Source organism: Vigna unguiculata, chromosome 9, assembly GCF_037176805.1.
Source record: "Vigna unguiculata cultivar grain cowpea cultivar isolate G323 ecotype 2 chromosome 9, ASM3717680v1, whole genome shotgun sequence".
Taxonomy (NCBI): Eukaryota; Viridiplantae; Streptophyta; class Magnoliopsida; order Fabales; family Fabaceae; genus Vigna; species Vigna unguiculata.
In genome coordinates, this window is record NC_140800.1 from 13243011 (window position 1) to 13315099 (window position 72089).

General features: G+C 36.4%; 2 protein-coding genes across 2 annotated transcripts; one reads left to right on the forward strand and one right to left on the reverse strand.

Annotated features, from left to right (window-relative positions):
• Positions 1 to 14936: 14936 nt before the first annotated feature.
• On the reverse strand, positions 14937 to 18197 carry LOC114163470 (cation/H(+) antiporter 15-like). The gene is made up of 3 exons (XM_085666099.1): positions 17836 to 18197; positions 16597 to 17598; positions 14937 to 16482 (listed from the first exon to the last, which is right to left on the reverse strand). The coding sequence occupies exons 1-3, from the start codon at positions 18031 to 18033 to the stop codon at positions 15226 to 15228; spliced, it is 2457 nt and encodes an 818-aa protein (XP_085522225.1). The 5' UTR covers positions 18034 to 18197; the 3' UTR covers positions 14937 to 15225.
• A 17256-nt stretch (positions 18198 to 35453) lies between these two features.
• Positions 35454 to 36107, forward strand: LOC114163471 (uncharacterized). Its single transcript, XM_028047780.1, has one exon. It carries the CDS (start codon positions 35454 to 35456, stop codon positions 36105 to 36107), a length of 654 nt encoding a protein of 217 aa, XP_027903581.1.
• The last annotated feature ends 35982 nt before the right edge of the window (positions 36108 to 72089 follow it).

The following is a 72089-nucleotide window of genomic DNA, read 5'->3' on the forward strand; positions in this document are numbered from 1 at the left end:
ATGTGGATGCTTAACGTTGGATAGAGAGCTAGTGGGGAATTGATTTAAAGACTTGTATTTTCTTTTGTTTCAGTTTCAGTACGATTTTTAGATTTGAAATTGTAATATTTTAACTGGTTTATGGTTTTTGATTTAAAAGCTCGAAATAAAGTTTGAAAATTTTCTCGCGTTTTGGAAAAAAAAGGTTTATTAAACGTTGATTAATTATTAATTTTCTATCTTGATCTATTTAAATTAGTAATATTCAGCTAGGATGTTACATTGATGGATTGTGACTGTTCTTGGATCAAAACGACGTCTGTTGAGGCGTTTTGTCTTTTCAAATTCTTCTTATACGTTGGTTCCTCTATGATCGCTTTCGTCTCCATTTCTCTTGCTCATGTTTGCGTTTGTTCTTCTCTGTCCAAGTTTCCATTTCTCTTCTTCGACTTTATTCTGCTTCCATAGGTATGTCTTCTTCTTCTTCCTCTTCTGGCCTTGTTTTTACTGGTCGTCGTTGACAACATCCAATGTTGGAGCAGGAGATCACCCCCAGGAGTGAGGTTTATTCTCTCGATACTCCTTTTGCCTCGAGCGAAGGTGTTTCTTTTGCGGAACCTCTTTCCTTTACTCCTTTTTTCGTGGCTTCTTCCAGGGCTGTTGTTGTAGCCCTCAAAAGGAAGAAGTTGGTCAAGGATAAGGTTGTTACGCCTTCTGTGACTTAGGCTGAGTCGTCTGCCCTTTCGACTCTTAAGTGTGATTGCTTTCCCCTATTATGGATCCTATGTATACATGGATTCTAGACAAGGTGGCCTTTTATGCCTCCGAGTTCGTTACAGAGGTGAACTTAACAGAGTTGATGACTACCTTCAATTTCTACTCTAACGAACTTCTTGCTCTCTTGTGTTCTCTTAGTGATAGGGTTTTCTTCCGGTAAGGGGTAAGACGTTTGTGTGTACGCTTACGAGTATTTTCGAGGCTTTGATGTCTTCTTTCCCTTATCTGACTTTGAGAGTGGCCTTCTACCAGCTCTGTTTGTGGCTTTGATTCAACTTTATCCCAATAGTTGGGGTTTTGTGAAATCATTTGATATTGTCTGTGACCAGCTCGGTCTCACTCATATGCCTCGCATGTTCATGTTTTTGTTACCATAAGTGACCTTGATGCATGGATTTGATGAAGCAAGTGCATGAGATCATGTGTGGTTTATGAAGAATTGATGAAGATTTGTTGGTGAGCAAGCTTCTGATCTGTTGGATCTAGAGTTATGATGAAAATTTTATAGCTTGAAAATTGTATTGTATTTGTAGACTATATGACATGATAAATGTATTTTGTCTTGTGTTTATCCTTTCCAATATGTTAAAAAGGTTTTTAATTAGTTAAAAGACTTGTTGTATATAGTTCTAGTATTAATGTATTCAATTAGTTGAATTGTTATTCAATTGACTGATTTCAATTAAGTCAAGTGAAATCAACAAAGTGTACAAACAAATCAACATGTTGAATGCACTTATGACCAAGCTATATAAGCTTATTTTTTAGATAGTGGAGTAACACTTGAGATTTTTTAGCATGAAAAATAGTGATACAAATTTAGAAAACTCCCTCTCTCTGGATTACACAGTGTGCAACTGGTGTTTCAAGATCTTTTGAATCTTAAAGGAATTTTGCTTGTGTTGAGGCTAGAATAACACGTGTTTTGGTTGGCTAGGGAGAGCGACAACTCAGGTTTGGTTGTTCTTGTGTTTTGTGCATGGTTCCTAGTGTAATTCATAGTCTGTAAGTGGGATCTTACAGTGTAGAGGATAAGATTCTTGTGAGATTCAAGAATCTTGATATTTTGCTTTATTCAAAATTGTAATCTTTGAGTGATTTTGTAAAACTTTTGATATAGTGCATGATTAGGCTCATGTTGTCCTGATAAACTAGATGTACCTCAATTTTGAGTGAACCAGTATAAAAATCTATGTGCTTGTGTATGTATCTTTCCTTCTCTCCTTAGCTCTTAATTTAAAGTTTCAAGAAATTTTTGTTTAGTCTTTTAATGGTTCTTGAGTGATTTGAAGTTATCTAACTCATGTATCTCTATTAATTGTGTTGATTGAAATCAATCTTGATAAGTTTTAAGCATTGTTTCTGAGTTTATCTTTAAATTCGTAATTTTGCAGAATTTCCAGTATTTCAATTAATTGTTTTTGTATTTTGATCTATTGAAATATACCGATGTGTTATTTGTTTAATAAGTCAATATGTTATCCATGTTTTTAATTGATTGAAAGTGTATCGTTCATTAGCAGTTGAATTATGATTTCGTGGTTGGTCTGATTCAATTTAATGGGTTTTAAGAAATTAAAAGTAATTAAAGTTTTCAAAAAAGTCAATTCACCCCCTCTTTCTTGGCTAAATTAGTCATTTCATTACATACAATTGGTATCTACACTACAGAAAAAAAAGATATTTTAGCGGGGGTATTTTAAAGGAGGTTGTAATAACCTCTGATAGACCAACCCGTAATGGGGGGTTTTCTAAACCCGTGATATGTGACAATGGTTTTATAATGAACCGTGTTATCTACCTAAAATTTTTTAATCTTCGTCGTTTAATCAGGAAGAACAATCTCACTCTCTGGTGCTCGCAACTCTTCGTCATCAATCTTGCTCTTGCATCTTTGAATCGAAACATTCAATTAGTAAACGTAAACGATTTCACTACTCTTTTGATTTCTAAATTTCTCATGTCTTAAATCTCAACAGATTTTTTTCTAGTGCATCTTACTTCAATATTTGTGGTGTATTTGGGGTGATATGGTGTCTGTGTCACTTGTTCACGACAACTGCTCTGGTGAAGTTTTCATGGTTTGAAGCTACTTCGAATGCTCACAACGTGTTGCAGGTTCACACCCTTTAAGTGTTCCTAGCCACTTCGCAAGTTCATTGTTGCTTTGAAGGTACGCGACTGCGTCGATGATGATTTACTATTGCTTCAATTTCACGAGTGTGGCTTTCCCTTCTAGAGTCAGGTTGGTCTCTTTTTTGTTTTTCTCTGTATAACTGGATCAAAATGCCTTGTTGTTTCGCCATAAGCCACCTTTCTGGTTCATTGTCAACCATGCCAATCATTAGTCTTTTTATCTGTTCAGTTTGTTCCTGAGTGCTTTGATAAATTGCCAAGTCTTTTAGAATATCATGCAAGATGACAAAACGATTATTGTGGACATGCGTAAAAAATATTAAGTTCTTTAGAGGATTTCATTCACTTTATTGCCAAAATTTGTATACTTTTCTATTTGCCTCTGTAGACATATATCATTTGCTATCACTTTCACATTGGCAATTGTTCTTCAGTTTTCAATGTTTACGATTTCAGAATGCTCTTAATGGGGATGCCAAAGGATTCGCTAGAAAATTTTATTCTCTATGTTCATCCTTTGCTCTTGGAAATATGAATCCTCGCTCTAAATTCATATGACATTAGAACAAGGTTCTTGTCAGTTTTTGCTTAGTTGCAATTTTTTTGGATCCATTATTTTTCTTCTTACTCTACGTTCCGCAGTTATGAGTTATATATTTGTTTTCCTTTTATTCAGTCACATAAATTTTATAAGTTCTAATGACATATCTTTCCCTGCAACAGTGAATATTAAATTTGCATTTCTCTGGTGCAGGATCATAATTGTATAGTTATCAACTGGAAATTGAAAAAAGCACTTGTTATAGTTAGAAGCATGAATGACTTTGTATATTCCCTTCACATTCCTCTCTAAGTAACTTTCCAGTAACCATCTTTTTAGAAGTTCCCCTTCTCTAACTTTTTTCATATCCAGATATTCATAGAATAACAGTTCTTAGTTTCAAAAACATTTTTATTAGTAAAATGTTATTGGCTTTGCATGAATGAATATTCTGATAAATGAGCTAGAAGACTTTTTTAGCGCTATTTTAACAAGCTTTAGGCCAATAATAGAACTATTATATTAGGACTTTCTCATTTTTTACCAAGTATCACAATACTTATTAAGTTAGTTTTCTTCCTTTCTAAAAATTTCAGGCTAAATAACTCTACCAAGTTGCCTTGTCACAATGTGGTAATGTATTTTATTCCTCCTTAGAGTAACACACACACGCACGCACACACGCACACGCACACACACACATATGGTTTATATGTTTATGTATAAATGCTAACTTTTTTCTGCTTGAAGAAGCAGATTTAGGGGAGCCTAGTATCGCTACAATAGTGATGAATTTTGAGAACAAGTTTGATCCTTTTAGAGCAATTAGCCCCCCCCCCACTTTACCAAACTGCTACTTTTATATAGGTGAAGCTTTGATTTTGTATACTATCTTGTCACAAAAGATCCTATAGCTTGTTTTTTTAATTTATTTATGTAACTTTTGTAATGTCCTAGCCGGAAATTACTTATTTACAGATTAAAATAAGAAAATAATAATAAAATCGCATTTATTAATAAATACTTTCCCAAAAACGCGAGAAATTTAAAACTTTATTTCAACGCGCCAATTTTCAAATCCATACAGCATTCAATTATTACAAATATAAATGGTTCATAAAACCCATTATAAAATATCCCCTAAACATTATTAAGTAAAAATCCCCGATTGGCCCCACTCTACGTCTAAGCCTCCACTTGCTCACCTGCATCAACATCTGCTCCCATCTAACGAGTTACATGATCATCACCAAACACACACATATAGGGTGAGCTCAATTACAATAAAAATTAATACATGCAATAGTAAAACATTTAAAACCATGACTCATGTTAGCACCCCCACTACTCAATCCTCGCTTCCAAACCTTCTTTTGGACGCCTCTTGATTCTACGTCCTTTGATAAGTACACTGATTGATCTTTGTTGCACGAGTGTCTGCTCGCCCCTCTGATTACAGACCACCACCTAATAGTCCACATGCGGGAATAAAATTGCCATGACCACGATCCGCGACACCAAGTAAAATTCCCCAATACGAACCGCATCTGTATTTGTCCCAAGACTACCAACTCAATCAGTTACACTAAAGAGGGCAATCTTCCAGAATCCATCCATACGAGCCATGATCTCGCACACTCCACTGGACTTCCAAAACCATCAGGCTACAACTTCGAGTGGCCACATGTTACCCCAATACAAGTCACACTCGTAACTAGGTCCCACGCAAAGCATCGCATCATGACCTCCATGCAAAGCTATGTAGGAATCCTCCTCGCGATCCAACTTTGCACCCAAAATTGCTTGGCGCACCTCTTGCATCGCTAGGCGGAACTTGGTTCCAGACCACCTGGAGGTCTTCTCCCGTCGCCAGGTGACAAGCCTTCCCCCCCAGTGCCTTTATTAGCCAACTCCGCCTGGCAGAACCTCCCCAGCCGCCAGGCGCTACGCGAATCTAGTGGCCACTGCCACTATTTTGGTTTCTATCGTCTGGTGGCTCGTCCCACGTCACCAGGCGCTATACCAGTAGTGCAATGCTACTGGTTTATGGCATCTTTAGATATGTTCTCTCGAACCTCAAACACGCAACACCAATAACCATGGCACAATTACAAATCATACATAATCACATGTTTGGATTGGAATTTAACATACACATCATGAATACACAAGTTGAACTCAACCCATCTTTTATACCTTCTAAAAATATAGTCCCCATACTTTTACCAAATAAAACATACCACAATGAATTTCATCCCACATTCACTTCAGTACGTTATAACAAAGTTCCATAACAAACCTTATGCACATTTCACTTCATGCAAGCTTACCTTCACACTCTTTGATTACATTCATCCCACAATTATGCATAGACACAATCCTATTATTTGTAAGTACGTTATTCCTATACCTTATTCTTAATTATCTATATTAGACACCAACTACTAGATAAACTCCCCTAGAACGCGAACCACAGATAAAAATTCAAAACATCATGTTGTCTAATGTGTCGCCTAGCGGCAGTTCATGTGCCGCCAAGCGATGCATACATTTCCAGGTTTTGCCTAGATTTTTCTTGCACCGATATGAACGCCAAATCCCCCAATCCTCAATTATGTCATGTAATTTGGCACCCCTTTTGTGTTCAATTAAACTTATAAAATTTGTGCTTACTGAAATTAATATCATTTTCATGGAACCACACTCACATCATAAACATAAAATCATATCTCCTCATTTTCCATGCCAACATGAACCCTAATCCCAAATTCATGCAAAAATACATATCATATCAATGAGAATCTTACTTGCAAGCAATTATCCATAATCAAATTCACACACGCGCACATGATGTATCAACTCAAGCATCTCAATTATAGTAGAAATCATCGCAAACCAAAAACTGCATAAAATAATATGTGTTGCTTGGTGGGTCACATGCAGTCACTAGGCGGTTCATAGGAAATCCCAGAAAACTGGGTTAGACACATGCGTCGCTTGGTGGCAGTTCATCTGCCGCCAGGCGGTTTCTGGAAAAATTCAGAAACGCAAAAAGAACTCGAGAATGGCAAGGACATACACTTCAAGCATTCCATACAATACATATTCATACGATTAAAATCAAAACACGAAGTGGAACTCCCCTAACCTGGATTCCTTGCTCAATTTGCAAAAACCTTGAGTTCTCCCTTGATCCACACTAGTCCCCTTTGTTCTTCCACAATTCTACCCTTCTTCTCACTCCCTCCTCTGTTTTCTATGTAGAATACCTTTTTCTCATAATGCACACTGATGGCAGCCCAAAAATTATGCTCTCTCCCTCACAATAGACCCATTTACCATCCCTTAATGGTGATTAATTGTAGGAAACGAAAATGACAATAAAGTTGAGTATAATTGCCATTCAATGGCTATTTCATGATGGTTTCTAGCCCCCATTTGGCTGTCCTTTATGCCTATTAGATTTTATCAAATCATTCACCTTCCGGCAAAAAAGAATTTGGCATAAAAAGAAAGTTTACTTTGGGTCTACCAAGCTTCAACGCACAACCATGCTATTACCAAATCTAATGCACCACCATTCAACCAATTCCTATTTAGTGATAATCCCTATACATATAGGATTATATTACCACTCGTCGCATTCTAACATTTTCCTAAAATTATATAATAAAAAAATAGCACAATTTGACATACTTAGGACTCAAACCCAAGAGCTTTCAACGCAATCAAGCACTCTCAACCATTTGAGCTAGTACTTTTCTACATCATACCAATTGGAATTAAATGTCATAAAAGCTCCCACTACCCGCCTTTAATAAATAATTATTTATTTAATTATTTAAATTCCCCGGGTCTTACAACTTTGATACTTGTTTGAGTATTTAGTATGTTAAGTTGCCCTATTAAATATCTTTCATTTAACATCTCTATGATATGATAATTGCTAGTTTTAGGAATTTTTTTTACTAGAAGAACTAAAATCAGAAACACGGAACCCAAAAGAAGAAAAGTTCCGTGAAGTATATTGAATACTTATTAACAATTACAACACTGGATTATAATTATGAAAAACTAACTGTCCAGTGAAAATCCATTTGCCATTTATACATGTAAGTGCTTCTTAGAGAATACTTTGATATTCATACTCTAATTTAATGAGAAATCAATATTAATTATGGAATTTCAAAGGAGAAAGGGAATAGATTGAGATTCCTGTGCAAACATAACACGTCATAGTTTAGTATGTTGTTATACCCTCCATTATTTATACTATAGATATTTGTATTTTTTTTTATGAAACACTACTATTGTCTAACACTTGGTAACAGGAGGAAAAATCACTTTTATTGCATAACGTCCTTTTCTCTTGATCTTATTGCTTGGCTAAGACATTTAATCTTGCTTATTAAATATAAATATATCGAGTAATCATTTTAATGTTTCATATATACTTACAAATAATTTTGATGATGTACATATATGACAAAGAAATAAGACTTAAATATTAGAGGTAAAAAGTAAACATGTAGAATGTGAAATACTATATGTATACATCTATAATTATATTATTTAAAGGTATAACTTTTTACTGATTTTGCATATGAAAAGCAAGGAAGTGACAACTCGTTATTATAATGTTGTGTCTAAGTTTTTGCTAGTGGTGATTTAGGTGTAGAAGCCCCCAAATACTTTACTAGCTAACATCCAAAAGATTAAGAAATTAACTCATTTGTCTAGTTCTCTTGAGGTGGGGATAATTTGGAGAACTAACATTTACTTATGAAGACGATGGAATTGATCAATGGTAGAATTGGAATACCTATTGCTATGAAATATTGTTATTTAATACCTCAGGCAGTAGTGAAGGTTTTGGAAAACCCTAGGCAATAGTAGAGGTATCAGAAAAACCTCAGGCAATAGCGGGGGTTTAAGAAAAAACTCAGGTAGTAGCGCGGGTTCAAATACCTCAGGTAATTTATGCTTTACCAAGGGTTGCTAAAAATCCCAAATAATTTGTTAGCCACGCTAGCCCTTCTAAGGGAATTACAAACCCTTGGTAAAGCCATTAGTGGGGGGTTAAAACCCCCAGAAACGCCAAATATAACCCCCATTAAAAACAATTATTTTTTTAGTGCTAGAGCAAGGTTCTTGAAAATTATTCAAGTTGATCCTAAAATTGTTTTGAAATGGCTGAAAACAAGTTTCCTTTTGTAGAAGGTGCCTCTATACATAGACCACCTAAGTTTAGTGGTGTTAATTACCAATTTTGGAAAATTCACATGAAAATTTTAATGAATCAATTGACAAAGGCATTTGGGATGCAAATATGGATGGACCATACACTCCTAAACATGTTGTTAATAACAAGTAGGTTGACACCTCTTCATTGAATATGTGTAAGTTCTTCAGAGTGTCTCAATGCAATACAAAAGACATGTGTGATGTGCTTGAAGTCACTCATGAGGGAACAAATTATGTGAAAAAAGCAAGGAAGCATGCTTTGATAATAGAATATGAGTGGTTCAAGATGCAACAAGGAGAATTAATTAATGAAGTGCAAAAATGATTCACACATATTGGCAACCACCTTACAAGCTTAGGAAAATAGTTTGATAAAGAAGAACTAAAGTGTCTTGATAGAAGTTGGCAATCCAAGGTAACTACCATCTCAAAATCAAAGGGCTCTATCCATTATGACCATAACTGCTTTGTTTGATAAGCTAAGGGAGGACAAAATTGGGATGCATAGGTTAAATGAGCAAGAATAAGTGAGAAAAAGGTGAAAAACATAGCCTTGAAGAGTAGCACCAAAAATAGGGATTCACTATTCCAAAAGACATTTTCACTCTTATTACAACTCAGAAGAAGGAGTTGAAGGAAAACAAGAAGAAGGATTTGAGGGCTTTATTTACTCTTCAACAAGAAGTTGATGGCACAATCTTTCCAAGAATAATAGGTGCCACAAGTGCAAAGTAAGCCTAGAATACAATCTAGGAGAAGTTTCAAGGAAGAGATGAGGTATAAAATGTTAAACTTCATTCTCTAAGAAAAGAGTTTGAATTAATAAGAATGAAAGTATATGGAACATTAAAGACCTATTCTAGAATACAAGAAGTAGTTAGTCAAATGAGAGCCTATGAGTAAAATATTCTTGACAAAAAAATTGTTGAGAAAATTTTAATATCTATTCCCCAAAAAAAGGATGCAATCGCAACTACGATTGAAAAAATAAAAGATTTGGCTATATTGTTAGTAACACAACTAATGGACTCTCTTGAAGCTTATGAACAAAGATTGAAAATATGTGAAGAAGACTCGGTTGAAAATGTCTTTCAATCAAAACTAAAATTACGGTCTCAGAATAAAGAATATGAAGAAAATAAAAGGTGCGATCGAAAAAAAAATAAAAGATTTGGCTATATTGTCAGTAACACAACTAATAGACTTGCTTGTAGCTTATGAACAAAGATTGAAAAGGTGTGAAGAAGACTCGGTCAAAAATGTCTTTCAATCAAAACTAAAATTATGGCCTTAGAATAAACAATATGAAGAAAGTAAAAGTGATGGAGAAATTTCTACAAATAAAGAAAATTCTAAAAGCATTTCTATGACCCATTAAGTAAAATATCCTTCATGTGCCATGTGGAAAAAGACAAGACACTTGGAAAAAGACAATGTCAATACTACAAGAAATTTGGACAATGTTAGTATAATAATAGAAGGTTAGAAATATTTCATGTAAAAATAGAGAAGGGAAATATAATATAAGCTTTAAACCTATAACTAATATTGCCATGAAGGTAGAAGTTGATGAGTCATGGCTTTGGCATAATAGATTTGGCAATTTCAACACACATGCCTTAAAGCTTTTAGATAAAAAAAACATGATAAGAGATATTCTATGCTTAAAGGAGAATAATGAATCATGTGAAGGATGTCTCCTCGACAAACAACACTGATTACCATTCTCAACAGGAAAGCATGGAGAGCAAAAGACTTACTTGAGTTGATCCATACTAATGTTTGTGGACCAATGAGGAGGCCTTCACATCACAACAACAGATATTTCATCCTCTTCATTGATGACTTCTCTAGAATGACATTAGTCTATTTCTTAAAGACAAAGTTAGAAGTCTTTAGAATATTCAAGAAATTCAAGGACCTTATCAAGAAGCAAAGTGGAAAACGGATAAAAGTACTTGTGATCGTGGTAAAGAGTACACATCTCACAAGTTTGACAAATTCTGCAAAGATGAAGGCATAGAGCAACAACTTACAGTCATATATACTTCATAACAAAATGGTGTGTCAGAGAGAAAGAATTGCATAATAATTGAGATGGAAAAATCAATGCTAAAAGAGAAAAGTATGCCTAACACTACAGTTTATATTGTAAATAGATGTCCAACTAAGACAGTCCAAGACAACACTCCTATTGAAGCTTGGAGTGGAAGAAATCCATCAGCTAAACACCTACGAGTATTTGGATCTATCTGCTACATACATATTCTTGATCAAAGGAGGCACAAGCTTGAAGATAAGACAATACAATGAATATTACTGGGATATAGCACACAGTCAAAAAGGCTATCGAGTCTACAACCTACAAAAAAAAGACTCATCGTTAGTCGAGATGTTGAGGTTGATGAAAATGCTTATTGGAATTGGGAAAAAGAAAATGTTGTTAAAGGCAAGATTTTAGTTCCAGTGCAACAATCTCAAGAAAAAACTCAAGAGGCGGAAGATTCAAGTACGCTTTCTCCACCTCCACAACAACAACCAGAAGAAGAAGATTCTTCACCTGAATCCACTATACAAAAATACAAGGCAAGGTTGGTAGCTAAGGGTTATTCACAACGATCAAGAGTAGACTACAATGAGACATTTAGTCTAGTCGCACGACTAAACACAATAAGAGCTCTAATAGCACTTGCAACACAAAAAGGATGGAACATATACCAATTAGACATCAAGTTTACATTCCTCAATGGTGTCATTAAAGAAAAGATCCATATAAAGCAACCACTAGGATTTGTGATTAGGGGCCAAGTTGGCAAACTGTTGAAATTGAAGAAGGATTTATATGGCCTGAAATAAGCTCATTGTGCTTTGTACAAGAGAATCAACCAATATTTCATCGGTCAAGGATTTAGGAGGAGCAATAGTGAGCCTATACTAGACATCAAGACCTATGGTTAACATACTCTCTTACTCTCTCTATATGTAGATGCCCTTATTTACACTAGAACCAACACAAAGATGTTGATGGAGTTTAAAGAAGATATGATGAAGAACTTTGAAATGTCTGATCTCAGCTTGATGAGTTATTTCCTAGGTATATAGGTAAGTCAAAGAAATAATGGCACATTCATCTCACAAAAGAAATATATAGAAGATTCACGGAAGAAATTTAAGATATACGGATGCAAACCTGTAAGCACACCACTAGTGACAAATGAGAAACTACAAAAGGTAGATGGAGCACTAGAAGCTAATGCATCTCGATACATGAGTCTAGTTGGAAGTCTACTTTATTTGACAACTACATAACCAGACATCATGTTCGGTATAAGTCTTTTATCAAGATTCATGCACAACCCAAGTAAAATACTATTAGCATAAGTGACCTTGGTGCAAGGATCATAAGAGGTTGATGAAGAATTCATGAAGATGCATTGATGATCAAGTTTCTTGTTTCCTAAATCTGGAAATGAAGTGAAGATTATGAAGTTTATATATTGTCGTAGACTATATGCCATAGGTTAGATGTCCTTTTAGTCTTGGTGTGCCTTTTTCAATATGTTAAAATGATTTTTAATAAGTTAAAAGGCTTGCTGCATATAGTTTTTATATGAATGTATTCAATCAGTTCAATTGTTTTTCAAACGACTGATTTCACTTAAGTCAAGTGAAATCAACATATGGTACAAACAAATCAACTTGTTGAATTCACTAACGACCAAGCTATATAAGTTGTTTTTTCAGAGAGATGAGTCACAATTTTGAGTTTTTGAGCGCGAAAAACAATCATACACTTATGGAAAACTCCCCATCTCTCCCTCCCTCCCTCTCTCTCTCTCTCTCTCTCTCTCTCTCTCTCTCTCTCTATATATATATATATATATATATATATATATATATATATATATATATATATATATATATATATATATATATATATATATATATATATATATATATATATATATATAAATCACACAGTTGAAACTGGAGATTAACGATCTTGGTTGATCTTGGAGGCTTTTTGGCTTGGTTGAAGCTTGAAGAACACGTGTTTGGTTGGCTGGGGAGAGCCTCCATTAAGTTTTGTTGTACTTGTACCTCTATAGTGTTCTTGGCGTTATTCCAAGTATGTAAGTGGGATTCTTACAGTGTTGGGGATAAGATTTTTCTGGGATTCAAAAATATTTGTGTGTGTGTGTGTGTGTGTGCTTTATTAAAAAGTGTAATCTTGTGTGATTTTCGTAAAACTTTTGATAATAGTGGAGAACCAGGTTCAAGTTGTCTTGGTAAACTAGATGTGATATTCTTTCTCTCATCTTGCTCATCACTTAAATCTCAAGAAAACCAAGCAAATCAATCTTTGTTAAATTTGCATGTGTCTTTACGTTTCCTAGTAGTGTAATCAAGTTAGATATATTGATTAGAACGAATCTTGATAAAAAAAAGTGCATGTTATTTGAGTGAGTTTCATGCATTTCGCATTTCTGCATAATTTTCCATAATTTTAGCTGATTGTTTTCATATTTTAATATGTTGATTCATAGTTATGAACAGATTAACCTATTGTTTTTATTTTAATCATTTGAAAGTGTACTGTCCTGCAACTTTTGTTTTCTGATATCGTGGTCGATCTGATTCAAAGAAAAGGGTTCTTAAGTTTTGAAAAAGTTTTATAAAGCCAATTTAACCCCCCCCCCCCCTTCTTGGCTAAACCAACAATTTCATTACTTACAAATACATCTTGGCATAGGCAAAAGAATTTTAAGATATCGACAAGGGACAAAAGAGTACGACATATGATATAAACGAATAGGCAATTCAAGGTTGCTTGATTATATGGATAGTGATTGGGCAATCACGGTAGATGACATGAAGATCACCTCAAGCTATGCTTTCTCACTTGGATCGTGAATGTTCTCTTGGGCGTCAAAGAAGCAAGTCATAGTTGCACAATCAACAGTCGAAGCATAATACATGGTTGTTTTTGAAGCAATGAGTCAAGGTATATGGCTTCGAAAGATACTCAAAGATATGGGAGGAAAAGAAAGTGAACCTACTACAATCAACTATGACAATAAATCAACTATTGTAATGATGAAGAACCTAATGCATCACAGTACAACAAAACACATGACAATTATAAATCTCACGTTTAGGATGCAGATGCCAACAAACATGTTCTTAAGTTTTTAGCCTCGAAGGTCAATATTGTGGAAACTTTGATATGAAAACCCTCGTTATTCTGTTGAGAAGTTTGTTCTAATTGGGTTTGCGGTTGTTAATTTTTTGTTGGGTGTAGACCTTTATCCTTTCTTTTGTGTTTGTTTTACGAGTGTTGTTTTGACTCTCTTGTTGTATATACTAGTATCTTCTTCTTTTTCTTTTTTTTTTTCCTTTTCTTTTTTTTTATAAGGGTTGGGCAATCCTATTGTCCCCTTTTCAATTCATAATTTTTATTGTTGATAAAAATAAATACATATTATGAATTATGTGTTACTTCCATTTGGTCGATTACCTTTGCTGTGGAAGGTATTTGTCACACTTAGCATTTCATCTTTCATCGTGTCCCAAAAATCTTTTATAAACCTAAAGTTAAATCTAGACCTAGACTTTTGTTGCTATCAAAATTCTACACTACTTCCTTAACCTCTTCTTCTGAAAACTATCGTATTAGATTCATATTGTTCTCGTGTGTTATTGTTAGAAACTCTATATTGTCTAGTGTAAGTTCAAGGTCATTCTCCTCCTTCAGTATTCTCATAAAAAACTTTGACCTCCTCCTTTACTTGTAGGTCCTCATTTCATACTTCTGGTATATTGACACCAACAATCTTGTTTCGAACTTCTCCTCCTGTTTATGATTGGGTGAAAATACTTTATCTTTAGATCACTTCTTGTTTAAGTATAGAGATTTTTCTTTGAAACTTATCCTCTTAAATTCACCAAAATTTTTTTTTTCTCTACTGCTTGTTTCATTTAGCTCATTTTCCTCTTAAATTCCAAACCTTTAGGTCCCTCATAAGAGATTTCATTTTCTCCTTCAAACTCACCATACCTCTTTCCTTATGTTCTAAAAGTTTTTTTTTTTTTTATGTCCCTTAAACATACAAGCTACTTATCTATCACTTTACTAAGCACTCTCTTTAAGTTCTTATAAAAATAAAACTTAAATGTTAGTTATAAAATAATAGTAAAAATATTAAAGAACAAATCACTAAATGTTACCCAAAAGTATAACTAATTTACATCTGTTTTAAAAGATTTTGCCATTCTTATGGCATGAAATGAGTTAAAAGTGATGTGCCATAGTTCTAGAAATTTCTATGTTTACAACTAGAAGTACAAACTATCCACACATTTCTCCACAAGATAATTGTTTAGTGAATTGACATGAATATGGGGCATCCAGCCACCTGCATATATATTTGAAGTTTCAGCTTAATTTCTTGCTTAGCTCATGCTGCATGACCCTCTCTTTGCAGTTTCCTTAATCACTTACTGTCCATTCTGTTTGATTTCAAAACCCATATCCATGAAATCTTACTTCACCAAATATATTTGATGCTCTTGACCTTAAAAATTGCTTCAATGTCGTCCTCATTGCTTTCACATGTGGTCTGGTTAATAGCCCTCAAGTGCATCCCTCCAAACCCATATTGTTGCACCACAAGCACCGAAGAGCATGAACCAAAACTATTCGATGCCAGCATGTCCCCCATAACCCCAAGTTCAGGACAATCCGTCCATTCCAACAATTTTGACAGCACCGTAGAGTTCCTTCTTTTTCCATGCCCTAGAACATACAAATCATAGCCCTCTCTTTCCAATTCATCCAGAACCAAAGGAATATCATCAGCAGTGTGCACTTCCTTCTCCGAATAAGTTACGGAATGTTCATTGTTCACTGCCATGAGTCTGAACAAACTCATATACTCCTCATCCAACTCCTTTTCCCTTGCACAGTCCAACATAGGGGACAATATCCCATTGCCTTCATCATTCATTGTTGCACTTGTATCAACTTCAGCAACCTTTCCAAACAGAAGAATATGCACCATCGAGAGATGAATCCCTTTATGCCTCGCCATTCTCCAAGCAATAGCCAAGGCTTCACGGTCATCAGGCCCTCCAATGAACACAATGCATATGGCAACAGGCAAGTTCATCTCCGACAGTAACCTCTTTCCACGATCAACCAAGATTCCCACAGAACATGGTGCATAGCGCATCACATTTCTGTTTATCTCTCTGAACACAGGGTTTGTCTCCTCTAGGGCACCCTCCGCGCTTGAGTGTTTGTGGAACGGAAGGAGAATCAAGGACGTTTGTCTCTCGTCAGCTATGTGGTGGATGTCCTTGTGAATGGTCTCGTAGGAGGACACTGCAGCGAGAGTCTCCACGCTAGCGTTGATGAGCCCTCGTTCTGGTTTGAACTCTGAGAAGATATCTCTGATGCTCTCAGTGTCTGCTTGTGATTGCGGGGAACCACCGCCCTGGTCTATCAGAAAGGCAGTGCCACGCCCTTTCATCTCAATGAGTTGAAGAGCAAACACACGTAGATGGGTCGCATTGCTGCAACTGCATGCTTCAAGAATGCTCATCATTCCTGTCGCATGGCGAGGGTTGTGGACGCACACCATAATTCTGATCTCTGCATCAGCCTTCAAGTTCTGCACAGTCCTCAGTTTGTTTTTCTTAAACTGCTTTCTTGGTTTGTATATGAAGTTGATGGTAGGAGTCACTAGTATAGTCATCACAACACTAGCCACAACCATGACTGTGTAGAAATCCCTACTCAAAATCTGAAAATAATATGCACTTCAAAATAATGTGTGTGTGTATATATATATATAGAGAGAGAGAGAGAAAGAACATAGACAAATGCTTGTTAAGCTATGTGAATCAAATAATAATACCTGTCTGTCGATTGCAATGTTTAGCATTACCAATGGCAAGATGCCTTTGGTGTTCAAAAGTGCACCAAGTGCCACACCGTCTCGAAAAGGCATGCTATAGAACCATGCAGTTATTACAGTGCTCACAATCTTAGTGCAGCATGACATGACAATGATTATGATCACGTTAACAACTTTGTGCAGTTTAAAACTAGAAAAGTCGAATCTTATGCCACAGCCAACAAAGAACAACGGTTCCAGGTACATGGAGACAAGATCATCGGACCTTTCCATCAACATGTCAGCAAATTTTCCACGAGGAAGCATCAATCCATACACCAACGCCCCAACAATGGAATGTGTGCCAAGCATTTCAGTGACATGTGCACAAGCCAAAACACCAACCAGAACATACGATAACTTGTAATTGTCCCACTCATTATTTTCTGTTTTCTTATTCAACAACTTGGTAAGGAATGGGCGCAACACCAAGTAGCAGAAGAGCACAAAGAAAATGGTTAGTATCACTGAGAGAAAGGGTCTTTCGGTACGACATGCAAATGGGATGAGCAACACAAACATTGCCCAATTGTAGAAGTCGCTTATTGTGGCTGCAGTTACAGCCACTCTACCTAGCTCTGTGTAGAGGATCTTAAGATCAGCAAGAATGTTAGCGAGGACAGGGAAGTTTGTGACACTGAGAACCAAAGCCCAGAATAAATATGCACTGGTTGTGTTGTAAAGTGACATGTCAAGGTTAGGACCCTTATAGAGAGATTGAGCCATAGAATATAATGCAGCTCCTAACAACATTGGAATGATGGTGCTAGCCATGGCAATGGTTGTGGCCTTTCTACTTGCTAGCAGGATAGCGTCTAGGTTCATCTCCAAGCCAGTTAGGAAGACATTGTAGATGAGACCGAGATGTGCCATGGTTTCTATACCAAGAAGTGCTTTTGGAGGTGCCACAAATGTAAATGCTATTGTTCCTGCCACCAGTTGTGGACACACCAGTAAACCTGCCTAAATTACCAACAAGTATAAAGATGATAAATTTTGTAGTACCCACAATTGAAAGTATTGGAAAGAAAGAAACAAAATAATCTTAATTTTGTTTCTGAATTTTCATGTGTAGAATCAATTGTAAAATAAAAGAACATGAATGAAAGGAATCGTGGTTGGTAGTTTAAGGTTTTTCATGAAAACATTAACATTATTTAAAAATTTGTAAAATTAAAAGAGAGAAATGAGTGCACTTACAAGAAATTCAGCAACGAAATGTGGTTGATTGAAAGGTCTTAGGATGTAGTGTATAATGCGGGTAAGAGCGATCATGCAAAAAAATAGAAGGGTAAATTGTGGAAGATAAAATCGTAACAAGTTTTCACTTTTCCACACAGGATTGGGATTATCGACAATAAGTTGATACTCTAGGAAGCGTTTTCCAACTTCTGCCATACCTATTATATCTTAAACACCTTTAATGTCAATTACATCTTCTTCCATTTCTTGTTTTCTCCTTCTTCTCTCTGTTCGTTTCGCAAATTATTGACGTATCTATTTGTCACCAACATTATTTATTGATGGATCCATTAATAATAGGAAGGAAGAATAACAAAAGAAATTAGTGGGGGAACCAAAAAATTAAAAACACAACCATGTCTGAGTTATGTTATGTTTTCTTGTCTTCAATCGCGAGCATTTGCTTAACTGATTTCCTATTTTTGTTTGAGGCAAGTACTTCTCAAATTTTTAATTCATTTCTACCATTTTTTTTTATATAATGGAAACATCATAATTAGTTATCATTTTTATAATTGTGCTAAGAGTTTACAATTTAGAAGGATTAATTACTTATATATTACTTTTACAAATTAAAAGGGGAATTATGTAAAAAACATATATTTTAGAATTAGAACATTGAAAAACTGATTATTTTTATGATATTAATCATGTAAACAACATTGTATATTTTTGTTTTCAAAAAAGAAGAAGAACACATTATCTTATAATTTGTTTTACTTTAAACAGCTTTCTCAAGTAAAGCATCGCACTCCATATGTTGTTATTAGAAAGTAAAATGTTGAGTAATGAATGGAAGTGTGCGTAATTTTTCAAATTAAACAAATAGAAATATAAAACATGCTTAATTTATTAATAATTAAAATAATAAAATATGTTTTTTACTCCAGCACACAATATTGTATGCTAACATAACATTTAACATTTTTTTTTTCTAATATAACACTGCTCCAATTTTATATTCCACATAACACATTGTGCACATTATATTTATAGAGATAACACACTTTTATTTTAGGTCAGGTTCGGTTAGAACTGAATCTGGGAGCCGAATTCCGACCTTCAATTGGTCACATTCTTCACTAGATAACCAATCAGAATTAAGTTCCTGGGAAATAATATATCACAAAAACACACAAAATAATTTACACATAAGGTAAAAACTAATAATCGTGGGAAATATTTTTGAAGTTATAAGATATGTATCATTTTTTTTTTGGGAAAATAAACTTATAATTTTAATAAATTATTGAATTTATATACTGTGTGATATACATTTTTTTAAAGAAGTGTAAATGTACAATTTAAGAACAAAGTTATCATGGTGGACATAATTAAAAATAAGAATAATTTTACTTTCCTTAATAATTTGAATAATTTTGATCTATAATCTATAATAATATATACAATTAGGGGTTGAATAATGTACCGTATAAGCTAGATGAAGCTGAATACTCCCTATACCATATAAGCCAGATGAACAAAAAGAATAACAATAAGATAGGTGAGGACCAAGAAACTTAGCTCTTATAGAATCAAATCTCTTAGATACCAAATGATATCCTCCTTCTCAAGTTAGGTTGGGCCAAAGCTTGAAATGGTGACTATGGTGGATGGTGGATGCTCGTCGTGTTGAGAGAAAATAGCTCTCGATTTTGGTGATTTAATGGTGGGATGAAGGTTGTTTGGGTGATCTAAGAAAGGTTAGGCCAACTCTAGAGAAAGGGATGCTAGAGGGACCTCTTGGGATGATTTAGCAAGTGAGTAAGAGAAGAACTATGGCCCAAAAATAATTTTGGCAACATAACATTATCATTCTCAAAGTGAGAAATACATGGGGAGATACCTCTCTTTATAGATTAAGGTGTCTCCAAAATGGTCCAAACCCTAAAATGCTAACATGGACCAAAATCCTAAAAATGCTATCTTGGTGAAAGAGAGTTTGACATATGGCAATCCTCACTCTCACAAAACGACCCACTATGAGTTGTCATGTATAAAGCTACTTTATGAAAATCCTCTCCAATAGGACAATGACACAATTCCACTACCTATGTAAGAGAACTCTCCATTAAAGGTTTTGCCATGTGGCATGTATGGGACATCCCCCACCTTAAGCTAGGGTTAACTTAATTAAACATCAAAGGATTGCTTAAGCTAGGCGCATATGATGCTCTCTACTTAAGCAAGATTATTTTTAAAACCCTACACTACTTGGCCCTTAATACAAGGCCTTCAAAGGAAAGCCTACACTACATGACCCTTACTACAAGGTCTAAAAATGCTCCGTGATGGCCCAGGTGAAAAAGACTTTAGCTCCACCTTGACTAAATATTGTTAACTCTTCTTGAATTTTCTTAGTGATTCTTCTTGTGATTGGCCCCTTGGCTAAAGGTGTGCCATCACTTTTGTATGCACTTGTTCCCTGATGAATCTAACTGAGGTTACGGGTAGGGTAGATCAAGTTGGAGGGGATGTCTAATACCATAAATGTAACATCCTAATTTAATAGAATAATTCTAATAAATAGAATGTTACATGTTTATAGTATAAAATAGAGCACCGACATAAAGTATATTAGAATTAACCTTTTACAGTTATCCCAAATTATACTGGAATGGAAACCCAAAGACATAACACAATGCCATGAATAGAATCTAAACACATTAGATTAAACTGGAAATTTTCTCATAGAGTAAGAAACTACAAAATAACAGTACACAAGAAGAAAGGCTCAACAATGAGCAATAAAGGATTTAGGAAGTCTAACTACATGCAGCCTCCTCGCCAACATCATGATCACCAAGAGTCTCCACATCTACTCACACCAAGGATTTGGTGATTATTGCAAAAAGGAAAAAGTCAAAGAAGAAAACAGACACAAAGAGAAAGGATAAGCTAGAGTAAAAATAATTTTTAATTGGTTAAAATACCTTTTTAGTCCCAACTTTCGTCAAGTTGTTTCAAATAAGTCATAATTTTGGTTGTGTTCAAATAGGTCCCAATTTTCGTCAATTTTGTTCAATTGGGTCATTTTTTGCTAACACCGTTTAAATCATTAACGGCCATGAACAGTGACTGCCACGTGTCACTTCGTGGTTTTTTTAAATTTTTTTTTATTTTTATTTTAATTTTTTTAAAATGTACACGTGTCAACCCAGGAGTGTGCCACGTGTCACTTCGTGGTTTTTTTGAATTTGTTTTGAATTTTTTATTGAATTTTTTTTAAATGTCCACTTGTCAACCCAGTAGTGTGTCATGTGTCAAAGTCAATATTCTATATTCAATTTGGTCCCTATATTTGTTATTTTTGTTCAATTAGGTCCCAATTTTTGTTAACATCAACCAATTTGGTCCCAATCGAATATGTGACCAAATTTAATTTTTATATCAAAGTTATAATGATGTGAATTTAAATATATTATATAAAAATATTTAATAAAAAATGTGAATTTTAATATAAAAATTAAATTTGGTTTTAATTTGGAGAGGGACCAAATTGGTTAATGTTAACAAAAATTGGGACCTAATTGAACAAAAATAACAAATATAGGGACCAAATTGAATTTAAAACATTGACTTTGACAAGTGGCACACTATTAGGTTGACACGTGGACATTTTAAAAAAATTAAAAAAAAAATTAAAAAAATTTCAAAAATTTGAAAAAAATTCAAAAGAACCACGAAGTGACACGTGACACACTCCTGGGTTGACACATGTACATTTAAAAACAAATTTAAAAATTTTTTGAAAAAATTCAAAAAAAAATTCAAAAAATTCAAAAAAACCACGAAGTGACACGTGGCCGTCACTGTTCATGGCCGTTAATGATTTAAACGGTGTTAGCAAAAAAGGACCCAATTGAATAAAATTGACGAAAATTGGGACCTATTTGAACACAAAACCAAAATTATGACTAATTTGAAAAAATTTGACGAAAATTGGGACCAAAAAGGTATTTTAACCTTTTTAATTCTTGAAAATGTGCGAGAATAACACGTCGGTCGAGCGACCCTAGTTAATCAATATTTTGTAAACTTGCAAATTTGCAATGTAGTAGTGATGACTAAGGGATCGTCTTGATCAAGGTCATTAATGCAAAAATCCTCATTAGTGAAGGGGATTGATGATAGGTTCATTAGAGGATATTGTCCTACTAAGTTGATGCTTCTTCTGTATCGTTTATGGGCTCCCTAGAGTTTCCTCCTCCAACAAACCCTCTTGCTATAGTGTTGACACTCCTCCGGACGTAGGTCGAGTTTTGATGTTGAGGAGTGGGTTCTGGTTGTTGGGTGATTTGTTGCTGTAGTGGGATACATAGGCGCACCAACGAAGGGACAGGGGGAGCCGTGGCCCCCCCAACTTTTTTGAAATTTTTTTATTTATTTATATGAAAATTGTTTTATTTTTAATTTTTTAAATTATGTATAAGAAAATTTATTTTTTGGAATTTTTTAAATAATAAAAGTATATATTGGAAATTGATAAGAATTAAAATAGGTATCTTTTTATTAATTTTATAAAATATAACATTTAATGCTAATAAATAATAAAACATAAAATTAAATTTAATAAAAAACAAATAAATTTATTAAGATATTTTTTATTTTCTCTCTCACTCTTTTTTGAGTTTCTCACATATTGTATCCACTTTAAACTTTTACTTGTTTTGTTTTGTTTTGTTTATGAAGAAAAAAAAGAAAGTTGAACACAAATTCATTATTTTGTGCTCTCATTTTTTTATGCTTTCTTCTATTATTGAAGAAAAAAGTAATTCTTTTTTTCTTAATTGATAGTGAAATATTAGTTTAATAATTAATATTATTTTTTATCTCACGAGCATTTGGTATATTTATTTTTATAAATATTGAAGAAAAAGCAATTCACTAAGTGTTTTTTAATAACTGGTTTTTAATTGTGAATTGATTATCATATATTTTTCTTTTATTAATTACGTATCGCAATTTTTATTTAGATTATGATAAATTATCTTTCAGTATTTTTTTCTACAATCAAAATTATTAAAATAAGATTGCAAAATAAAACGGAAGATGAATTTTTTTGCTGACAATATGATTATTTACATTAAAAACAAAATATAACTAAAAATTTTAGTATTGATTCAATTATTATTGAGTTCAATAATCTTACGGATCCATAATTAAATATAAATTTTAAGTGCATTTTGACACTCCACAAATACGAGGCTGGTGGGATAGGTTATTGATGTGGAGTTGGTGGATCGGCCTTTGGCATTTGTATCACCAAGTTTGGCTATTTGACCTATCCGCGTCCATTTCCCACGTGTTGTCCTCTATCACGACCTCAATCGCCCTCGTCCCCTTCCTCGACCACCACCATGTCGTTGCACAAACCGACTTAAAGCTCTGGAACGTATGAGTTCCTCTATGTGGTCCTTCAAATACTGGCACCCCTCGGTTGTGTGGTTGATAGTTTAGTGGTAGGAAAATTTCTTTGTTTGAAGGGTGTAGCGGTTGAGGTGTTGGAAGTTGGATGAGTTTTGGATTACAGACCTTCCCAAGGACAACATCTATGTTGGTATTGAGAGGAGAGTGTTGTTCATACCAAGTTACGACCCTTTCGTTGTTTCGACTTTTCTTATTGTTACTTGAACTTATAAGCGATGTATTTTGCGGCTTGCTCTTTTAGAGCATCCATATTCTCGGGCTGTTTTTTAAAGAGCGGGTAAGAGAATGGTTCAAGCTGAAGACCATAAATCAGTGAATGCATGATTAATGTAGGAGTTAGGTTTAGGATGCTGGTTGTGGCGACAGTGAACCTTTTTGTAAACTTTTGTAGGGTTTCATTCTCTCCTTGTTGAACGAACTTCAGGGAGGCATACGTGGTTGGTACCACTTTACGATCAACGAACTGGGCTTTGAACATAGCACCTAGCATATTAAAGGAATCCACCGAGTTTGGAGGAAATACATAATACCAATCCAAGGCATGACAATCTAAGGTAGTAGGGAATAGCCAGCAGTATACCCTTTTATCAGGTGTGAATGTATACTTGAATCAAATAGGGTTTCATGTGTGTGGTTGGGTCAGTGGTACCGTTGTACTTGCAGATATTGATGTTGATGCCTCTTGGGATATTAGCATGAGTTATGTCTGGTATGAAGGGGTGGAATCCTCGTCGTTAGACGAACCTGGGTGTATAAGCATGTTCTGGTAATTCATGTTTATCTCATCTACATGTGAGTTCCTTGGTTCGACTTATCGGTAGGGTGAGTGCCTTCTATGGTTATGTGCTCGGGAAGAACCTTGGGACTTGTCTTGCTTTGAATATCACCAAGTCGGGCTGAGGCTCCTAGAAAGATGTCAAGATTATCTTCTGCTCTCACCTCGTCATTGTAAAACTTTATTAGATTTTAGAAGATATTTATCCAAATTCTAATCATAAATAATAAAATATTTATATAAATATAATTTATAATGTGATATCTAAAGAAAATTACGAATGACCATGCTATTTTGAAAAAGAAAAAATCTCACTATTCATATACACATAGGCAACTATATATATGTAATTTTTTTAGAGTAAAAAAACATAATACATTTTTTTTTCAGATAAATGTTTCTTTACGAATCATATTATTTATTGTTTTCTCAACTTTTTGATAAAAACTATTTGTTTCAAATTATTTTAAGTGATTCTATTTAATATAGTAAAACCAAATTCATGAAAGTAAATTTATGCTTAAAAAAATATAATTTATAGAATTAAAATAATGATATAAGGTATGTTTAGCACATTCAATTATAATTTCAGTTTTTTTTTATCGAGAAAAAGTTAGAAAAGTAATAAGTAAAGCTATTCAAATGTAAAATTATTAAAGGTTCCATTTCTACTGTTCTCCTTTTTAAAAACATATAAAATTGCGTATTTTACTAAATTATTTTCCTTAATATTTAAATTTTTTATTTTGTAACAAATTTTATTAATCAAATATATATATTTGACTTAAATTTTTGTATAATTAAAATTATGTATTTTGTTTTATAAACTTATATATGAAATGAAACATATGAATCTATACAATATATAAATGCAACCATCACAAAGATAAAAAACTTCTTATCAAGCATAAAAAGCAACACTCCAAAAATTAACTAAAATTGAAAAGTTTAAACACTCTATTTATATGACAAGTGGTAGAGTATAGTGCTTACACTTGGTCCCCTCATTCTCCTTGCATGTGATTCTCCTGCATATACAAGAAAACACATTTTTTCTTCTCCAGATTCCAAAAAGTTTTCATTCTCTTCTCCTCTATGGTTCTCTAGCGTTTTTCTTTTTTATATTTGAATTGTTACCCTTAAAACCATAACATCTCACTTCTTTGCTTTCCAGAGACTTTTCCTTTTCCTTATGACCTTGAAAGAACATTTCCATTCCAACCAGAGTTGAAAAACGTTCCTTGTCCATCTCCAGTGTGGTTCTCCAACGTTTTTCTATCTCAATTGTTACCCTTTAAACTGTAACCGCACGCTTCTCTACTTTCCAAAGACTCTTCCTTTTGCTTTCACACCAACAGATTTTTCTTCTGACCATAGTCCCAAAACTTTCCTTTTTCTTCTCACCTTGAAAGCAAGCGTTGTTCTACAGCGTTCTTCCTCTCACATCTAATTCCAAATTTATCTTCTCACTCTTTTTGTTATTTTTATTTTAACCTTTTTTCATTTGTTTTTATTTTCTCACTTCAAACTAGTGGATCGAAGCATTCATTAATTTTAACGTTTGTTAAGTTTTGTTTTATTTCTGCTTTCTGTCAATTTTTCCCTTTTTCGCAACATGGCTGTATGTGCAAAAGGCTTTTTCAATTTTGTGTTCCCATTTTGATTTTTATAAGTTTGATTTTTTACCAATTTTAATTAATAAGTCTGCATATGTGTCAAAATTGTGTGTTTTGTGGTTGAACCTCTTCACGGTTACTTTTTAGATTTTTTTTTTTTTTTAAATGTCGACCAAAGTAGACCATGCATATGGTTTTAGATTTTTGGTTTAATTATGTCTTTGGTCTCCATTTTCGATTCCAAATCTCAAATTGGTACCTGTATTTTTCGAAATCTCAAAATGGTCCCCTTTTAATTTAAAAGTCTCACTTTTGCCCTTTCCGTTAAGTCTGGGTTGACGGCATTTGGTGAACAGTGACATGGCAAGGTTGACCAGTTATTGAACAGTGACTTGGCAGAAAAACAGTGACGTGGAATGGGCAGGTGTAATTAAATTAGGTTTAGTGTAATTTAAAATGTTAAATTAGGGTTTAGGGTTTTTATAATTTAAGGTGGGATAATTATTTTTCAAAAAAATCAGAATTGTGAAATTAGGTTTAGGGTTTTTAAAAAAGAAAGCTCGGGAGAATTTGGGGAAACTGTGGTGGAAGCTGTGTAGTGCGATCTGTCTCGTTTTCCATCGTCATCACGTGTGCAATCTGAGGTTATTGACTTGATATCAGCGTGAATTTGAATGATTAAATGAAAAGATTGGGATTGCAAGCATACAATACACATGCTAATCAAATTCAAACGTGTGTTGTTTTAAATCCTCGTTTTTGTTTTGGTTCAGGTTTTCATTAATATACCATGGTGGTACCTGGCAGTGAATAGGATGATAAGCCTTTTTCTTACTATAAGGACTAAGAGTAAGTTTGTCTTTGCCGGGCCTTCTAAATCAACGGAAACCCTTTTGAGGTGAGGACATAAAGTTTCAAATTTTGCTTTATCTTTGTTATATTTTGGTTTGGTTTATGGTTTTGATGTGTCTGTCTCTTTGCACTTTCAAATACATAGCTCCGGAGCAGCTTCCGGTGAAGTACGGTGGATTAAGCAAAGATGGGGAGTTCGCAAATACAGATGTTGTCACAGAAATCACAGTGAGGCAGGCATCAAAGCATACCGTGGAGTTTCTAGTTACTGAGGTTGGTTTCCCGTTGCTTTTTCTCGGACAGGTTTTTGAGAATTAATACATATTCCCATTGCTTCAATCTTCACATTGCCACCAACCTTTTCTTCATTCTTCACATACCCACAACATTTTTCTTCAATCACAACCGTGCATTGCAAAAATTGACGTTGCTCTTCTACTTTCCTCCAAGATCTGAACTTAAATAGGACCCACAAGACACACAACTGGCTGGATTCATCACAGAAGAAGGGAGAAGATGACAACAAAATTAGGGATTCTACATTTTCTAATGCTGGTGGCTTAAATAAATAAAGATTTCCACACCATTCCACCTGTAATTGACACGTTTCAGTAACAGAAATCCACCTTAGCAACCACAAACGTTGTTTGCCCAGACTTAACGGAAAGGGCAAAAGTGAGACTTTTAAACTAAAAAGGGGACCATTTTGAGATTTCGAAAAATACAGGTACCAATTTGAGATTTGGAGTCGAAAATGGGGACTAAAGGCATAATTAAACCTAGATTTTTTGTATGGTTTGTTGTACTGAATTCAAATTTAAATTCAAATTAAATGAAATTATTATTGTAGGATGATTTTGTTTACAAATACATCCATATGTATGGTTTTAGGTTTGTTGTACCAAAACCAATTTCAAAATATCACTTTTATTTCCATCCCAAACCATCTTCTCTCTTTAAACCCACCTCCCTCTTTATTTTATAACCATCCTAGAACAACCACTGACACCCTAGTCGTTCAACCTTATTTTTATTTTTACATTTCATGTTTTTGGTTCTTCTGTTTTGCATTCATAGAAATGTTTATTTGTTGTTGCTTTTCTTTTCAGACGATGATTTGTCTTCACAAATGATTTCATTAGTTTCCATTTGGTAAGGTCTGAGGGTATTTTTTCCCCTCTTTCTCACATTTCGTAATATCTAAGATTTTTCTTTTTGGTTCTATGATTTTCTTTATAGCTTAATATCTCCATAGATTTACTTTGGATTGGTTTTGAATTTATGTTTTCAGATCAAGATTTCTTTTGGTAAATGAATTTTTCAGTCATCATCGTTAGGTATGAAGCTTTTTTTTTTAATTTCTTCCTCATTTCCATAGATCTTATATTTTCTTTTTTGTAGTTTTCAAGATAAGAGATTGTGTGAAGCATAAATAGTTGAAAAAAACTTCATATTATTTTCTATTATTAACTTAGTTTTTGTTTGGAAACGTAGGATATATTTGAGAATGAGAAGGGAAAGACCGAAGAATTCTTGAAAGACGAAGGCAAAACTCTCAACCAAAAGGACGAAGTTGGTTTTTAAAATGTTTGATTTTTATTATTTTACTATTTTCTTCATCAAACACAATCCTTCCCTCTTCGTGAAATGATATATGGGTTATGGTTTTGGAATTTTATTTAGTTCATTTTTTTTACTCTATTCTTTATTTATGTGCATGTGTTAGTTTTGTTATTTGGCAATTTTTACTTTTTTTTGCAATTTTTGGGTAACCAATTCCAAATAAATAATTCAAATCCAACAGAGCATGACAAACTTGAAAAGAATGTGTTCAACGAGGCCACTAAAGAGACTAAAGAGGAAGGTGTAAAATGGTGTTTGGAGAGCTAAAAGACCAAAAGGTTGGGACCACTATTACTATGTTGACTGATGAATCTTCAAATTTGTGGACTCTTTTTTGTTGGATATAGATGACAAACAATTTGTGGCTTCTGGTTTAGGAGGCTTTTCAAACCTCCTCTTATTCAAAAATATTTTTTAATACAAGGAATAATATGATTAGGTTACGTTTGCACATTTATTTTTCTTATTCTTTCATCTTTTAGTGGTGCTAATTTGTTACTCACAAAATTTTCACAATGTATATGTACTAACTGAAAATTTGAATGATTGCTTTTAGGTGTTGGTGCTATTGAGATGAGTGGAATTGTAGTTGGCCTTGATTTTTACATTTGTTATTTACTATTCTCTTTATGCTCTCAAACTTAGCTCAACAACAAAATCCTCTTTCACCCATTTTCTTTAAATTATTTCGGTTGGCATGTTAAAAACCAAATTAAGTGTTAACAAAACACATACTTCTAATCCTTTCACTTTGTTTTTCTTTGTTTCAATTTGGTCCTTGTTTTTTTTAAAGGATTGAATTTAGTCTTTGCCGTCAATTTTGACCAAACGGTATTAAAATCAACACCACATATCAATTTGTAATTTTTTGGATTTTTTAATTTTTTTAGGGTTAAATATGTTTTTTGTCCCTTAAGTGTCAGTGAATTTTGAAATTAGTCCATTTCGGAACTTTGAACCAATTTAGTCATTCATCTTTTGAAATACGTGGATTTAGTCCTTTTAATCAAAATTTGTTAGGTTTATTTGATGTTTCGTACGCATTTCAGGATTGTATTTGAGTTATTTATAATGTTTGCCACATTTTTGCTTTAATGTTAAGTAAAATACTATTATGAAACGCACTTGAAATGTCAAATAAACTTAACAAAATTTGATTAAAAGGACTAAATCCACGTATTTCGAAAGATGAAGGACTAAATTGATCCAAAGTTTCGAAATGGACTAATTCTAAAATTTACTGAAAGTTAAGGGACCAAAAACATATTTAACCCATTTTTTTAATATTTTTTTGTTTTTTACACATGTCACTTCACAATTATGTCATGTGTCAAAATGATTCAATTTGGTCCCTATATTTGATCCTCCTTAAATTGAAACTCAATTTTTTTGTATAAATCTTATGGTGATATTCTTATTAAAATTAACATTTTTATTAAATATTTATAGAAATATTTTTAAACAAACTTTTTGGTTTTAGTTTTATTATTAAACAAAGTTAAACACCAAACTTAATTTCAATAATTAAACCATTTTGTCATCATGTATAAAGGCATCAAGTGTACCATATTATACAAACTTAGTGAAGATTAAAAATCAAATAACTTGTTACACATAAGTTTAGGAACTAAATTTGAAGGTCAAAACAAAATCAAAGTTTAAAGTTTCGTAGAGAATTTAAAGTTAAGTTAAAAATATTTATAGAAATATTTAATAAAAATGTTAAATTTAGTAAGAATATCACCATAAGATTTATACAAAATGTAAACTGAGTCTTAATTTAAGAAGGGACAATATTGTTCAATTTTTTACAAAAATTGGGACTAAATTGAAACTAAAAACAAATATATGGACCAAATTAAATTACTTTGACATGAGATACAACAATGAAGTGACATGTGTAAAAAATAAAAAAATTCAAAAAAAAATCACAAATTGACATGTGGCGTTGACTTTAATACTGTTGGTTAAATTAATGACAATGACCAGATTAAATCATTTAAATAAGAAGAACCAAAATGAGACAAAAAAACTGAAAGACTAATTTGACACTACTTGATAAATACAAAGACAAAAAAAAATAATTTAACCTTTATTTTAATATTTTTTTGCTGATATATTGGTAAAAACACTAAAATATTTATTTATAATTTGTCTTAATAGTTTTTCATAAAATTTATTCTACAGATTTGGAAAACTTGATGCAAATACACTGAAATTAATAAAATAGATTAGACTATAATTGATATATGGGTTTTGATTGCTTTAACTTATCATGGTAGTCTCCTGCGACAAAATACTTTAACTTCCAAAATAATATAAATTTTGCAGTATATTACCTACGAATCCACTTCTACTAATTAGTTTATGAAAAAGCTTAATGGTCCATTTGATGATTTAGAGAGCATTGTCATTTTTCTAGATTGTTGATTGTGGTTACATTTATTTAATCTCATAATTTTATTCATTAATTTATACTAAATTTATTTTATTTTATTTATAATGAAACATTAAACTACAATCTTTCTTATATATTTATAATTTACAATCAATCTCAAAAATAATATCGTATATTGCACGGGCTAAAACAACTAGTAAATAATATATGTGTTGGAACACATAAATATCAAAAATTATTTTTATAAAACAAAATAAGATCATTTAAATTTATTATTTTATGAATATTTTGCAAAAATATTTTTAAAATGTTTATATGATTTTTATACAACTAATTTAACTTAATATATTTTCATTTTATAGCTTGTTTTTGTATTTTTAAAGCCCAATCCCTTTTTAAAGTTCACACTCCATTCATTTTCTTTTCACACCATCCCATTTCCATGCCCTCCTTTTCTCGGACTAGTGGCCCAATGCCTTTAAATGTCAACACACTCATTCTTTACTTTTTGAACCCTCTTAAAATCCTCCCCAATCCCCCAAGAATCCAAACCCACACACAAATCACTTTCAACACCTACTCACAACACAAATTAGAAGTAGAGGAAGAAGGAGAAGCAATCTAGATTTCATAACCCCAACAAATTCTAAGCGTGCACCTTGAGTGTTCTTTTTGATCTTTACTTGCTTCACCCCATATTCACCCCACACACCTCCACTAATTACTCATTACACCACAAGTTTTACTATTTTTTACCTGTGTTGGTTTTATTTTATGTTTGGACGGTTTTAAATCTTGGATCTCTAATTTATTCTTATACACTTGTTCTTTGACTTTCACCTCACTTGCTTTTTAACACCTCACTTTCTCACATACATAATTAAAATACATTTTTAAATATCTGAATGCTCGTGTGACCATTCGCGTCATCCCAGTACTTAATCCTTTTCTTTTCTTCAAAAATACCAAAGCAATTTTCTTTTCAAAATTTGAGTTCTTTTTGATCGTTTGCGTCGCGTGATACTAATTTTTTAAATAATTCAAAAATATCAAAAAATATAAAATTTGAAAAATTAAAAATATCATCATTCTGAAACAATATTCTTAAGAACTATTAGGTCCCTAAATCTTCATTGTTAATGAAGATGCACAGGAACAAGTCAGTCGTTTTTGAATTCATTTCTAAAAAATTAAATCATTTTTTAATTTTTTTTTTACAAAATTACGTAACCTTAATTTTTTATTTTAATTGAAAATACGCAGGAGTAATGTTAATCCTTGTTGGGCCAAAAAAACTAAAAAAATATATTTGTTTCTTTTGTACGTTTTTTTATTTATTTTAAGGGAATTAATAACATTTTTGAAAATCACATCAATTTTGCCCATTTAATTGACAATACTCTTCGGAAGAACGTTGTAGGGTACTGACAACTTCCCTACACGTAAACGATTCCTGAATCTAAAATATGATTTTCGCAAACCATTGTGTTATTTTATGATTTTTTTTATAGTTTTTGTAGAATAAAATATGATGGTGACTCTAATTTTTTTTTTCAAACTCATTTCTTTTTGGTGCACCCTCATGTGATGCTTTAAGTTACGAAAAGTAAATATATTATATAATAAAAATAAAATTGAATAATATAAAAAATAACTATGATATTTTTATTTCTTTTATAAATTTAATTTTATACCTAAAACCAATTATATCTTCTAATTATATATACTACAAATATTATTGATGAGTTGAATATTATTTTATAACATTCACTTAAATGATTAATTTTTTAATTTTTATTGTCAAATAATTTTATTAATATTATTAAGCAATTTAAATACTATTAATTTTAAATTACAAAAGTTCATTACACAAATATAAATAATAATTTTCAAAAATACTATATTACTTATAAAATAAAAAAGCAATTTTTAATTATTAAATTTATTTAAAAAATTAAATTATTTATTATAAATAAATGTTGAATTCTCTATTATAATTATTAAATAATAACTTTTATCATCTAAATTATTTATTTGTTTTCAACGCATAGCATTTATAATAAAAATTATATTATAAAATATTTAATGATAATTTGAATGAATATATATAAATATATCTATGATTTTTCAATGATTTATTTATTATTCATTTATTGTAATGATTATTATTTTAATTTAAAGTATAATGTATAAAATTAATTAGGTCTACAAAATTTAGTTTTTGTTATTAAATATTAAATCTTGTTAAAAAACATACCAGTGACGGATATAAATATTAGTTCAACAACAAAATGTGGTTGATTGAAAGATCTTATGATGTTGTGTATAACACGAGTGAGAGAAATGGTTTACTATATAACACGAGTGAGAGAGATGGCGCAAAAATTGATAAATTTTAGGATAAATTACTCTTTTGATCTCTTTATTTGTCATGAAATTTTAGTTTGATTTTCAAGTTTTTCGTTGTCTCAATTTGGTCCTCATTTTCTTAAAAATGACTCAATTTGGTCATCACCGTTAACTTTGACCAAACGGTGGTCAAAGTCAACGCTACATGTCAATTTCTGGTTTTTTTGAATTTTATTAATTTTTTACATGTGTCACTTCATAGTTGTATCACGTGTCAAAGTGACTTAATTTGGTCTCTATATTTGTTTTTAATTTCAATTTAATCCCAATTTTTGTAAAAATGAAGTAATATTGTCCTTCCTTAAATTGAAACTAAATTTATTTTTTTTATAAATTTTATGGTGATATTCTTACTAAAATTAACGTTTTTATTAAATATTTCTATAAATATTTTAAATTAACTTTAAATTCTATACAAAACATTAGATTTTGGTTTTGTTTTGAACTTGAAATTTAGTTCATAAACTTATGTGTGACAAGTTATTTGATTTTTAATCTTCAGTAAGTTTGTATAATATGATACACTTGATGCCTTTATATATAATAACAAAATTGTTAAATTTTTTAAATTAAGTTTGGGATTTAACTTTGTTTAATAATAAAACTAAAAAAAAAACTTATTTAAAAATATTTCTACAAATATTTAATAAAATCGTCAATTTTATTAAGAATATCATCATAAGTTGTATACAAAGATTAAATTGAGTGTCAATTTAAGGAGGAACAATATTGCTTCATTTTTACAAAAATTGGGACTAAATTGACACTAAAAACTAATATAGGGACCAAATTGAGTCATTTTGACACGTAGCACAACTGTGAAGTGACACGTGTAAAAAATAAAAAAATGAATTTTTTTTTAAAATATTAAAAAAATTCAGAAAAAGCATAAATTGACACGTGGCGTTGACTTTAACACTGTCTGGTCAAAGTTAACGGTAAGGACCAAATTGAGTCATTTTTAAGAAAATGAGGACCAAATTGAGATAACGAAAAACTTGAGAACCAAATTGAAATTTCATAACAAATAGAGGGAACAAAAGAGTAATTTAACCTAAATTTTAAGAGATATAATTAGGGGTGTCAAGATGAGTCAACTCAGCTCACACCGGTTGATTCATCACAGTTGAGCTAAAAAATAGTTAACTCCAACTCACCTTTTAGTAAGCTAGAAATTTTGCAACCTGGTCCGACCCACCAAGGGTTGGTAGGTTAGTGGGTTGACTCATTAACAAATGTTTTTCTTTTGTAATTTATTTTATATATTTATTGTATTACAGTGAGAATGTATTGACTTGATTTATTTTTTATAATAATGGAATCAAAGTGCTCACTCTTAATTCTCGAAATATTATTATAAATACTAAAGACAGTAGTTAAAGATTAAAATATCAACGTACATAAATTGGCAAACAAATAAATTAAACATTCAAACTATTCAAATATTATTGAACAACATTCTAGTATTTAAAAATATCAAATTGTGAACATGAATAATTAAAAATAATAAATAATTATAATAAAAAAAATCTAAAAGAATTGTAAAAAAAAACTAATAGTGTAGGTAGCATTTTTCAACTTCTGTCGTAGCTATAAATATGCTACTTGTATCTTAAAAACTTGTAATGTCCACATTTTCTTCCCATTTTATTTCTCTCCTTCTCTATTTTAGTTTCACAAATTATTGACCTGTATATTTGTTGCCAACATTATTTATTTGATTAATTCATTAATGATAGGAAGGAAGAATAACAAAGTTGATAAGTGGGCACAAAAAAAAATTAAAAACACAACCATGTCGAAGTTATGGAGTTATGTTTTCTTGTCTTCCATCACTAGCACCTGCTTAACTGATTTATTATTTTTTTCAAGAGAAGTAGTTCATAAAATTTTAATTAATTTTTGCTATCTTTTTTTACTAGGGACATCTTATTAGAAAAGAAGTCCCACATCATGAAAACTTACCTTGTGGCTTACCTTTCATGTTATAAAAGAAACCTAATGTTTCCTAAGGACTACATCCCAAAGTCCTTTCCTTTTCATTCCTTTTACTTTATTGCTTAAGAGAATAATTAAGAGAGAAAAATAGTTTCTCCTTTAAGGTTCTTCTTGTATTTGTTTTTCCTATTTCCAAGAGAGAGGGGTTGTTATTATTTTCTCCTTGGGACTAGAGAGAATAATATGTAATTTTTCTTTCATTAATAAAATTACATTCTTTGCCTATTATCTGTTTTGTTCCTTTTATTTTCATCTTTTATTTTATTTGTGAGTACTTGCGTTATTACTTTGATACCCAACAAGGTATTAGAGCCACTGATTCATGTGATTATATTTCGTTGTTATTATCATTAGAATAGTGTTGTGATAGTGGATATGGTGTGGTAGTGTGAAAGTACATGTATAAGAAAGTTCTTGCTAGGAAAGTACATTGGTGGAGTTCACGTATAATAATAGTTACCATTCCAGCATCGGGATGACACCATACGAGGCATTGTATGGTCAGAGATGTAGGACTCCTTTATGTTGGCAACAAGATGGGGAGTCAGTCGTACTTGGACCAGAATTCTTACAGCAAACCATTGAGAAGGTGAAGATGATACAGGATCGGATGCGTGCAACTCATAGTCGGCAGAAATCCTATGCAGATAAGAGGAGGAGGTCGCTAGAGTTTGAGGCAGGTGACCACGTATTCCGCAGGGTTACACCTACAACAGGAATTGGGAGAGCTCTCAAGTCGAGGAAGTTGACTCCTAGGTTCATCGGGCCGTACCAGATCATGAGGAGGATTGGACCAGCGCCGTACGAGATTGCTTTGCCACCTCATCTGGCAAACCTGCACAATGTCTTCCACGTATCACAGTTGAGGAAGTACGTTATAGATCCTACCCATTTACTGGAGCAGGATGATGTCCAAGTGCGCGAGGATCTGACCATTGGAGTTGGACCGGTGAGAATCCTGAATTCTCAAGTCAAACAACTCAAAGGGAAGGAGATTCGAACTGTGAAGGTCCTCTGGGACGAGGCAACCCAGGAGATGACGTGGGAGATGGAGGATCTCATGAGGAATTCTTATCCTCACATGTTTCCTAGTAAGTCCTATTTTCGAGGACGAAAATTTTTAAGGTAGGAGAAATGTAAGACCCGTGAAAATTAATTAATTAAATAATTAATTAATCAATAAATGCGGGTAGTGGGAGCCTTTATGGCATTTAATTTTTACTTGTATGACGTGAAAAAGTACTAGTTCAAGTGGTTGAGAGTACTTAATTATGTGAGAGGACTTGGGTTTAGGTCCTATGTATGTCATTTGTGTGTTATTTGATTTATTATTATTTTTGATAATATGCTTGATCATGTTGAGTGATAATATAATCATAGAATTATATTAGTCATCACGAAATATGAATTGGTTAAATGGTTGTGTATTGAGTTGACATTGGCATGGTAGTGGGTTTGAACTTTAGGTAACCTAAGCTAAACTATCTTTTTGCTAAAATTAGTTTTGGAATGAATGTGAAAAGGCATAGGAACCCTAGCTGGCCAAAGAGCAGTCAAGAGCGGCAGAAAAATAGTCCATAATGAACCATTGAATGGAAATTAAAATCACCATTAAGCTTCATTTTCGTTTTTGGATAATTAACACTCATTAAAACCTAATTAAAAGGCCAATTAGAGGTAAGGATGAAGGTTTTCTGAGTCTACCATTGTACTGCACGTTAGGGAGAGAAATTCAGAGAGAAACGTGAGGTTGAGTGCAACAAAGGAGCTGAATTGGGTGAGAGACAAGGGAGGTCATTGGTGACCAAAGAAGAACCTTCAAATTTCAAGTTAAGCTAAGGAATCTAGGTTAGGGGTGCTATCATCGCGTTTAAGTGTTAAATTATTGCATGAATTGTGTAATGCATGTATATTGATCATGTACCCTCTGATTTTCTTTAGATTTCACATGAACAGCCGCTAGGTGACGCATCAATTCCTGCATAATACTGGGTTCCTGAAGAGGAACCGCCTCGTAGTAAGGTCCCGATCACCTGGCGATGCGTGACTAATTCACCCAGTTTTTGGGTTTCGTTGAACTGCCTGGCAGTGATGAACACCCGCCAGGCGACACGAGGAAATTTTGTCTCGTTTCTTGATGTTTTGGGGTTCTGGGATGATCTTGTTTGGGGAAAAGGAAAGCCCTAACTATATATAAATGATTAGATGTCATGTATCTCTGAATTACATCTGAATGGAGGTTAAATTGGTTAAAATTGGATTTGAATGCTATTATAGGGTTGGAATTTTGGGTTGAAATGTCACTAGAATAATTGATGTTTAAATTAATTTGGAAAAGGATAATGGTTGCTTTTAGATTACGAATTATTAAAAAGGAAAGCGAGATCGCGTGAGAATTGATGGAAAGATGCAAGTAAGGAAAAACTAGAAAACAATTGGGGTTTCGTAGGTGCAAGAATTTTTGGAAATTCTCCAGAATTCTATGCACCGCCTAGCGGCACTTGCATGGCCGCCAAACGACTAGTGAAGATCAGGGGATGTTTTAGTTGAGTTGGCAGCGAGAGGAGTTTCAGTGAGTGGTCAATTGGTGGTAGGCAACAACATAATTAAGATCTGTTGGTTATATTATTAGGAACAGTGAATGATTAATGGAATGAGATGAGAATTAAGGAATGGATTATAAATCTGTATTGTAATGGTATTATAATGGTATTGCGTCTCAAGTATAAAATATTGCAGTGGTTGGAATGGGTTACTCATAAGCATAGGTAGTTGGGTTGAGAGGGACTAAAACTAAACTGAATAGATTGGCATAGGTAGTTGGGTTGACAGGCGATTTGGAAGTTGGCAGTGCCTGGCGCCTCAGAAGCAGTGCCAGGCGATGATGCAGCACATTTGGTTTGTGCTTACTTTGATGTGCGTGGTCTACAATGCTTCTATGATACCTTAAAGGTCAACTTGTTGGTGTTCCTTGAGTTGTGGCTCGGAACGTATCCCTTGAGTTGTGACTTGGGATAGGGGTTAAGCACGTGACATTCCTTAAGTTGTGGCTCAGAATGACATCTCTTGAGTTATGGCTCGAGATGAAGGATGAACACGAGGAACTCTTGAGTTGTGGCTCGAGTTGGCGAGTGTTGCCGGTGTGAGTGTGCACGTAGCGGCGTGTACGGATGGGTCCAGTGAGATTGCCCTCCTCAGTAATAACTGACGAGTTTGGTAGTCTTGGGACATATGAATGTTATTCGTATTGGGAACTCCACCTGGCGTTATGATGTATGATCCGTAGCATTGTTTCCTGCACGTGCTCTATCGGTTGTGACCGATAGGTGTAGCAGCAAGACATCTTGAGATATTCATCAGAAGACCTAGAACACGGTGAACATGGTTGTGTCCATGTTGTATGGTATCAAAGGATGGAATTCTTTTGGTGTGGTTGTGATATATGTATCCGTTGTATATATATATATATATATATATATATATATATATGTTTATTCTATTAGCTCACCCTATCTACTTGTGTTTGGCAATGATCATATACGCGGTATACGTGAGCAGATGATGTTGCAGGTAGATTTGGTGAGGCGTAGAGCTGGAGCGGGGCTAGTCTTGGGAGATTTTATCATACTTTAATTTTATAATGGATAATTACCCATTTTGGGTTTCAGTTATTGTTATGGTGAAATAAAGTTTGAAATTTCCTGCGTTTTTGAAAAATGGATTTATAATTAATGAACTTTCATCTTTCTTATTTTATTTTATTATTAAATTCGTAATATCCGAATAGGATGTTACAAGGATAGTACTAGTTTTTGTTCCAATTCAAGCATAGTTTCTCACACACCAACCCATCTTTGCCACTCATCTGAAGTGCCACAATCCTAATTCATTACTGTCAACACCATTTCCAATTATCATAAGTCATCTTATGTACATTAATCCACTATATGCTATCACTCATGCAAAATCTCAAGTGTTCACACTTATGCTTTCATTATTAATTGATACAAGCTGCCCTCTCCTTTTCAACATAACCCAACACCGATTCAACCTTACTAATTTCTCTCTTAATCTCTTGCCACATTATATCACATTCTAACACTTAAATTGAACCATCTCCAACTTGGCCACCCAAAGGTACCACAATTTCCTCAGTCTCGTGCCACAACCACTTCATTCCTAATACTGTTTTAGTTGCTATTATGTACCAATTTTCATTTAACAATTTCCCCAATTTACCATTCTGATCACGATTAATTCATATTAACTATCATGTATTTCCCTTCAACCCCAAGGTATTCGTGACCCATCATCGCCCTAATTTATTCGTATTATTCTCTCTAGAAAGCACTGTTGATTTCTCCATATGCCCCTCACGTTAAGAAACCAAATTACCACTTTGACCTGCATTGTCGCCTAGCGGCAGATTACGTCCTGCTAGGCAGCACATCAGTTTCTAAGGAACCATATTCTGTTGCACCTGCCACAGAAACCCTAAAATACCAAAATTCCTACTTCTGCTTAATTCTACAATCTAAACATGCAATCATGCTTTCAAGGCTATAATTATCACCTTAAGAGTGTACATAAAACTTCGTCATAAACTTTCTTTATTAATTAATTTGTAACATCAAAGCCCCAATTTTCCAAACCCTAAATGAGCGTTCATACAATTTTTCTCTAATCAACACCAAATAATAGTGTATTCCTAACAATTCTTAATACTCAATAATCAACCTATATCTAAACTCCCTTCTTCCCTTATTGGAATTATTACAGAACATCAAAACATCAAAAATTGAGTTAGTATAACTCGCGTCACCTGGCAGGTGTTCATCATCGCCTGATCGTTCATATAAAACCCAAAAAACTGGGTGAATCAGGCATGCGTCGCTTGGCGGTCCAGTGCATGCTGTCAAGCGGTCCCTCATAGGAATCCAGAAAACCTACAAAAAAAGCATGAGTCGCCTGGCACCTTTGAAGGCCTGCCAGGTGGTTTCTAGAAAATTTATAAAGAAGTTGCAAAATTTGATATAACTATACAAAATGACCAACAACAATTCATGTAGTGTAAAAAATTACTATAAACACAGTCAAATTTTAAGTTCAACTCCCCTAACTTTGATTCCTTGCTACACTTCAAGAATTCTAGAATTCCTTCTTGGTCAACAATGGCCTCCCTTGCTTTTCCCTCCGTTTAGCTCCTTATCTCACTCATTAATACAATGTTTACTCTAAAACCTCTCTGCTATCAGTATGCACCGATGGCAGCCCAACAAACCACTCTCTCACCCTTAATTGATCACTTAACTATGCTTTGATTAACCTTAATGACAGTAAAACGAAAATTCCATTAAAATTAGCTTAATGGTCATTCAATATTGATTCTATGGTGGTTTCACAATCCCCTTCTTCCCTCTTAGACGACTAGGGTTTCTACTCTTGCACAATCATGCCAAAAAGAATTTTGGCAAAAAGAAAGTTTAATTTGTGTTTATCAAGGTTCAAACCCACAACCTTGCCAATGTCAAGTCAATGTGTAAGACCCGTGAAATTTAATTAATTAAATAAATAAATAATTAATAAATGCGAGTAGTGGGAGCCTTTATGGCAGTAAATTCTAATTTGTATGACATGGAAAAGTATTAGCTCAAGTGATTGAGAGTACTTAATTGTTTGAAAAGACTTGGGTTTAAGTCTTATGTATGTCAATTATGTGCTATTTAATTTATAATCATTTTTATAATTATGCTTGACCATGTGGAGTGGTAATATAATTATAGAATTATAAGAATTATTGTGAAACATGAATTGGTTGAATGGTTGTGCATTTAATTGAACATTGGATGCTTATGGGTTCGAACCTTGGTGAATCCAAACTAAATTTTCTTTTTGCCAAAATTACTTTGGCATGAATATGAAAAGCCAGAAACCCTAGCCTCCGAGGGAGGGTTGGAAAACCATCATAAGACAACCATTGAATGGCAATTAACCTTAGATTAATGCTATTTTTGTTTTGCATCAATTAACCCACATTAAGACACCATTTAGTGGCCAATTAAGGGGAAAAGAGAGACAGGTTTTGTGGCTGGCATATTGTGGGATATGCATAGGAATACGAAAATTAGTGTATGCATGCTTATGGTTTCTATTGTATTGAGTACTTTATGTGACTCAATCACTACTATGATTCTTCTTTTTTTGACTTGCTGCGATGTTTAGAGTTTTTCTCCTAAATGCGCCACAATTATTATTATAATTATTATTTATTATTATAATTATTATTATTATAATTATTATGATTTATATATTATTATTACTAGTTACTATTATTATTATTATTATTTTAATATTACTATTATTATTATTATTATTATTATTATTATTATTATTATTATTATTAGTAATATTTTATTGTTATTATTATTATTATTTTTATAATTATTGTTATTATTATTTTTATAATAACTATTTATTATTTTTTATTATTTTTATTTTTATTACTATTATTATTATTATATTATTATTATTATTCTTATTCTTATTATTTTATTTTACTATTATTATTAATATTTTATTATTATTATTATTATTATTATTTTACTTATTATTTTTATTATTATTCCTATTATTATTATTATTTTATTTTACTATTATTGTAGTTTTATTATTATTATTACTATTATTATAATTATTATTTATTATTATACTTATTACTATTATTATTATAATTATAATTATTTTTATTTATATATTATTATTACTAGTTATTATTATTATTCGTATTATTAATATTTTATTTGCTATTATTATTATTATTAATATTTTATTATTACTATTATTATTATTATTATTACTTTTATTATTATTTTTACTATTATTGTTATTATTATTATTATTATTTTTATTATTGTTATTTATATTATTATTATTTATATATTATTATTAGTTGTTATTATTATTAATATTTTTATTATTATTATTATTATTATTATTATTATTTTATTTTGCTATTATTATTAATATTTTGTTATTATTTTATTTTATTATTCTCATCATTTTTATTTTTATTTTTATTATTATTCTTATTATTTTATTTTGTTTTAACTCATTAGTATTATTGTTTTATTATGATTATTTCATTATATTTTATTATTATTTTCATTACTATTATTTTTATTTTTATTTTTTTTTGTTTTATTTTTATTATTATTGTTGTTGTTATTTTTATTATTATCATTATTATTGTTTTATTGCCCATGCGATATTTTGGGACAATGGTTATGTATTCTTCCTGCTTTTCTATATTGTTTGGTTGTTCAGGATTGTGTTAGACTATGATCCAATCATGTGATTATGATTGGATAAACATATTTCATGTTATGGATTGTATGTATAGTGCTTGGGGTTCTTTGGAACTTGCTTCAAAGTGCCAAAAACTAGTAGCAGTGACGCTACTGGTGTGGCGCTTATCGGCTTGGGGTGTGCTGCCATGTGATAAGGGAAAACTAGAGAAGCTTGGAACGCATGGCGCCTAGCGAAAAATGTGATCCCGTAAGGCGAAAAAGATCTGGTAGAGGCTTTGGAAAGAATATGGCGCCTAGCGGCGTAAGGTGTACACCAGGCGGTTTGGAAGCGTGGTGCGCCTGGCGACTCGTGAGTAGCACCAGGCGATGTTGCTGAGGCAAAGATGTTTGGCTTGTTTTGGATATGCGTGGTATACAAGGCTTCTATGATACCTTAAAGGTCGGCTTGTTGGTGTTCCTTGAGTTGTGGCTCGGAACGTATCCCTTGAGTTGTTCCTCGTGTTCATCCGCCATCCCGAGCTCAACTGGAGGGATGCCATTCCCAGCTCAACTCGAGGAATGCCACGTGCTTAACCCTTATCCCGAACTCAACTCACGGGATACGTTCCGAGCTCAACTCAAGGAACACCAGCAAGCCGACCTTTAAGGCATCACTAAAGCTTTGTAGATCACGCACGTCAAGAGTAAGAAACCCAATACCACTACAGTACAATCGTCTGGTGGGGGACATGTACCACTAGGCATTGCGCACTTCCAGATCACCTGGAAGGTATGATGAGTCGAACCTTGGCTCACATTCAATAATTAAATTTTTGGGAATTTAATATTATTTTTGCGCTTAAAAATTGTATTTAGTTGCATACTATATTATTGGATACTCTTGAGCTTAACAATGCACTGTAATTTAAGTCCTTAAGAGTATAAATAGTGAATATTTTAATTCATAAATTAAGTCCCAAAATAAAATTTTTGGAGAGGAATAGTTCAAGTACTAAATACACCCCTAATTCTCATGTTTACACTCCCCTTTTTCAATTGGATTATCTATTTCTGAAAAAGGATGTTTCTGGAGCTAACTGCACCCCCCCTGTTTTTCGGTTTACACCCCCTTCTGTAAATGAACTTTCAGTTTCTGATATGCACCCTTCCTTTTAACTAAGCTACACCTCTAATGTCAATTAAACTTTAGTCCACCAGATTTTGTCACGTGGCAATCTTCCACTTACTAAATTAACCAATGCAGTTTGCCACATCATCAATCCTCCACTAACTCAAATCACCAATCAATGTTTGCCACGTCATCGTCTCCTTCCTAAAACAAACCCTAACCCTAGTCTCCTTCTCCCTCTCTTCCGCACCAACCCACTCCGCAGCCGCCACCTCCATGGCCGCCACGATCACGTCCGGCCACCGCTGCACTCGCTGGAAAGCAGTCGCCCATCGTGCCCTCGTCGAAAACCCATCATCGCTGGTGCACTGGTGGTCAGCGACGTCTTCGTCTTCTCCACGCGTCTTGCAGCCACCACCATCGTTCTCCCGCCTGAAACACCATCCTTTCGCGCGAATCTGCCATACTCCACGCGAAAAGTGCAGTCACCATCATCACGCTTATGCCGGGACGTCGCCACTGTCGTGCTCTAGGAGCTCGAACATGCCACTCCCGGGCCGTCGTCGAGGTGCATCTCGTCCACGGGCCGCCTAGCCGGAAAATGCACCAACACGCAACCATCGTTGCGACCTCAACGTGCAAGCACATGCACTGCGCACTAGATCGGAGAAGAAGAAAGAAAGCAGCACCTCTAACGCTGCATCACCTGCACTTCTTCACGCTGAGGGCAGTTCGAATCTACAACTACCGTGTCACCGTTCTACGTCTTCTCCATCGTGGCGACTCTTCTGGCAGGAGAAAATGCTAAGTCCTTACGAGCACGTGGCAGCCTCTCACTGGACAATCAAAGAGTCAACATTGGTCAACCAGTCAACTCTGGGGAAGGGCGGTCAACGTTGGTCAAACATGTTATTTTTACACTATTTTTGGCAGGTGGTTCCTCTGCAGAAACCCTAAATGGCCTAGCAAGAAAAAGATAGTCTAGCAGCAGTTCACCACCAACCAGACTAATTTTGGAAATTTCCCAGAACCACAAACTTTAAAAATGGAATATACAATTCATACATAATCATACCATACTTAGCATGCCAATCAGACTTAAAATAGTCAACACATGAAATTACCATATTTAGCATGCCAATCACATTTAAAATAAGGTTAACGTATGGTACTCTAATTATCATACCAATCAGAATTAAACATAAACTTAACGTGTAAAGCTCCCCTAACCTGATTTCCTTAAACGCAAATGCTAGAGCTCCCCCTTTGATCACCAATGGTCTCCTTAGCACCACCTCATTTTAGCTCCTCTAATTCACTTGCTAATCATTATTTTTCCTTAATTTTGTGCACCTTGTTGTCTGATCTTCAACATCAGAAAAGATTTGGTTTCTATTTTTCTTCTTGGGGATCTCAGTTTAGAGAAGTAGTGGGAGCTTTGGTCAAAAGCCGCAGCAGGAGCTTTGGTCAAAGGCAGCAAGAGCTTTGGTCAAAAGCCGCAGCAGGAGCTTTGGTCAAAAGCCGCAGCAGGAGCTTTGGTCAAAGGCAACAGGAGCTTTGGTCAAAAGCCGCAGCAGGAGCTTTGGTCAAAGGCAGCAGGAGCTTTGGTCAAAGCAGCAAGAGCAATGGCATTGGAATAAGGGAAGGTGAGGATTGAGAAGTTTGATGGTAGTGACTTCGGGTTCTGGAAGATGCAGATAGAGGACTACCTGTATCAAAAGAAGTTGTATCTACCCTTAACAGGGCAGAAGCCAACCGACATGGAGCAGGCATAATGGGATTTGTTAGATTGGCAGACACTCGGTGTGATCCGGTTGACATTAGCCAAGAATGTTGCGTTCAACATCATGAACGAGAACACAACCGTAGATTTGATGAAGGCATTGTCAAATATTTATGAGAAGCCATCTGCAGCCAATAAAGTGTATTTGATTCGCAGACTAGTCAACCTAAAAATGGGTGAAGGTAACTCGATTACTAATCATATTAGTGAATTCAATACAATTATTGTGCAGTTGACATCAGTGCAGATAACATTTGATGATGAGGTGAAAGCATTAATTTTATTATCATCTCTTCCGGAAAGTTGGAGTGCAACACTTACTGCAGTTAGTAATTCTGCAAGTAATAGTAAGTTGAAGCTTGATAACATCCGTGACTTGATCTTAAGCGAAGATGTTCGCAGGAAAAGTTTAGGGGAATCTTCCAGTTCTAGTTCCGGTTCAACATTGAGTACTGAAACTAGAGGAAGAAGTAGCCAGAAAGGTCGTAATCAAGGCTGGGGCAGATCAAAGTCTAGAGAGAAATCAAAACCAAAATTCCGGATTGATATCACTTGTTGGAATTGTCACAAAAGGGGTCACTTTACAAATCAATGTAGGGCTCCAAGGAAGAACAAGAACAAGAGGCAAGATGATGATCAATCATCAAATGCAGCAACTGATGAAATTAAAGATGCACTATTATGTAGTCTAGATAGTTCTATTGACTCATGGATTATGGACTCAGGTGCGTCATTTCATACTACACCTTCCTTAGAACTATTTTCTAACTATGTTCCAAGAAAGTTTGGGAAGGTCTACCTTGCAGATGGGAAATCTCTTGATATTATAGGAAGATGTGATATCAATATCAGAACCTCTAATGGAAGTGTGTGGACTTTGAATAATGTCAGACATATTCATGCCTTAAAGAGAAACTTAATATCTATAGGGCAGTTGGATGATGAAGGTCATTACACCACCTTTGGAGATGGACACTGGAAAGTAATGAAAGGTAATCTTGTTGTTGCTCGTGGAAAGAAGCGAGGATCTCTTTACATGATTGCAGATGAGGATATGATATCAGTTGCAGAAGTTGGCAACAGTTCCTCTTTGTGGCATCAGAGGCTTGGGCATATGAGTGAGAAAGGAATGAAGCTCATGGTCTCAAAAGGTAAAATACCTAACTTGAAGCATGTTGACGTTGGACCTTGCGAACATTGTATCTTTGGAAAGCAGAAAAAGGTTAGCTTCTCCAAAACAAGTAAGTCGTCTAAAGTTGAAAGACTAGCACTAGTGTATACAGATGTTTGGGGGCCAGCTCCAGTGAAATCTCTTGGAGGTTCACAGTATTACGTAACCTTCATTGATGACTCTACAAGAAAGGTATGGGTTTATTTTCTTAAAAATAAATCTGATGTGTTTTCTGTGTTTAAAAGGTGGAAATAGGAGGTTGAGACTCAAACAGGTTTAAAGATTAAATGTTTGAAGTCTGATAATGGTGAAGAATATGACAGTAATCAATTCAAGGAGTTTTGTTCAGAGAATGGGATCAGAATGATCAAGACGGTTCAAGGAACACCAGAACAAAACGGTGTGGCAGAAAGAATGAATAGAACCTTGAATGAGAGAGCAAGATGTATGAGAATCCAGTCAGGATTACCCAAGGTATTTTGGGCAGATGCAATAAGCACAACAGCCTATCTCATAAACAGAGGACCATCAGTTCCTTTAGGCTATCAATTACCTGAAGAAGTATGGTCTGGAAATGAGGTAAACCTTTCACATCTGAAAGTTTTTGGTTATGCTTCATATCTTTTGTTGAACTCTAATAGTAGAGATAAATTGGACCCTAAGGCAAAGCGATGATATTTCATTGGCTATGGATCTGACATGCATGGCTACAGGTTTTGGGATGACCAAAACAAGAAAATTATCAGAAGTAGAAATGTTACTTTTAATGAAAACATGTTCTATAAGGACAGGACTGCAGAATTTGCAAATGCAAATAAAAAGCCAGAGCAGGTATCATTAGAAGAAATTTCAGAAAGTGATGTAGCCAACAGAAGGCAGAATACAGAAGTAGAGCCTGAGTTAGAGCCCGAGTCAGAGTTTGGGTTAGAACCTGAACAGATAGTAGAGTCAGTAACTCCTGAATTACCGACTAGAAGGTCTAGCAGAACAATTGTAGCACCACAAAGGTACTCTCCTTCATTGCATTACTTGTTGTTGACTGATGCTGGTGAGCCAGAGCATTTTGCTGAGGCTATGCAGGGAGATGAATCTATTAAGTGGGAGCTAGCAATGGAAGATGAGATAAAGTCTCTTCAGAAGAATAAGACATGGTCTTTAACCAAGCTTCCAAAAGGAAAGAAGGTTTTGCAAAACAGGTGGGTCTATCGGTTAAAAGAAGAACCAGATGGCAGCAAACGATATAAGGCCAGACTCGTAGTGAAAGGGTTCCAACAGAGATAAGGAATTGACTTCACAGAAATTTTCTCTCCTGTTGTCAAGATGACTACCATCAGAGTTATCTTGAGTATAGTAGCTGCAAAAAATCTTCATCTAGAGCAGTTAGATGTGAAAACTGCATTCCTACATGGAGATCTTGAGGAAGAAATCTTTATGGCACAACCAAAAGGTTTTGAAGTACAAGGCAAAGAGAATCTTGTATGCAAGCTTCATAAAAGTTTGTATGGGTTGAAACAAGCACCGCGACAATGGTATAAGAAGTTTAATGAGTTTATGAGAAACTCAGGATTTCACAGATGTGAAGAAGATCATTGTTGTTACGTGAAGAAATATGTTGATAGTTATATCATTCTTGCCTTATATGTTGATGACATGTTGATTGCTGATGCTAATATGACAGAAATTGACAGGTTGAAGAAACAATTGTCAGAAAATTTTGAAATGAAGGATCTTGGTCCAGCCAAGCAAATTCTTGGTATGAGAATTTCCAGGGATAGATCTAAAGGTATTCTAAACTTATCTCAGGAAAAATATATAGAAAAATTGCTTAGCAGGTTCAATGTTGGAAATGCTAAAACCAGGAATACACATTTGGGAACTCACTTAAAGTTCTCAAAAAGGCAATCTTCTCAGACAGAGGGAGAAGAAAATCACATGTCTAAAGTGCCATATGCATCTGCAGTAGGGAGCTTGATGTATGTTATGGTTTGCACCAGACCTAATATAGCACATGTAGTGGGAGTTGTGAGCAGGTTTCTATCCAATCCCGGAAAGGAGCATTGGGAAGGCGTGAAGTGGATATTGAGATATTTGAAGGGCACTTCAAAGATGCATTTGTCCTTTAAAATAAGTAATCTCACTTTACAGGGTTTTCTGATGCAGATTTGGGAGGTGATTTGGATGGTAGAAAGAGCACAACAGGTTATATTTTTACGTTGGGTGGCACAACTATCAGTTGGAAATCCAAACTTCAAGGAAGAGTCTCCCTTTCAACCACTAAAGCTGAATATATAGCTATCTCAGAAGCAGCAAAAGAGATGATATGGTTGAAGAATCTTCTAAAAGAATTAGGAAAAGGGCAAGATGAACCTTCATTGTTCAGTGACAGTCAAAGTGCCATTTGTCTTGCTAAAAATCCAATTCTTCACTCCAGATGCAAACACATTGAATTGAAGTATCATTTTATCAGAAACTTGATAAATGATGGAGATTTGATTTTGTTGAAGATTCCAGGTGCATAGAATCCAGCTGATATGTTGACCAAGACTGTCACAACAACTAAGTTGAGGCTTTGCATTGCCTCAACTGGCCTTTGAGAAAATTGATGATGAAGGCACTACACTAGGTGGTAATGTAAATCAAACCCCAAAATTGTTAGTATTATGGTGCTCACATCGCTTAGAATAGTGAGATGTGGTTCACTCTATGTAAAGCTTTAAGATACACCAAAAATACAAATACTTTCTAGTGTAGTCGTGTAAGTAGGCATACACATTGTATACTTTCCTTTATTGCCTTGTTCCTAACAATAGGTTGTTCATTCATCTAGGGTTTTCTCCACCTTTTCACCTTCATGCCAAAATTAATTTTAGGAAAAAGGAAGTTTAATTTAGAATTACCAAGGTTCGAACCCATGACCATGCCAATTCAATGCACAACCATTCAACCAATTCATGTTTCATGACATTTAATATAATTCTATGATTATATTATCACTCAACATGATCAAGCATATTATTAAAAATAATAAATTAAATAACACACAATTGGCATACATAGGACTTGAACCCAAGTCCTCTCACACAATCAAGTACTCTCAACCATTTAAGCTAGTACTTTTCCACATCATATAAATCAATAATTAATGCCTTAAGGGCTTCCACTACCCGCATTTATTAATTATTTAATTATTTAATTATTTAATTTTCACGGGTCTTACATTCTCCCCACCTTAAAAATTTTTGTCCTAGAAAATTGAGCTCACCTAGGAAAAAATGTAGATAGGACTGCCTCAACTTCCTTTATCTTGAAATTGTCCCTTCCTGGTCCCTACCCTTTTATTTTATCCTTCACCTCATATGTTTCCCCATTTTTCCTTCCGACCTTATCCCTATATTAAGTTGTAGTATCAATTTAACTCTTCCACTCTACTGCACACACATGCGCTGACACCTCTCCTTTTTCTAACTTTTAAATTCAATTCCTCTTACCAAACTTGTAGTGTTAGCTCCAAGAACTTATCCTTGAAAATCCCTCCGCCAAACGTATTGATTATGAGTTTCGACTTCACTTCTTAGGCTTAAACAAACCAACTTATTTTTCCTTGCCCACCTAGTTATCCTTATGCGTACTCACATCTTTGATCAGGAGATTTTCTCAAAGGTCCTACCCAACCCTTGCAAAACAACAGATCAAGTTTGACCCTTATTCTGTAGTCATCCACTACAGATAACACACACATATCACAAAACAAACGCAAACCTAACCAAAAAGGTATAGGAGACAAACTCAACCTATCACCTTTCTCTCTTTTACCAAAACCTTTAGAATTAAGAAAGGAAACTATCTCAGATATAATCATGAGTGTGCACCCTCATCACTCTACCAAGACATTTTCTATTCTTAATACTTCCAGTTCACAAGTTCCTTTCCTGCGCACCAACGCTTCTTGGAAAGAACCTCTCCCTTTGCGCACCAACGCATCGGAAAAGACAAGTAATACCCCTTACCTGCTTGCCAAAACCTGGTAACAGAATTACCTTCCTTAGGTCTTATAAGCAACTACCTTTGCCTGCTCACCAAAACCCAACAAGAGTACCGCTCTTACCTGCTCACCAAAACCCAGTAAGAGTGCTACTTCTACTAAGACCCGTAAGCAACAACTCTTGCCTACTCACCAAAACCCAACAAGAGTATAACCCTTACCTGCTCACCAAAACCTGGTAAGAACGTTGCCTACCCTGAGATTCACAAACAACAACCCTTGCCTCCTATCAAAACTCGGCAAGAGCCCACCCCTTACCTACTCACCCAAACCCGGTAAGAGTGTTGTTTTCCTTGAGCCTCACAAGCACAACTCTTCTCTGTTCAACAAAACCCGATAAGAGCCCCATCCTTACCTGTTCACCAAAACCTGGTAAGAGTGTCACTTTTTCCTAAGCCTCGCAAGCAACATTCCTTGCCTACTCAACAAAACCCAGCAAGGACACTGTTACTAAGCTTAGACATATAGAGTTAAGCACTAGAACTTAACTACACCACACAAGTTACAATCGAAACGCGCCAAGCTCACTCCCTAAGGCCCAAAAATCTTTTGAAAACTGTTGCTCTAATACCAAATGTAACATCCCGACCGGATATTATGGGTTTAAATAATAAAATAAAGAAGTAAATAATAAAACTTCATTTATTATAACTGATATTCCCAAAACGCAGGAAAATTAAAATCTTTTATAACTTTCACAATAAACAAAAATTCACAAGTATAAATAAGATTGTAATTGTTCCTGCAGAGAACAAACAAGATATGTCAGACACAAGTATTACCTTACCCTGGTCCACCATCTCTTTAGTAGGCTTCTTCTCGGTTGATATATGGCATTTATAGATATCTCAAAGTGGTCGGCTTGGAACCGGGAGGGGTTACCTGCAAAAGGGGCTCCGAAGCTCAAGTCAGCAAAATCTCTCAAAAAGTCAAATCTGGTGATTAGGGAAGTAATGAATGCGTACATTTAATTCGTGGGGTCCATGCATATTTATAATTATTAATTATGTTTGGCCATGTCATGGGCTGGGCCTTGGTTTGGGCCATAGGTGGGCCTGGGCCTTAGCCTAGGCCCTTAGTTTGATTATTGTGGGCTTGCTTAATCTTAGAAGTGCTTTGATTTCGTTAAGTTTCCTAGAGTGGCTGGTCTAAATTGGCTACTCTTTTAGCGGCTTATGCCGCTACTATTCGCCTATCGTCTTAGGCTGGCTATTCTTTTAGCGGTTTGGGCCGGTTAGGCTTAGGTCAGCTTAGGTCGGCTACTTTATTTGTTTTGCGTATAGATATGATGGTCGTTTATTATTACTATTTGGTTGGACCGGCTAGGTGTGGTACACCAGTCCCCCAGCCTTTGCCGATATATACATGGCGGTGAAGGATGATATGTGCTGACGTGTTAGCGAGGCCGGCTAGGTGTGGTACACCAGTCCCCCAGCCTTTAAGTGTGATGAATAGTGTTAAGGATAAAAGTGTATAGTTTTGTGGCAGGTGAAGGGGTTCGTGGCAGGCGAAGGGGTGTCAGAAGTCTAATCTAGAGAGGTTTTGCATCGTCATTTTGATGCTTCGTGACTTTTGGTGTGCCTTGTGACAAATTGGATGGGTTGTGAGTTTTGGTGGGAAGGAGTTGTGACGTTTGGAATTCATGTCTATAAATGAAGATGTTACTGGTAATGCGCCCGTATTACTTCATTTGCAAAAAAACCTGAGAGTAGTTACTTCGTGTGTGTTAGAGCTGTCTGATATCTTCTTTATCTCCTCTGTCATCCTAAAAATAATCAGGTATGTCTAGTAGTAATGATAGGGTTTCCTTGTCGAGTTTGATTAGTGAGAGGTCTGGAGGTAACAGGAGTAGTTGAGCTGATAGTAGTGATAGGGAGGAATCAAGAAACATAGGGAGGATCCCCATGGAAAGGGTAGTTGAGGTTAGGGAAGATCCACCTGAGGAGTTGGCGGACAGTAGCTGGCCGGCGAAGGCCAGGTACAAATTAGTTGCGGTAGATGTGCGAACACAGCAATTGCTATTTTGGTGGTTGCGATTACTGAAGTTGTGGTTGAACTGTAAGCCAATCTTTGAGAAAGGTGCCCGAAGGGACATAGTGGTGCCGAAGAGGGTAACTGTTGTGGAATGTGTCTGCCATGGCCGGGAAGGAGCTGCCGAGGAGTTTTTTTATATGTACATGTGTCACTTCTCACAACTACACATTCGGCTGTCGTTCGATGAGTTCACCATGGGAGTGTTACGGTTGTTGAATGTTGCTCCTACCTAGCTCCATCCGAATAGCTGGGCATACTTGCAGGCATTCTGGTTGTTGTGTATGGCTTTGTATTTGCAACCGTCTCCACGGGTGTTCCTGTACTTCTTTATTACGAGGCCAAGAAGTCCGACGACGTGGTTGTTGCTCATAAGTCGACCTAGTTTTAATAGACTAGATGCTTTTACCCAATCCTTTAAACACTTTAGATGCTTCGAGGTGGTGGTAAAGCAAGCTGGTCGGTCACATTTCTATACTACTGATGGCAATAGTAAGTTTCCGTTCTTCTAGACCGGCAACCCTTGGAGGTATAAGGTGATTTTGAGGGAGGATTTGTCGGTGGTCGAGAAGGAGGTGGTGGATACCTTGATGCGGTTTAGCGATAAGATGCCCACTAAGGGCTTAGTTAGGGTTTATAATTCAGTTCACCCGATTATAGATATTGAAGGTATCTTTCTGTAATTTTGAGTGTTATTTTATGTTTGAGCATTCTGATGGTTTGTGTGTTGTCAGTTGCAGGACATATGGCACTGATGGGCAAGAAAAACTTGACACTTTTCCAAGCCTTGCGGAAGGAAAAAGCGGCAAAGGCTAGCACTGTTGGGAGCATTGAGGTTCCCAACCTACAAGAATCGTTGGTAGACGTGCATGTGCACGGTGGAACTAAGAGAGAGGCGGAGTTACCGGTCAGACCCAGCAAAAAAAAGGACGTGAAGAAGGTGTTGGCTGCCTTGATGGGGCCGGGATCATCAAGTGGAGGGAAGGGACTGGAGGCTGGACTGATTGAGCTTCCAGAGACGATTGTGCGAAAGGATATCGAGATCAACATGGCAGAATCGATGATCGATTTGATTGATAACATGGAGCTGAACACTTTGGTGAAGGCTATGGTTGAATTCAACAACAAAACTTTGATATTGAGCCAGCATTTTGGATCTTTATATCAGAGAGAGCTAAAGGAGGGGAGTCGGATGAAGGTTGAAGAACTTCAGGAAAAGGTGGACAAGCATGCGGAAGAAAAAAAAGCCTGGAAGAAGAAGAAGGAATAGTGGGAAGAGGAAAGGAAGAGGCTGGCTACCTAGAGAGTGCGCTGCCTAGACTCAGAGGAGAAGTTGAAGGGCCGGATTGCAGATCCTTTGGCCGACTATGTTGAGATGAAGGAAAAACATGGCGGGTTAGAGGTGGAAATGGAGGATTTAAAGAGTTGTATTATCCAGGAGCACATTAATGGCTTTCAAAAGGGTGTGCAGCAAGCGACCTTCTTCTATGAGAATGTGATGGGAATGACACAAGGTTTGATGTAAATAAGGATGTGGTGGATGGTGTTCTTGTGGATGAAGCTGAATCTAGTCCCGAGGGGGATGCGGGAAAGGGGGTGGAGGATGCCGATGTGAACGTTGATGGTGTGGTGGCGAAGGATGCCGACCAAGAGGTGACTTAGAACCATTATTTTAATATTTCCAATTTGCTAATGATTCTAAGTTTGTAATAAACCGTACACTAATTACTTTTATGCTAATATGACGAATGCTTTGTGTATGCTATGTTGTTTGTTTGATGCTGATAACTTGTGTGATAGTGATTTGTTAGTGGTATAGTATGATTGTGAGTGGGTGTATGTAATGTTTGCGAATGCGATTTTTTATTAAGGGTGTTCGACCCGGGCCGCTTACTTGTGGTAAGGATGGGGAATTTAAACGAATTAAACATCAAGTTAAGAGTGTTCGACCCAGGCTGCTTACTTGTGGGAAGGGTGGGGAACTTAAACGAATTAAACATCAAGTTAAGGGTGTTCGACCCAGACCGCTTACTTGTGGTAAGGGTGGGGGAACTTAAACGAATTAAACATCAAGTTAAGGGTGTTCGACCCAGGCCACTTACTTGTGGTAAGGGTGGGGAACTTAAACGAATTAAACATCAAGTTAAGGGTGTTCAACTCAGGGCGCTTACTTGTGGTAAGGGTGGGGAACTTAAACGAATTAAACATCAAGTTAAGGGTGTTCGACCCAGGCTGCTTACTTGTGGTAAGGGTGGGGAACTTAAACGAATTAAACATCAAGTTAAGGGTGTTCGACCTAGGCCGCTTACTTGTGATAAGGGTGAGGAACTAAAAACGTGTTAAACATCAAGTTAAGGGTGTTCGACCCAGGCCGCTTACTTGTGGTAAGGGTGGGGAACTTAAACGAATTAAACTTCAAGTTAAGGGTGTTCGACCCAAGCAGCTTACTTGTGGTAAGGATGGAGAACTAAAAACGTGTTAGAAGCAAGGTAAGGAGTAGTCGTGAGGTTAAGTACCCTTTGTTTATTCATGAAATTTGATGTGCCTCATTAAAAACTCCCTGGCCAAAACCCTCCGTAGGGAAAAAAGACCAGGTGAGGGAAAAGAGTACACCCAGGGTTACAAGTGTTTGGTGCAATACAATACATGTTTTTAACAAAAATAAAACTTGAGATGGGACACATTTCATGTATTGGGTATTTCTTCCCCTAACAATTGCTCAAGCCGATATGCTCCTCCTCCAGCGTCTTCACGTATTCGGTATGGGCCGTCCCAATTCGCGGAGAACTTGCCATCCTTCTTTCTTGCACTGTTGGCCATTCTCTAAACTAAGTCTCCTTTTGCGAACGATCTCAGGCACATGTTCACGTTATACTTTCTGGCCGCTCTCTGTTTGGCAGCTAAGTTGCATATTTGAGCTTTTTCTCTTAACTCAGGCAGGAGGTCAAGGTGGGTGGTCATGTTTTGATGATTTTGGGCTGAGTCATATAGTTCTCGGCATAGAGATGGTTCATAAATTTCAACGGGTATCATGACGCCTGCGCTGTATACTAGGCTGAATGGAGACTCATTTGTTGTTGATTGAGGGGTACATTTGTAAGCCCACTAGTATAACCTTGTTTGCCGCCTCGGCCTGTCCGTTGATCTGTGGGTGTTCAACAGAGCTGGTTACATGTTTGATGCCTAGACCGGTGTAGAATTTAGCGAGTTCTTTGTCTATAAATTGTCGGCCATTGTTGGTGATGATTGTTTGTGGGACACCATACCGGCATATAATATCCTTCCAAACAAATTGTTGGACTTGCTGGGCTGTAATGGTGGCTAGTGATTTGGCCTCTATCCATTTGGTAAAGTAGTCGACGACTACTATCAACAATTTTACTTGGCCTTTGCCGGGGGAGAAAAGGCCAAGGAAGTCCATTCCCCACTTTGCGAAGGGCAACGGGAATAGTATAGAATGAAGCTATTCTTGTTTCTGGTGAATAAGGTTGCCATGTTTCTGGCATGGTTTGCATTTTTTGACGAAGTATTGGCAGTCTGCCTCCATTGTTGGGCAGACGTAACCGGCGAAAAGGATTCTGGTAGTCATGGTGCGTGCGCCGAAATGATAGCTGCATATGCCTTCGTGTAATTCTTTAATGATGTACTGGGCTTGTTCTATAGTGACGCATTTGAGAAGTGGTTGGCTGTATCCGCGTTTGTACAAATCATCGCCTATCATCGTATACCTGGCGACTTTAGTTATCCAAGTTTTGTCAGCGTTAGGTGGAGAGTTACCGGTTTGGAGGTACTGGATGTAAGGAGTTGTCTAGTTGTCGGCTTGGTGTTGGGTTAGGTTATGGCAAGTATTTGTCATGGAAGGGGCAGATAGTATTTGCTGCAATAGTGATCGGTGGCAACTTTTTAACTTGGTGTTGGCTAGTTTGGATAATATGTCGGCTCTAACGTTTTCGGATCTAAGAATGTGTTGGATGCGGACTTGTTCGAAGGCAGACTGGACGACTTTCCGGACCAAATGGTAATATTGCAGGAGGGTGGGGTCTTTGATCTGAAACTCGTCATTTAGATTGCCTATAGTAAGCTTGGAATCGGTTTTGCATGTTAATGACTTGACACCAACCTCGCGGGCCAGGGATAAGTCGGCGATGATGACTTCGTATTCGGCTTGGTTGTTAGATGTCTTGAAGGCGAAATGGAGGGATTTTTCGATGAGGATATCGTTGGGGCTTTGTAACACGATGCCAGCACCTGCCCCCTTCGGATTTGATGAACCATCAATATAAAGTGTCCATTGGTCCTTTGCAGGTGTTTGTTAGAGATCGTTGGCAAAGTCTAGAAGACATTAAGCTTTGATGCTGCCGTGAGGTTCGTAACGGATGTTGAATTCAGATAACTCAACGACCCAGGACGACATCCATCCTACAAGGACTGGTTTCTACAATATCTTCTGAATTGGGTAGTCGGTTTCGACGATGATGTTGGAAGTATGGGCATAGGCGGCGGGCTGTGTGTACCAGGGATAGGAACTTTTCCACCATCTAGTATCTAGTTTCGGGGTCTTGTAGGGTTCTGCTGACGAAGTAAACAGGATGCTGGGTGCCGCCGATATCTTGAACCAGCGCGGCGCTGACAGTGTGATCAGTGGCGGTGATATAGACCAATAGGGGTTGATGAGTATCCGATTTGTGGAGGATGGATGGTGAGGTGAGGGTGGTTTTTAGCTTTTGGAATATTTGTTCACAATCATCATTCCACGTGAACTTAGCGGATTTTTTTAGCAGCTGTATGATGGGTTGGGTTTGTTCGGCTAATTTGGGAAGGAAGCGGGAAATGGCCGTGAATCGGCCTATGAGGCGTTGTACTTCTTTGATGCTAGTTGGGCTTCGCATCTCAATGATCGCGTTGCACTTTTCAGGGTTAGCCTCTATGTCGCGCTGGGTTAGTATGAATCCAAGGAACTTGCCACGGTCGACACAGAAAACGCATTTGTCGGGGTTGAGGCAGAGGTTGTATTGCCTTAAAGTAGAGAAGATTGCCGATAAGTCCTGAGCGTGCTGGTGATGGCTGGGGGATTTGACAACCATGCCGTCAACGTATACTTCGACACATTTGCCCATTAACTGGATGAAGACTTTATCCATCAGTCGTTGGTAGGTTGCTCCTACATTTTTAAGGCCAAACGGCATGACTTTGTAGAAGTAGTTGGCATCGTCTGTGATGAAGGCGGTTTTGTTCATGTCGGATGCGAACATGGGAATTTGGTTATAACCGGAATATGCATCAAGAAAGCTAAGAACCTTGTTACCGGTGGCACTGTCGACAAGTCGGTCAATATTGGGTAATGGGTAGGCATCTCTAGGACAGGCTTTGTTGAGATCCGTATAATCAACACACATCCACCACTTGCCATTGACTTTCTTGACCAGGACCACGTTAGAGAGCCAAGTGGTATAGTGAGCTTCTTCGATAAACCTCGCACTTAGTAATTTATCGACCTTGGCCTTGGCCGCTACGTGTCGCTCTTTGCCAAGTTTGCGTTTTTTCTGGGAGATATATCAGACCTCCTTGTAAATGGATAACTTGTGGGATGCCACTTGAGGGTCAACTCCAGGTAAGTCAGCAGCTGACCAAGCGAAGAGGTTTGAGTTGTCGATAATGGTGGGTGTTATGATGTCACGTTGTTCAGACTCGAGCCTAGTACCGAGTTTGATGGTGCAGCCATTAGGGAGCTCTAGGGGGGTGGTTTCTTCAACAGGTTCAAGGCGAACATCCCGGCTTACTCTGGGGTCTAGATCGTCACCAGACAAAGCGATCTCAGAGCCAGGTGGTCGTTCTATGTGATTGGTTTATAGGATGGGGAGCTGTGGGCGTAGGCTGGCCATGTAGCATTCGCGTGCAAGGCGTTGGTCGCCATTAATGGTGAGGATGTCTTCCGTTGGGGAGGGAAACTTCATGGCCAGATGAGGTGTGGAGACAACAGCGCCAAGGGTGTTGAGTGAAGGGCGACCAAGGAGGACATTATAAGATGTAGGTGCGTCGACGATGAGGAAGCGGATAGGAATTGTCTTTGTTTGGGCGCCATCACGGAAGACGGTATGGAGGTCAATGTAGCTGCAGGTGGAAACTTTTTCCCCAGAAAAGCCATAAATTGGTTCATCATATGGGACCATGGTGGTGTTTGGGAGTTGAAGTTTCTAGTACGTAGCCCAATAAAGGATGTCAACGGAGCTGCCTTGATCGACGAGGACTTTCTTGACTGCGTAGTTTTCTACTTCAACGGTGATGACCATAGGGTCATCTTACTGGTGATCAAGGCCTTGAAAATCGTCGTCCGTGAAGGTTATGGGGGCATGCGACGTTTGTGGTGAGAATGGGTTATGTGGTTGATGGATTGGATATGGCGGAGGTGTTTCTTTCTGGCAGAGGAGGTGGATCCTCCACTAGCAAAATCTCCATAGATGGTGTTGATAGTGCCACATAGGAGAGGGTCAGCGGGGGTGACATTGGTGTAAGCTGGTTGGGGGTCAGGGTTTGTGGGTTGGTTTGGGCGTTTATCGTGGCGAGGGTCGCGGGGAAGGCGTTAGTGGTCAGAACGAGGATGGTGTTGGGATCGAGAGGAGTGGTCATCTTTTCAGACAAAGTAGCGGAAATGGCCAGCACGAACCAGTTCTTCAATTTTATCCTGGAATGCTTTACATTCCTCTATGGTATGACCGTGGTTTCGGTGATAGCGGCAATATTTAGTCATGTCCGCGTTTGGGGGAGTAGTTATTTTGCGTGGTGGTGGGATGAGATCGGCTTGTAAGGCTTCATCAAGGAGGCGGGATCTAGGAACATATAGAGGGGTGTATCTAGTGAAGCGGGCTTGTCGGGGTTCCTGAGGTCTCGGATCAGGGCGGGGAGGTTGTGGAGTGGGGTTGGCAGTAGATGAGGCATAATCATTGCAAAATTTTGTATGGAGAGTTTGCATTTCTTCCATATGGACGTAATCGGCCGCATGCAATTTCAACTCATGCATGGAGGAAGGTGGGTGCAGGTAGACGTTGTTGGCGAAGGGGCCGGGTTGGAGAGTGAGGGCCATGCACTAAAGAATCATTTCTTGGTTGAGGTGTGGTGTGCGAAGGGCAGCCTTGCTGAAACGATCAATGAATGCCCGGAGCGTGTCGTCTCTTTCCTGTCTGACGCCGAGTAGTGAGATTGTTCTAGTTTGATGCGGGCGGCTACCGGCGAAGTGAGTGGTAAACATGTGGGAGAGGGTGTCGAAGTTGTCGATAGAGTACGGTGGGAGGGTGGTAAACCATTCGAGGGCAATGCCTTTGAGAGTGGTAGGAAAGGCTTTGCAAAAAATGGCATCATGGGAAGTGTAGAGGGCGACGTGGGTGATGTAGAACTTGAGGTGTTCATCAGGGTCGGTTTTGCCAGTGTAACGCTCTAGCGTGAAGGGTTCCCACTGGGTGGGAAGGGGGGGTGTTGGCGATGAAGTCGGTGAAAGGGTGACAGTGCCTGGGTTGGTAAGATGGGAGCGGGTGAGGGGGATGGGATGGTGGACGAGAGTGGGAAAAGTGGAGGTGAAGTTGTGAGGAGGGATATGGGTAGTAGGGAGGTTGTGATATGGGTGGTGTGTAGTAGGGTGGGATATTTGTGGTGGTGTGTAGAGTGGTGGGCATGTTGTAGGGTGGGATATTTGTGGTGGGCAGGGTGGCGGCGTTGATGGGAGCTGTAGTATTTCCTGGGAGGGTGGAGTGGAAGTGAGTGGGATGGGTTGAGAGGATGGGAGTTTTCCTCTTCAGTAGGTATGTGGGGTAGGGTTGTACTCGCTTTCCTCTTCAGTAGGCTGGAAAGTTGGGGACCCTGCGGCATTAGATGTTTCTTTGGCCTTCCCCTTTTGAGTGGGATCGGCTTCGATCTTTCGCCTTAGGCGAGAATTCTCCTATTGCAGTGCTTCCATCTCATCAGCACTACGCTTCTTCAAGTCAGCCAGCTCCTGTTGCATCTTGGCTTGACCGTCTAGGATGGCGGCCAAATCCGAAGTGATGTTAAGGGGTCTTGAGGGCCCTACTTCAACTTGCTTGTTAACTCCTACTCTACTGCGGGTAGAAACCATTTTCGGAGGAAGTGGGTGGTAAAGTACTATCTCGTGCCCCACGGTGGGCGCCAATTGTTCCTGCAGAGAACAAACAAGATATGTCAGATACAAGTATTACCTTACCATGGTCCGCCATCTCTTCAATAGGCTTCTTTCCAGTTGATATATGTCGTTTATAGATATCTTGGAGTGGTCAGCTTGGACCCAGTAGGGGTTACCTGCAGAAGGGGCTCTGAAGTCTCTCAAAAAGTCAAATCTGGTGATTAAGGAAGTAATGAATGCGTACCTTTAATTCGTGGGGTCCATGCATATTTATAGATTCTTAATTATGTTTGGCCATGTCATGTGCTGGGCCCTGGTTTGGGTCATATGTGGGCCTGGACCTTAGCCCAGGCCCTTAGTTTGATTATTGTGGGCTTGTTGAAACTTAGAAGTGCTTTGATTTCGTTAAGTTTCCAAGAGTGGCCAGTCTAAATCGGCTACTCTTTTAGCGGCTTATGTCGCTACTATTCGCCTGTCGTCTTAGGCTGGCTATTCTTTTAGCGGTTTAGGTCGGTTAGGCTTAGGTCAGCTTAGGCCGGCTACTTTATTTGTTTTACGTATAGATATGATGGTCGTTTATTATTACTATTTGGTTGGACCGGCTAGGTGTGGTACACCAGTCCCCCAACCTTTGTCGATATATACATGGCGGTGAAGGATGATATGTGCTGACGTGTTAGCGAGGCTGGCTAAGTGTGGTACAGTAATTATCCAAAAGTCCAGAATATTCATAATTATAATTTATTTGAAAGCATAAAAAAATCTTCATAAAAGTTCAGATAAAATCTTCTCCCAATACTAGTCCCGCTCTGTCTCTAGGCCTCACCAGATCCACCTACAATATCATATGCTCCCTTGTACCGCGTACACGATCATCACTAAACACAAGCAGATAGGGTGAGCTACTAATTACACATATATATAAATATTGCACATTTATATATATCACACAATCACACCATGATAATCGTGTTCTACGTCTTATAGCGATTACCTCAAGATGTCTTGCTGCCATACCTATCGGCCACAACCGATAGAGCACGTGCAGAAAACCATGCTATGGATCACACACTGCAACACCAAGTGGAGTTCCCAATTACGAACAAAGGTCATAACGTCCTAAGACTACCAAACTCGTCAGTTAATCACTGAAGAGGGCATTCTATCTGGACCCATCCGTACTGGCCACAACCAGCACACTCACACTCGAGGGATGCCATTCCGAGCTCAACTCGAGGAATGCCATGTGCTTAACCCCTATCCCGAGCTCAACTCAATGGATACGTTCCGAGCTCAACTCAAGGAACACCAGCAAGCCGATCTTTAAGGCATCACTAAAGTTTTGTAGATCACACACGTCAAGAGTAAGAAACCCAATACCGTTACAGTACAATCGTCTGGTGGGGGACACGTACCACCAAGCGTTGCGCGCTTCGAGACCGCCTGGAAGGTATGATGAGTCGAACCTTGGCTCACGTTCAATAATTAAATTTTTGGGAATTTAATATTATTTTTGCGCTTAAAAATTGTATTTAGTTGCATACTATATTATTGGATATTCTTGAGTTTAATAATGCACTGTAATTTAATTTAAGTCCTTAAGAGTGCAAATAATGAATATTTTAATTCATAAATTAAGTCCCAAAATAAGAATTTTGGAGAGGAATAGTTTGGTACTAAATACACCCCCAATTCTCATGTTTACACCCTCTTTCTCAATTGGATTATCTATTTCTAAAAAAGGATGTTTCTGGAGCTAACTGCACCCCCTATTTTCAGGTTTACACCCTCTTCTGTAAATAGACTTTCAATTTCTGTTCTACACCCCTCTTTTTTACTAAGCTGCACCCCTAATGTCACTTAAACTCTGGTCCACCAGATGTCGTCACGTGGCAATCCTCCACTTACTAAATTAACCAATGATAATTTGTTACATCATCAATCCTCCACTAACTCAAATCACCAATCAATGTTTGCCACATCATCGTCTCCTTCCCAACACAAACCCTAACCCTAGTCTCCTTTGCTCTCTCTTCCGCACCAACCCACTCCGCAGCCGCCACCTCCATGGCCGCCACTACCACATCCGACCACTGCTGCACTCGTCAGAAAGTAGTCGCGCATTGCGCCCTCGTCGGAAACCCCATCACCGTTGCTGCACCGGTGGTCCGTGTAACATTCCGTCAGGATATTACTGATTTATAAATAAATAAAATAAATAAATTAAAACCTTGCGCATTTAATAATACCTCACTTTCCCGAAACGCGGGAAAGTTTAAAACTTTATTAAACCATCGAATAAAGTCTATGAATACCAACACCATAACGTTATAAAATTACCCATCAGGGTTTACAACTGTTTTCAAAGGCAATAAAGAAAACATAAGCATTTCCCCAAGTATAACCCCTCTCCGCGGCTAAGCGTCACCTGAGCCACCTGCATCAACAGAATCTGCTCCCGTGTACCGCGTACACGATCATCGCCACACACACGCAGATAGGGTGAGCTTAACAATTAAATCACATATGTAAAGTTACAGAAATATAATCATATAAACACAAGCGACCATACATAACATAAATATCTCACATTGCCCTATTCTTTAATTCCTACCATCTGACCCCCAATCAGATTATTTGTGCTCTACAACGTCTAAGGATTTCTTCAAGGTGACTTGCTGCCATACCTATCGGCCACAACCGATAGAGCACGTGCGAGAAAACATGCTACGGATCATACACCGCAACGCCAGGTAGAGTTCCCATATACGAACAAAGCCCGTATCGTCCCAAGACAACCAAACTCGTCAACCAACAACTGAGGAGGGCAATCTATCTGGACCCATCCGTACTGGCCACAACCAGCACACTCACACCAGCAACACTCGCCAACCCGAGCCACAACTCAAGGGTTCCTCGTGTTCATCCGCCATCCCGAGCCACAACTCAAGAGATGCTATTCCGAGCCACAACTCGAGGAATATCACGTGCTTAACCCCTATCTTGAGCCACAACTCAAGGGATACGTTCTGAGTCACAACTCAAGGAACACCAGCAATCTCACCCTTAAAGCATCACTAGACGCACTGTAGATCACAAATTTATAATCAAAACTCAAAGTTGCAGCAGTATAAATCGTCTGGCGGGGGACACGTACCGCTAGGCGCTGCCAGCTTCCAGACCGCCTGGCGGGTGTCGCGTACCGCCAGGCGCACAACGCCTCAAATACTCAACTCGCTCCAGGTCCCTCCTGGCGGTATTACTCCCACCGCCAGGCACCTCCGTAACAGTGGCTTCCTATAGGTTGAACATCGCCTGGTGCCACAGGCTCTTCCGCCAGGTGCTGCAATAACTGGCACTCACTGTCTTCCTTCTATCGCCTGGCGGAATCGTTCCCTCCCGCCAGGCGCCGTACCAGTACAGTCATCCCTTCTGGTTTATGTTCTCTATCTCAAATTTCTTCCTCAACACTACTAGATTTCTGGTACCAAATATACAACGTATACCCATAACACATTATTTCCTAAGACTTATGCCAACCACAATGTACTCCAACCAAATATGTTCCCAATTCCAACTGTCCCTATTCTAAGACTTTATTTCAAGCAGTATCATGAACCCAAGCAAACCAAATTACTAATACCCATATCAGAAAAATTAGTTCAACATCTCAAGCCTTTCTTGAGCTCGTTAATTCATAAAACCTACCCAACATACGTGCCCACAATCAAGGTAGAAAAACAACTCATGACCCATGGATTTCCCAACCCTTATTCCACCATACTGAACCAATTCCTTCCAGAACAAACCCCCAACTCTTCAACATTGGTTTCATCAAACCTGGTTATAATGTTTGCGTCGACGCCTGGCGGCAAACCCCGTGCCGCCAGGCGGTGCATACCATCTGGGTATTTCCAGATTCTTCCCAACGCCTCTGACTTCACCATTCTTCCTTCTACGCGACTCCTCATCAGTCCCCGCTCATATTCCAACACAATCAAGACAATTCAGACTCAAATACAATGATCGATTAATCCCACTATAATCTACCAGTATCCAATTTCGAATCATAACCAATGGAATCCCAACATTCAACCCTAGAGTTCTTGTACGCTGTTCCATCAATTTACGACTTCAATTACGCTACAATTCAATAAAACACATGCCAGATCATCCCCTAACATTTACCTCTAACTTTTTATCCAGTCATACTCACCCCTGAACCCAGAATATACCAAAATCGCTAACACTAACTCGCGTCGCCTAGCGGTTGATCATCACCGCCAGGCAATTCATAATAAAATTCTAGAAATTGGTGAAATCAACATGTGTCGCCTGGCAGTCGGGTATGTACTGCCAGGCGGTTCCTTCCCATGAACCCAGAATAGGCGTTCGCTGCATGCGCTGCCTAGCGGCTATGAACAACCTGCCAGGCGGTTTCTGGAAAATTTCCAAAACTCAACATTTTCAATCCAATAATACAGATTCAGCAAAACACATATACTTTCAATCATATAATTATGCAATAAACAATATAAGACGTGGTTTAGCTCCCCTAACCTGGATTCCTTCGCTTAAATTGAATTGTTTGAGATACTCCAATGATCGCTACGTCTCCCCCTTCTTGATGTGGTTCCCTATGGCCATTGTTAACTACCATTTAATTGACCTTTATGATCTGTTTTTCAGCTACCCAAGGTTGCCTCTCAACTATCTAGGGTTTTTCCCAACCTTTCATATTCAATTCAAAGCCAAAATGCCAAAAATAATGTTTTTAGTTTGGTTCTCCAAGGTTTGAACCCATAACCATTCAATCACAAAGTAATTACACCACCAATTCAACCAAGTCATGTTTCATGCTTAACAAATCCAATTCAGACATCATATCATACCAGAACATAATTACATAGATTTAAATAATAAAACAATAACACAAAAGTTAGCATACACAGGACTCGAACCCAAGTCCTTTCACACAATTTAAGTACTCTCAACCACTTGAGCTAATATTTTTCCACGTCATACCAACCATAATTTAATGTCATAATTATTTCCCCTCCCGTATTTATTAATTAATTATTTAATTAATTAATTAAATTCTACGGGTCTTACAGTCCGCGACGTCTTCGTCTTCTCCATGCGTCCCGCAACCACCACCACCGTTCTCTCATCTGAAACAACATCCTTTCGCGCAGATCTGCTATACTCCACGCAGAAAATGCAATCACCATCGTCACGCTTACGTCGGGACGTCGCCACCGTCGCGCTCCATGAGCTCAAACATGCCACTCCCGCGCCGCCATCAAGGTGCGTCTCGTCCATGGGCCCCCTAGTCGGAAAATGCACCAACGTGCAACCATCTTTGCGGCCTCAACGTGCAAGCACCCACACTGTGCACCAGATCGAAGAAGAAGAAAGAGAGCAGCACCTCTAACGCTGCATCACCTACACTTCTTCACGCTGAGGGCAGTTCGAATCTGCAACTACCGTGTCACCGTGAACCTGCAGCTGCGTCTTCTCCATCGTGGTGACTCTTTTGGCAGGAGAAAATGTTAAGTCCTCACGAGCACGCTCCTACAACAGCAGTAGTTCTTCACCATCACTGCAACAACAGCAAGCTCCATCCGATCATGTCCTCCATCGGAGAAACCATGGCCACCGACAAATCTGCGAAACGCACCTGTCGACAACCATCCTAGCAGCCAAACCCTAATTCCGGAAGGGAAAACTGATTTGGGAGAGACTGCTCTGACACGTGGTAGCCTCTCACTGGACAATCAAAGAGTCAACACTGGTCAACCAGTCAACTTTGGGCAAGGGCAGTCAATGTTGGTCAAACAGGCTATTTTTACACTATTTTTGGCAAGTGGTTCCTCTACAGGAACCCTAAATGGCTTAGCAAGAAAAAGATAGTCTTGCGGAAGTTCACCACCAACCAGACTAATTCTGGAAATTTTCCATAACCGCAAACTTTAAAAATGGAATATACAATTCATACATAATCATACCATACTTAGCATGCTAATCAGACTTAAAATAGTCAACACATGAAATTACCATATTTAGCATGCCAATCACATTTAAAATAAGGTTATCGTGTAAGGTACTCAAATTATCATACCAATCAGAATTAAACATAAACTTAACGTGTAAAGCTCCCCTAACCTGGTTTCCTTACTTAAAATGCAAATGCTAGAGCTCCCCCTTTGATCATCAATGGTCTCCTTAGCACCACCTCATTTTAGCTCCTCTAATTCACTTACTGATCATTATTTTTCCTTAATTTCGTGCACCTTACAATGCTCTCAAAAATCCAGCCTCCAAACCCCTCTATTCTCTCACAATTTGTCTTTTAATGGTGTCTTAATTAACAATAATGAAGGAAAAACGAAAATGACATTGAGACTGATTTTAATTGTCATTCAAAGTCACTTATGGACTGTTTTCCCAGCCTCCCTTGGCTGCTCATTCATCTAGGGTTTTCTCCACCCTTTCACCTTCATGCCAAAACTAATTTTAGCAAAAAGGAAGTTTAATTTAGAATTACCAAGGTTCGAACCCATGACTATGCCAATGCCAATTCAATGCATAAGCATTCAACCAATTCATGTTTCATGACATTTAATATAATTCTATAATTATATTATCACTCAACATGATCAAGCATATTATTAAAAATAATAAATTAAATAACACACAATTGGCATACATAGGACTTGCAAGTCCTCTCACACAATCAAGTACTCTCAACCATTTGAGCTAGTACTTTTCCACGTCATATAAATCAATAATTAATGCCTTAAAGGCTTCCACTACCCGCATCTATTAATTAATTATTTATTTAATTATTTAATTTTCACGGGTCTTACACGTATGATTTCTGTCGACTCTGAGTTGCTCGCATTCAATCTTGTATTGCCTTCTTTTTCTCAGTAGTCTGCTGTAAATATTCTGGTTCAAGTACCACTGACTCCCTATCCTGCTGCCAACATAAAGGAGTGTTGCATCTCCTACCATAAAAGCCTCATATGGCGCCATCCCAATGTTGGAATGATAGTTGTTATTGTACGTGAACTCCACTAATGGTAGCATGTCACTCCAAGTACCCAAGTGGTCCACTAAACCCTAAACCCTAAACCCTAAACCCTAATCTTCTCCACTACCCCACATCACATGTTATAGTTCCTAAGGTTACCTCCTATACTCATTCCCAAGTAGGTGAATGGCAAATTAATGATCTTGCAATTCAATATTTCTGTGTATCTTGCTACCATGTTTTCTTCTACCCATACTCCCCCTATTTTGGTTTTAGATAAGTTCAGCCTTAAACCTGAACCAAGCTCAAAACACCTAGGTAATGATTATTTAAGGTAAAACTTATTTACTTTGGAATACATATGATAAAATAGTGTTTTATGTTTTTTTTTTTTTGTATAAATTGTGAGAACCTTAAAAGGAAAAAAAGTACTTGTGTGCATGGACAATATCAAGCTATCATAAGACTCAAACCTTATCTTACCATAATCTCTGAACTCCTTGGATGGGTACTTCAAGGTCTTGTTTGTTAGGTCTTTGTTACTTAGTACTTTGTGGGACATATAGGGTGTACTTGTAGAAACGGCTATGACAATCAAGTCAACAAAAACTCTTAAAGTCAAAACTCATATTACAATGCTACTGAATTATGTACCTTTAATTACTTGGGTCCACCTTTATTTATAGAGGATTAATTACTTGGGATGTTCTTACTTAGTTAATTATGGGTTGGGCTTTGACTAGGTTCAATTGCCTTTGACCAAAGTTTATTGGGCCTAACTAGGCTTGATTGGGCCTGCATTGCAAGCCCAATACTTTTTGAATATGTTTCATTAGATCTTACCTTGTTTTTGCCTAAGTTAGAGTAGGTTCACTAACATATCAACATAATCAGATTTTCCTGCCTGCGTACTTGTCATCCATAGATGTGTTTGGTTAGTTATGCGTATTTCTTCTTTAACTGATGGTGTAAGATAGTTGACTGGTTTTTCCTCTATATAGACGACATTGGGTATACGTGATATAGCTAGTGTAGTGTTGACATGAGAATTTAATGAAGGCCAAGGTGGTATGCTTCTTGAAGATTTGATGAAGATTTAATGAAGCTCTTTTGAACTATCTTGAAGCCATTACCATTGGAATGAAGCCTACATTGATGAAGGAAAGGAGATTTAATGATATCCATGTTGATCAAGGCTAGAATGTGTGCTCTCCACATAGTTACATCATTAAGAAAGTGTATTTGAAGTTTGTAATTCATATTGTAGACCTTATAACATTAATTAGATGTATTTGGTCTTAGATGTGTTTTTTAATCTGTTGAATGGTTTTTCAATAGGTTAAAATGTCTCTTTTAATCTGTTGAATGGTTTTTTAACAGGTTAAAAGGTTGGTTGCAGTAGTCTTAAACTGTAACAAATTCAATCAATTGATTTAGTTTTTAATTGACTAATTTCACTTAAGTCAAGTGAAATCAACTGATTGATTTGAAAATCAACCTGTTAAATTTCGTAACAGTTTGACTATAAAAGCTGTGATTTTCAAAAGAGAGGCATGTTGATCATTTTAGAGCGCAGATTTGTTCTGAAAACTTGTGAAAACTCTCTCGTTCGTGATCATACAGTTTGCAACAATTGAAGATTGATCTTGGATTAATTCTTGGAGCTTTTGGCTTGGTTTGAAGCTTGGAGAAATTGGTTTGTGGTAGGCTGGGTTGTGCTACCACTGAGGTTTGATCTTTCTCAAGCTTTGTGTGTGTGCCTGGTGGTTTTCCAGGTCTGCAAGAGGGTTTTTGTTGTGCTAGTGTGATTCTTATGTGATTCAAGAGTCTTTTGTAGTGTTTTTGCATATTTTGAAAGTGTAAGGGTGGATACTTTGTAAATCTTTTGAAATAGTGCAAAGTCAAGCTCAGGTTGCCTTGACAAACTAAATGTAGCTCAGGTTTAAGTGAACCAGTATAAAAATCTAATGGTCTCCTCTCTTCTCTAACCTTTCTCTCTTGCATTTTCATTTTAAAGTTTAAAGAACTTATGCTTTAATAATATTTTTCATGTTCTTACATGTTTTCATGACATCTACAGTATTGAGCATGTTTGCATAATCATTTAGAACTGGTCTTGATCATTCTTATGCATTGTTCTTGGTTTAAAACTCGAATTTGTATTTTTGCATTTTTCCCAATATTTTAGTCAATTGTTTTCCTGTTTCAATCGATTGATTATACCAGAACAGAATCTGTTTAGTAAAATCAATCTGTTAACTCTGTTTTTGATGGACTGAAAGTATATTGTCCATCACCTTTTGCATCCTAACTTGGTGATCTAATTTAAAGGTGGTTTTTAGCTTACCAAGATAGCCTAAATTTTTAACTAGCCAATTCAAACCCCCACCTTCTTGGCTTTTCAACCATTTCAAAACTAATAGCTAGCAAATTGATCCTTTGTCGTCTAGGAGGTATATATTTGATCGTCTTGTTTTTTAGTGCCTATCATTTGTTATTCTACTATGTACTCGACTCTGCTATTTATGGTTCTCTACTACTTACGATCCTTTGGGTTGGCGGCCTGTCTGGCCACTATGGTATAGTACCAAACTCTCTCTCTCTCTCTCACACACACACACACACTCACACTCACCCTCACCCTTATCATATGTTCTTTCTTTCTTAGAAAAAGCATTTCACATTTCTCAGTATCCTCTTCCCAAGTTCTTCTCTTGTACCTTATCTCCTTCTTACACAGAGGTCATCCTTGGAGTCAATACGTAGAGTTCTTCGAATCCATCCAATCAAAGTTGTGCCTAGAGTAAGTTTTCTCTTGTTTGTTAGAAATAAAAGTTGTAATTTTTGTTTCTTGGATTTGATGGGTTGCATGTAAACCAACTTCACTCCAACCTTGTTCTTAAATTCTGATGATTCAAAGGGTGAATTTACATTTTTGGATATGATTTCATGAAATCCGTGAAGAAGGGATTATGAACTTAATAGTAGCATTCAAGGTAAGGGAAGCTAAAACCTAACTACTTGCATGTTATTTTTGTTTTGAATGTTGTTGTGTGTATAAACATGTGATTTTTCACATAGAACAAATAATTGGTGTTGTGAAATAAGTGTTGGAATGTTAAAGTTGTCCAAATGTGTTAAATATAATTGATTGGGTTGTTCTGTTTTATGTGAAGTTGTGAAATTAGGACTGTTTTGGTCTATTTGATTGTTGTTAGGAGATGAAGGAACTAAAATGGACAATATGTGCGTCTTGAAATTGGGAGCTTGGTGGAATGCATTATTGAAGTGTGTATGTTGTCTTTTGTTTTCAATTTGGGTTTGAGGTATAAGCTTATAATGGTGATATTCTGCTGAAACAAATACAACATGGTTTGTGTGTTTTATGGCTTGTTTGAGGCATGAGATGGTTGTTGGTTGGGTTGGCACTCTTAAAATTTTAGGATTTTCAACTTATGTGTTATGCAAACTTGCTAGGCGAGCCCTATATCTCGTTGGGCGAGTGCCAAAACTAACTTTGACAAAGAGGAAATCTCGTTGGGCGAGTTGAGTTTTCCAAATCCGAGTCATCTTGGGAAAATTGCAATTCTTGCTTTGTTAACCGTCGAAATGAGCTAAATTTCTATAGTAGATCCTAGACATGTGATTCTTTGTTTTGACTGAAGGGATCTTTAATTGAAGGTCTGTAGTTAAAGAAGTTTTTCTTGTAAGGTTCCTATAGTTTGGGTTGGTTCTTTTTGCATCATTTTTTAGTCAATTATATTTAATTTGAATATAAGAACATAATTTTTAGAAGTTTTGAGGAAGCTTCAATTTTATTTATAAAATCTCAAACAGTTGTACTGATGTTGTCAAGTCGCCATTTTGTATCTTGATATACTTGTGTGAGAATGTGCAAATTTATTTGTGATTCATATAAATCATATGAACCATTTGGATGATGTACAGATTGTAGAATATATATATATATATATATATATATATATATATATATATATATATATATATATATATATATATATATATATATATATATATATATATATACACATATATATATATATATACATATATATATATATATACATATATATCTATATATACATATATATCTATATATATATATATATATATACATATATATATATATATATAAATGCGATGTACGAAAGTGCCAACGGGGAACACGTTGATGGCAAAAGATACATTCATTCTACTCGGTATTATCTTACCTTCCCATTTTTGGTATGAACGTAAATGGGAAAAAAACAAAAAGGAAAGGATAAAGAAATTAAAAAAAAAATCCATTAGTTTTTTAATTAATAAATATAAAGTAATTTATGTCTTTTCTAATTATAGAGTTGGCAAATGTGCATAAGTCGGGTTAATTAACTAAGTTAGAGAGAGAGAGTCTAGTAGCGTGGGTGATGAGAGTTAAATGAGGTTTTTATGATGGGATTAGGGGTGAGATCCTTCGTTGATGCCATAAGTTAACTTACCTTATC

Coding starts and splice junctions, on each gene's coding strand:
- LOC114163470 (XM_085666099.1), bottom strand. CDS start 18,033: ATGGCAGAAGTTGGAAAACGCTTCCTAGAGTATCAACTTATTGTCGAT. Junction 17,599..17,835: donor ATTTCGTTGCTGAATTTCTT/GTAAGTGCACTC, acceptor TTGGTAATTTAG/GCAGGTTTACTGGTGTGTCC. Junction 16,483..16,596: donor ACATTGCAATCGACAGACAG/GTATTATTATTT, acceptor TATTATTTTCAG/ATTTTGAGTAGGGATTTCTA.
- LOC114163471 (XM_028047780.1), top strand. CDS start 35,454: ATGACACCATACGAGGCATTGTATGGTCAGAGATGTAGGACTCCTTTA.